The 72,089-nt window shown below is 38.1% G+C and overlaps 3 protein-coding genes and 1 long non-coding RNA gene across 12 annotated transcripts in view; 1 reads left to right on the top strand and 3 right to left on the bottom strand.

Moving 5' to 3' along the window:
* LOC135223813 (zinc finger protein Xfin-like) overlaps nucleotides 1-16,585 on the bottom strand; it is a 24,658-nt gene extending 8,073 nt beyond the window's left edge. For 3 of the 6 annotated variants that reach the window (XM_064262647.1, XM_064262646.1, XM_064262641.1), the window contains exons 1-5: nucleotides 16,420-16,579; nucleotides 12,841-12,936; nucleotides 11,128-11,664; nucleotides 2,853-3,155; nucleotides 2,038-2,154 (exon numbers count right to left, since the gene is read on the bottom strand). In XM_064262647.1, coding sequence (XP_064118717.1) covers nucleotides 2,038-2,154; nucleotides 2,853-3,155; nucleotides 11,128-11,664; nucleotides 12,841-12,924 — 1,041 coding nt within the window. In that variant the 5' untranslated portion in view covers nucleotides 12,925-12,936; nucleotides 16,420-16,579. Of the gene's footprint in view, nucleotides 1-2,037; nucleotides 2,155-2,852; nucleotides 3,156-11,127; nucleotides 11,665-12,840; nucleotides 12,937-16,419 lie in introns of all 6 variants that reach the window. The other 3 variants (XM_064262642.1, XM_064262644.1, XM_064262643.1) reach the window with 3 other exon arrangements.
* Nucleotides 16,586-18,218: 1,633 nt separating this feature from the next.
* On the bottom strand, nucleotides 18,219-23,995 carry LOC135223814 (reelin domain-containing protein 1-like). Its single transcript, XM_064262648.1, has 5 exons — nucleotides 23,823-23,995; nucleotides 21,261-21,462; nucleotides 19,648-19,784; nucleotides 18,863-18,951; nucleotides 18,219-18,476 (listed from the first exon to the last, which is right to left on the bottom strand). Exons 2-5 carry the CDS (start codon nucleotides 21,457-21,459, stop codon nucleotides 18,413-18,415), a joined length of 489 nt encoding a protein of 162 aa, XP_064118718.1. The 5' UTR covers nucleotides 21,460-21,462; nucleotides 23,823-23,995; the 3' UTR covers nucleotides 18,219-18,412.
* A 14,837-nt stretch (nucleotides 23,996-38,832) lies between these two features.
* Nucleotides 38,833-48,462, top strand: LOC135223812 (ionotropic receptor 93a-like). 4 transcript variants are annotated; one of them, XM_064262638.1, is made up of 13 exons: nucleotides 38,833-39,070; nucleotides 39,455-39,519; nucleotides 40,072-40,160; nucleotides 40,441-40,574; nucleotides 40,996-41,112; nucleotides 42,222-42,454; nucleotides 43,488-43,619; nucleotides 43,909-44,089; nucleotides 44,616-44,852; nucleotides 45,192-45,457; nucleotides 45,761-45,898; nucleotides 46,238-46,428; nucleotides 47,376-48,462. In XM_064262638.1, the coding sequence occupies exons 1-13, from the start codon at nucleotides 39,005-39,007 to the stop codon at nucleotides 47,627-47,629; spliced, it is 2,103 nt and encodes a 700-aa protein (XP_064118708.1). In that variant the 5' UTR covers nucleotides 38,833-39,004; the 3' UTR covers nucleotides 47,630-48,462. The 4 variants fall into 4 exon arrangements, with proteins under 4 accessions (XP_064118708.1, XP_064118707.1, XP_064118710.1 ...); XM_064262637.1 differs by having other exon boundaries at nucleotides 40,438-40,574; XM_064262640.1 differs by lacking the exon at nucleotides 39,455-39,519 and having other exon boundaries at nucleotides 38,834-39,070.
* An 18,590-nt stretch (nucleotides 48,463-67,052) lies between these two features.
* Nucleotides 67,053-72,089, bottom strand: part of LOC135223811 (uncharacterized) — a 6,505-nt gene continuing 1,468 nt past the window's right edge. Inside the window, exons 1-2 of the long non-coding RNA XR_010316588.1 lie at nucleotides 71,908-72,089; nucleotides 67,053-67,565 (exon numbers count right to left, since the gene is read on the bottom strand). The exon at nucleotides 71,908-72,089 is cut by the window's right edge and continues 1,468 nt beyond it. This is a non-coding gene — a long non-coding RNA (uncharacterized LOC135223811). The remainder of the gene's footprint in view (nucleotides 67,566-71,907) is intronic.

Here is a 72,089-nt window from a genome sequence, read left to right as displayed (position 1 = left end):
ATACATTTGCATGCTTTTACTGAAGACAGTACTGAAGGTTCTATGCAGTGTCCCTTCAACCCAGGCTCCCATTGCTTTCAATCTTTTACTTTTCCCCCATTCACTTCAGCCTCATTCTTCTTAGCTTTCAAACTTTTTAACTTGTTCCATTCTCATTTAGGAACAAGTCACCAATAAGAATCTGTGGATTTGATTAATTGGTCTGGTAAAATTTGAAAAACTTTTTACAACATACAATGAGCTTTTCATACAAACCCATCGATCACGTTAACCTCATCATTAAACTAACATCACAGACCATGCTGATGTGCTTAATGTGATTGACGGGTTTGTGATGAACAAACATGGTTTTGAGAAGTTGTCAGAAAATAAAAGCTTGGAAAAGGTGGCATCAAGCATATACTTCAAAAACTCTTTGTTTGACAAGAGCACTCCCTGTCCACAGTGAATCAAGGAGTAGGTGCTAGGTATACGACTGGCTAATTTGGCAGTCCCTGCATTAACTAAAATGTTTCTAAATTTCTAGTGTTGTTTAGCCTTAGCAGTGGCTTAATTTTTCATTTGGGACGAGAAACTAACTCCAATAAAAGTACCACCATACGTATTTCCAAGGCTAACAGTTGCACTCCTATAAATAACGAAAATCAACAAGGGTACTATAATACCATCAGATGAAAAATCAAACATACTCTACGTTTACAAAAAGCACCACCAATATTCATTCTCTGCTTCTAGAAAAGTAAAAAGCTCGTGTGAGATCCTGTGCAAAACCCTCAAATTATACTTTGGTTACATATCTAAGCCATGCTACTGGTTTCCACCCTTTTGCTTTCATTATCCAATACTTTTCTGGCTGACTTCACCTCCCCTTTTAATCATTACAATCACCTTGACATCAATTTTTTCTTTAGTGTACTTGGTTGGACATCAAATGAGTTCGCTCTATGCTCTTCTATAAGCACACTTCCACCTCAGTCTATGCCCTTTCTCCACTACTTCCTGGGCCATGTCACTGGTCTCGTTCTCCTCATGATTATACAGCTACTGCTTTTCTGATTAGTGGAACTGCTTTTCTGATTAATCTCCAAATTACTTGTTTAAAATGTGTGACCAGCACTCGGTTAAATGTCCCTCCTATGTATTAAGACATGAGTAAAATAAGAGGTCTTATCTATCATATGGTCACAACAATGCTAAGAAATCCCATGACAAATGCTTACAGAAGAATAAAGCTTACAGCATTAGTTGATGATGAAACACAAGCTACAAAAAAGAAAAATTATATATGACCACCTCAAAGATGTATCTTGTATACAATATAAAATTAATAATAACATGACCTCATTTACAGAGGGGGGGTTATCTAACGGATATATTATTAAAAAAAGCTGCAAGTTTTCAAGGACTGTGATTCCTCATTTCTGGTAGCTACCAGAGGACAGATAGTCCTTGAAAGCTTGTAACTTTTTTTCAAAAATCTCCATTAGATACCATCCTGTTTACATGAGGTCCTGTTATTAATTGTATGAATGAATAGAAAAACTGAGCAAGTGTTCAAGTTTAACAAAATTAAATGTGACAATTTCAGACTTCCAAAACACACACAATAGATATAATTTCTTGATAAAAAATTTGCACATGCAATTAATTCCCAGTACATGGAATGACTACATTGAGTTGGTTAAAAACCTACTCATGAAATAACTATCCAGGAAGGATGTACAGTAATTAGTTATAGCCAATGAGATGTGTCCTCCCAATGGTCTCCACCTACCTTTTACATTTGTTAGTAATTAGGATCAAAAGTTATGTCTCAGGCATCTTAGGCCATACAAGAAGAGGTTCCTTAAAAAGACTTGATTTTTCTTCATGCGAACACAGGGTTATTTCCTATCCGTAGTTAAGTTCTATCTCTTATTACGAGTACAAAGTAGAACAAAATCTGAAACTGATGGGTTTCTATTTGTGAAGAAAAATGAAAAACTAAAGGGTTTCTATCAGCAAATAAAAATGAAAGTGAAAACAAATGACCCTTACCATTGACTGTGTACTATGATGATTTGGCGGAAGGGACTTCTTCTCTGGAAATCCTTGTAAGTGGAATGCAGCCGAGTCTCTCTTACCACAGTCACTATCCCAACTATGTCCTCCATCCTAAAATACAATAGTAGACTTTAATTGGGAAAATTCTAGATGAGAATCAAACACAAAACAATCCAAAAACATAAGTTTACAAATACAACTCTCTTCATCCTTAATAAGATATCTTAAAAGCATTCTGTTTCCTAATTTATCAATCAGTATTTTGCCTATGCATTCACCTACTAATTTACTTTTTTCTTTTCTATATTGATCTCTTCTCTCTATATTCCCTATTACCTTCTGTTATTCACCATATTCATTGGAGCCTAGACTTTCACAAATGGAGTCCCCCACTCTAATGCAGGAGGAAGATCTACATGAAGCAATGACATACGGAATTTACAATAAAGTACCAGGAAATCCATTTCTTAGGATTAGTTTGAGTAAATCATTTGGATTTTCTATCAATAATGACCATGCCATTCTATAAATATTTCATATTCCTTGAGAAGAGATAAAATTGGGTGAAAAAGGGCTCTTAAGTAACTGTACAACTGTTTAACATAACCAATTATGGTTTGCATCAGACACAAATTCACCTATCACAGAAATTTTCAATTCAAAGCTTTTAAACCTCAAAAGAGATCATAGTTAACACTTCAACATATGATGGAATGTAGAAAATTCATACATCACAATTTTTTGAAGTTCAGATCAAAAGGTTGTTTCCTGATAGCATAAACTCAAGTAAACAACCAGAACATACTTACACTCTGTAAACTTGGACCTGGTATTGCTTGAGACACAATATCTTCAAAGGTCTGCGGTTGCAGTGGATACTGTTGTGGAATACTAGGATTATGAATATCTGGACTCACTCCACTTCCAAGAGAACTTCCGAAGTTTAACTCTCCCGATTCACTTGGTAATTTAGTTCCCTGTGGTGTGCACCTTGATTCCATTACAGAATTTTCTATATTATCATTTGTATCTGTATCTGTAAGCTGAATACCATCATCATCTTCGTACTTTACATCTGCTTCCTCTTTTATTACAAAGTCAGTTACCGGGGGCTGGAGAAAAAACATCTAAAATAAGTTAAATGGATCTTTACACTGCATGCACCAATGTATACTAAGATAGCGTAAAACTAATGTTTATAATATATACAGGCAGTCCCCGGATTACGACGGGCTCGGCTTACGACGTTCCGAGGTTAAGGCGCTTTACAATTATATTCATCGGATATTATTTCCAGGGTTACAACGCATGTTCCAGGGTTACGATGCCTACAACGCAGCAGAAGAAATATGACACCAAAAATGCAAAATGTTATTGTTATTATACAATTAAGTTTGTTCATACTTACCTGGCAGATATATATATAGCTGTATTTTTCTGACGTCCGACAGCAAATTCCAAAAACTCGCGGCACACGCAGTGGGCGGCCAGGTGGTAGTACCCATTCCCGCCGGCTAGGGAAAGGCGGATATCAGGAACCATTCCCATTTTCTATTCATGATTTTTTATTAATGCCTCTGTCTCCTGAGGGGAGGAGGGCGGGTAAGTATGAACAAACTTAATTGTATAATAACAATAACATTTTGTTCATGCCACTTACCTGACAGATATATATATAGCTGAATCACACCTTCGGATGGTGGGGAAAGACAGAATAGGATTTTTTGGGAAACTAAAATTAAGTAGATGATATACATCTTGGTTCCTTACCTGTTTGCAAAGTAGACTATGTGATTACTGTCACGTAAGGCTGCTTTTGCTTAATTACAGAGTTGCCAGCCAGGTGGAGACCTGTAGTGCTGGTGCGCTCTGGATGATCTGTCAACGGGTGCGAGACCTCAGCGTGACAAGATCATCGAGGCCATACAAATGAGGGCAACGAAGCAACTGACCACCACCTGACCAACTATACACAAACCCCTTAAAACTAGCTAACGGATGGGAGATCTTCACATAAGACTCACCACAACCTAAAAACACAACAACCTAACTTAACCTAACTAAGGAATAGGGAAAGAGCTACTTCCGGACCCCAATACTGTGTCCGCAGAAACGTATGGCCCCAGTGCATTACAATCGTCATAGATCGTTCTCACATCCCTTAGGTAATGTGAGGCGAAGACGGAGTTGCTCCTCCAAAAGGTACAATCGAGGATGTCCTTGATTGACATGTTCTTTTGGAAGGCAAGAGAGGTAGCGACGGCTCGTACTTCGTGCGCTTTTACTCGGAAGAGGCTCAAATCAGTCTTCTGGAAAGATGAATGAGCCTCCCGAATGGTGTCCCTTAGAAAGAAAGCCACTGCATTCTTTGATAAAGGTAAACTCTGGCCTCTTCACAGAGCACCAGAGGTTACCTGAGGGACCTCTAACCTCTTTAGTTCTATGCACGTAGAACTTGAGAGCCCTTACCGGGCAAAGGACTCTCTCTGGTTCTTGGCCCACCAGACTTGACATACCTTTGATCTCAAAAGTCTTCGGCCAAGGGTTCGAAGGATTTTCATTCTTCGCCAAGAAAGATGGGTTCAACGAGCAGACAGCATTGTCCCCTTTGAAGCCCATTAACTTGCTAAACGCTTGAATTTCACTAACTCTCTTAGCCGTCGCAAGAGAAGTTAGGAAAAGAGCCTTCCTTGTCAGATTCCGAAGAGACGCTGTCTGAAGCGGTTCGAAAGTGTTCGACATAAGGAATTTCAGGACTACATCCAGATTCCATGAAGGGGGTCTCATTTGAGGAACCTTCGAGGTCTCGAAAGACTTCAAAAGGTCATGAATATCCTTGTTGTCAGACAGGTCTAGGCCTCTGTGCCTAAAAACCGCTGACAACATGCTTTTATATCCCTTGATGGTAGGGACCGCTAATTTCTGCACATTTCTGAGAAATAGCAGAAAATCAGCTATCTGGTTCACAGAGGTCGAGGAAGAGGAAACTCCCTCCTTTTTACACCATGCCCTGAAGGAAGCCCACTTCGACTGGTAAACAGCTCTTGTGGAAGCACGTCTCGCATGTGCGATTGCTCTCGCAGCTGCCTTCGAAAAACCTCTCGCTCTGGCCAACTTTTCGATAGTCTGAACGCAGTCAGACTCAGAGCGGAGAGGTTTTTGTGAAACCTTTCGAAGTGAGGCTGTTTGAGTAGATCTTTCCTCCAGGGCAATGTCCTTGGAAAGTCTACAAGGAAAGACATGACCTCTGTGAACCATTCTCTTGCTGGCCACATCGGAGCGATCAGGGTTAGCCTTGTCCCTTCCGAGGCCGCAAACTTCCTCATGACTTCCCCCAGAATCTTGAATGGTGGGAAGGCATAAAGGTCCAGGCCCGTCCAATTCCAAAGCAACGCGTCCACCGCGATTGCCTCTGGATCCAGGACCGGGGAGCAGTAAAGAGGAAGTCTCTTGTTCCTTGACGTTGCGAATAAGTCGACCAGTGGACGTCCCCACAGCGTCCACAGGTCTCGACAAACGTCCTCGTGCAAGGTCCATTCCGTCGGAAGGACTTGGTCCCTACGACTGAGAAGGTCTGCCCTGACGTTTTTGCACACCTGCAATGAATCTCGTCAGGATCGTTACCTCTTTCCTTTTTGCCCACAGCAGAATCTCTCTCGCTAGGGAGTACAACGCTCTGGAGTGTGTACCTCCCTGGTTTTTTAAATAAGCGAGTGCTGTGGTATTGTCCGAGTTTATCTGAACAATCTTGTTCTCCAAACTCTTCTCGAAGAACTGCAGGGACAGAAATACTGCTGCCAGTTCTTTTACATTTATATGCCAGGCTACCTGTTCCCCTCTCCAGGAGCCTGACACTTCTTTCCCCCTAGTGTTGCTCCCCATCCTGTGATGGAAGCGTCTGAAAACAACACTAGGTCGGGGCTCAAAAGACTTAGGGACACACCCTCTTGCAGCTTCTGAGGGTCCAACCACCATCTTAGGTGGTTCTTGATCGGAATCGATATCCTCAATACTGCATCGAGATCGTCTTTTGCCTTCCACTCGTCTGCCAAGAAGAATTGGAGAGGCCTGATGTGCAGTCTTCCCAAGGAAACAAACCTTCCAGCGAGGAAATGGTCCCCAGCAGACTTGACTCATCCATTCCCTCGCCGAGCAAGTCTCCTTCCTTAGAAAGGCTGAGATCTTTTCTAAGCCTAGCTGCTGACGTTCCTGGGACGGAAACGCTCGAAAAGCCACTGAATCCATCTGAATCCCCAGATAACACGATGGACTGTGTTGGGGTCAGATGCGACTTTTCGAGGTTGACCAGAAGTCCCAGGGACTTCGCTAAGGCTAAAGTGAACTGCAAGTCCTTCAGACACTTCTCTCTCGACGACGCTCTGATCAGCCAGTCGTCGAGGTATAGGGAAACTCTTATTCCCGAAGAGTGTAGCCACCTCGCTACGTTCTTCATCACTACTGTGAACACCATCGGAGCCGTGGTCAGTCCGAAGCACATCGCTCTGAACTGCCAAACTTTGTTGTTCAAGACAAATCTTAGATATTTTCTTGAAAGAGGGTGGATCGGGATGTGGAAGTACGCGTCCTGCAAGTCCAAGGATACCATCCAGTCGCCCGGTCTCAACGCTCCCAGAACAGAATGAGGCGTCTCCATCGTGAATTTGATCTTTTCCACGAAAAGATTGAGCCTGCTTACATCTAGAACTGGACGCCAACCTGACGACTGCTTTGGTACTAGGAAGATTCTGTTGTAGAAACCTGGAGACCCCAGGTCCGCGACTTGTTCCACCGCTCTTTGTCGATCATCTGTTGAAGGAGATCGAACAAGACTTTCTTCTTTTCTCCTTGGTAGGATGGAGAAAGGTCTCTGGGAGTCGTAGAAAGAGGAGGAAGATCTAAAAAGGGGATCTTGTACCCATGCTCCACGATCTTGAGGGACCAAGAGTCCGTGTCTCTCTCTCTCCACGCTCCCGCAAAATACTTCAGTCTGGCTCCGACTGGTGTCTGAAGGACATGCTTTTCACTTGGAAGGCTTTGGTTTAAAAGAAGCTCTTCCTCGTGAAAACCCTCTCCCTCGAGGAGCTGCTCTCGAGGGGGGAGCCCCACGAAAGGGCTTTACTTTCTTCGGCGGACGAACTGCAGCCGAAGAGGTTGAAGGTCCGGCCGACCGTCTTGTAGACTGGGCCAAAGATCCTGAGTAGCCTTCTCTGTAAGCTGTTCGTCAGGTCCTTTACCAAAGTCTGGGGGAAGAGATGGTTCGAAAGAGGCGAAAACAACAAGTCCGCTTTCTGAGCTGGCGTCACTGAACGAGCTGTGAAGTTGCACAGCAAAGCTCTCTTTTTTAACAAAGCTGTTCCAAAGTGAGATACTAGCTCTTCCGAACCATCCCTGACGGCTTTGTCCATACATGCTAACACGCTGGACAGCTCCCCCAGACTAAGAGATTCTGGGCTTCTCGCTTGCAAATCCAGAACTCCCAAACACCAATCAAGGAAGTTGAAGACTTCCAGCGTCCTGAGCAGACCTTTCAAATGATGGTCTGTCTCCGACGCGGTCCAAGTTACCTTGGCAGAGGGTAGCGACCTCCTCTGTAAGTCTACAAGGCTGGAGAAATCTCCTTGAGCCGAAGAAGGGATACGAACTCCCACTTCGTCCTTGGTCCTATACCAAATGCCTCCTTTACCACTAAGTTTAGTAGGAGGCAAGGCGAAGGTCGTCTGCCTTGGTCTCTCCTTCTTATCATCCAGTCCTGGAGCTTCTTGAAAGCACGTTTCGTCGATAGAGAAGTCTTCATCTCTACGAACTCCGGGATTTTCCCCGTTTCGATGAAGAAAACTGTGAAGGAGGAGACTTGGGAGCTGCGGGCTGAAATTTGTCCTCAAAAGAAGAACGCAAGAGTCTAACTAGGACTTTGTAATCCGAGGTAGAAGGGGCTGTAGCAGGTTCCTCTTCACCCGATTCAGCCGAACTACCTAGTTCTCCTTCTTCTCTAAACGGAAGAGGAGAACGTCTGTCAGGAGAAGGCGTCCTATTGGCGGGTCTTAGCAAGATCAAAGACCCCTATCCTTGCAAGATGCAGCCTTATCACGGCTGTCTTCTTTCTGACGCTTACTGCTCGCTGATGGAAGAGCGTCCTGAGGCGGACCGAGCGTCTGTTCCGCGCCTTCCGCGGCAGTCTCACCTGCCCGAGAAGCGTCTTTACCTCTCTTCGCTGGCATACGTGCCTGAGCGCGTAAAAAAGCGTCTGGGGGTAAGACTTCTTGTTCAGAATCCCCGAAAGCGTCTTGAAAGGAGGCCTGAACGTCCTGGCGAGCTTCCTGCCAAGCGTCCTGTCTAGCGTCCTGGAGAGCGTCCTGCCGAGCGTCCTGTGTAGCGTCCTGGCGAGCGTCTGACGAACGTCTGCCCCCCCCCTAGCGTCCTGCCAAGCGTCCTGACGAACGTCCTGCCTATCGTCCTGCCAAGCGTCCTGACGAGCGTCCTGACAAGCATCTTTGCCGAACGTCCTGCCGACGTACCTTGCACAAAGCGTCTTCAAAAGCGTCCTGTCGTAACGTCCTTCTATAAGACGAACGAGATCGGCGAATCGCTGAAGGAGAAGCGATCGGCGAACGAGACGCAGGAGGAGAAGGAGACGGAGACTGCTTAGTCCTCTTGACAGGCAGTCTAAGGTCCTTCTCCGCTTAGGCTCGACTGCTGCTGGGCGAAGTCCTCTGAGCCATAAGCGAGGATAGCTGGTCCTGAAGGGACAAAAGAATGTTCTTCGTTGGAGAAGAATGAGTCGAGGAAGCAGGACTGGTCCTGTGAGAAGACGAGGGGCGAGGGGACGCCTCCTTCCTTCTCAAAGGAACAGCTACCTGTTTCTCAGGTATACGCGCCTGTGCGCGCAACCTAGCGTCCTCATCGGAGGAGATCCTACCTCTCTTCTGAGGCGGAAAGACATCATAAGCGTCTTCCGACGAAAGCGGCGAAAGAGGACGTGAAGCGTCCTCCGCAGAAACGTCCTCTTTAACGGACGAGAGTCTCTCCGAGCGCTCCACCCCTTGTGCGGGGAGGGACGCTTCGGAGGACGAGAAGCACTCCTTCATGACGCGTGCTCGTGCACGGTCCTTGGCAGCCTGGGTCTTTGCTACATGGTCTGCCGAAGGGACGCCAGATCGGTGGGAAGCCCCCGTAACCCTCTTGCGGCTTTCGACATACCTCCTCCCTGGGTCTTGGGAGTCTGATAGAGGTCTAGGCCTAGAGGCATTATGGGGCCGATCTGACGCCCCCTCCACAACACTGGGGGCACGATCACACACTTGCACCGAGCCAGTTTCTAAGGCTTTCACTTTGGTCTCCAGAGTGCGAAGGGACTCCAAAATCATAGAGAGAGCATCCGCTCCTCCCGACACAGAATCAGAGCCCGAAGGCAACACAGGTTTAGGGGTTGTAAACACTACAGGTGTTAGTGCAGGAGAAACGTTAGTCTTACCTTTGGAAGAACCACTTCTTGAGGAAGACCTCCTGATCCTATCGCGCTCCAATTTAAGGCGATAGGACTCATATGCTCTCCATTCATCATCAGTCAATTTCTCACATTCCTTGCACCGATGATCAATCAAACAATGAAGCCCCCTACAACTCATACATACTGTGTGGGGGTCTACCGATGCTTTCGGTAGCCTCACCTTACAATCAGCCCTCACACACACTCTGAACTCACACCACTTGATCCAGACATATCTTATAGAGAAAAGTCAATCCAAAATCAAAAAACGGTCCACTATCGCGCATGCCAATTCAACAATCCAATTCAATACCAACAAAATCAATCAGATACTTAAAAACGAGTCAATTTCCAAAAAATCCTGAGCAGAGGTCTGTAAACAGATGTTTACTGACCGGCGACAGAAAAAAATATGAATAGAAAATGGGAATGGTTCCTGATATCCGCCTCCCAGCGGCGGGAATGGGTACTACCACCTGGCCGCCCACTGCGTGTGCCGCGAGTTTTTGAAATTTCTGTCGGACGTCAGAAAATACAGCTATATATATATCTGTCAGGTAAGTGGCATGAACAAAATAAGCAATATTTGAAGGTTTTTTTTATGAAAAATGCCATAAGAATGCAGTTTACATGGTTTTCAATGCACCCAAAGCATTAAAAGTAAGCTTTTCTTAGGATTTTTGACGATGTTCCGGCTTACGACGATTTTCGGGTTACAACGCATCTCAAGAACGGAACCCCCGTCGTAACTCGGGGACTGCCTGAATGTAGGACTTGATCAGTATGAAGAACATAAACCTTCAAGTCTACAGTACTTTAAAAATCCTAAGCATGTAATTAGCCACTACATAGCGCCTGGATCAAATATCCAATACATATGACAATTCATACTGCTGAGCACTGCACAAAATGGAATCAAAATTTTGGATCAGTACTTAGTACAATCTACAGCAAATTTTTGTTTGCAAGTATAAAAAAAATTACCGTAAAAGTTTATAATTATGAAAATAATATATGGGTAGACAGATTAAGAACTGACAAAGGTCTTGAAATTTTAGTAATGGTAAAACTTCCATTTTCTCAAACCTTATTTCATTTTCCAATTTGCTTTCAAGTTTATATATTTTAATGGTCATCCAAAGAAATTGATGAACCTAACACTAAGATGACAGATTTATCTGTGAAAATGTTTGAAAAATCCTGATGTTTTCATTTGAACACCAACATAACAGTTAGTAAAATAAAAAATAGAATAAAATTTTTTAGAAAAGTCAAAATATCTGGAACAGATACAGGCACAGTCATTACAATGGTGGAACATTAGTTGAACAGTCAATGAAAAACAAAATTATGTAAGGCAACAAATGGTTACACAGTTCAAACAAATGACTGACCACTGAAAAACAAACAAAAGGATACTTCAGTACTGTATCTTTGAATTATCTATTGAACTAATTAAGAAAATCAGTGGTAATTCACCAGCAGTTAATTCAATTTCTAATAGGCTACCCAAAGTCTTACTGGCTGCATAATGTATGTGCAAAAAACTCTAAAAGAAATCAATAAATGGTAAAGGAATAATCCTATTACATACTCACATGCTGTTCACCACTATGGCTTTCACTAAATCCCTTCTTTGTACTCTTGTCTGGATTTTCATATGAGGAAGTATCATTATGCACAACACGTTCTCCACTTTCTGAACTAACGCTGTCGTCAGAAGACATGTAACTGGTTTTTTTAGTGGGAGGATGAGACTCTGCTCCTGATGGATTTTCCTCATGCCTCCTTTTTCTATGTTTCGTTTCACTTGCACATTTCACCTCAGGGTTATTAGAATCCTCTTCATGTTGTCCAGGTTCATCAGGTACTGCTAAACCTTTGATTCTTAAGCATTCTGCTGCTTTGATTAGACACGCAAGATCATTTTGCACAACATTTACTTCACCAATATACATATAGTTCAACAGAGCCTCAAGGTCCTGTTGGCGAATATCCTTCAGAACAATAATTGGATGCTTACAAGGAGTTCTGTTCAGTATTTCAACAAAATAGTCGCTACACGTTGAGAGCACGATTTTATGGACACTGTAAAACTTGCCATCACAAGCCAGGGTGATATCACTGTAGTTTTCCTGGGAATAAAAGGATTGATGATGATGAATATTTTTCCAGATTATACTAAATTGTCATGATATAGCATAGGCATACAACCTCTTAATTTTTTAAATAAGAATACCGTACAGAAACATATTTTTGACATTTTTGTTCCAAATACACAAATCATTTTTACTAAATCTTTAATTCTCAGCCATATGGATACGCAGTGCTGAATCACTGGCTGAAATGAGGAGTGATAGTTAAGAGGTGGATGAACCTCACCTATAACAGAGAGACCCCTATCTCACCTGCTGAAAGCTCAAACTGCTTTACTTTTTCTGAAGACCAATATGAAGTGGTAGGAGACCAATTCCTCCCACTCCCTGTTTAATTATAAGGTCATGCTAGGTCTTTATCAATGCAAGCCAAAAAATAATAAACAGTCTTACTGTTTCCAAGTCCTACACAAATGGATTGCATTAATGTGATAACTTCTATTCATGTGTACCCAGATAGATACAGTGAAAAACAAACGCTAAAATAAATAAAGAGTAAACACAACTGCTTGTTAATTGCCAAGCTGCTTTAGTCAAGTGCCAGGTTAACAAAAAAAACCACCAGCGGCAGAAAAATATAAATAGTAACACTAACTATATAACTTTACTTGAAAATATGTAACTTTACATGAAAATATGTATTATACATACATCATGTCTCAAAATACAATTACATATTGAAGGATATCACTAAGAGCACAGATCATTAACACTTGATACACAAACCTATTGCCAACACACAAAACTTTTCAGGGATGCATGGGTTTTGTGGGGGTAATGTCAGCTACAAAAAATAAATAGGAAATAAAGTATACATATTATTTTAAAGTAAAATAATCTGAAGAAAAGGAAATGAATGATAGGAATTGGTGACTACAGGAACTTTTGATAAGCATATTTCCTAATGATGAAACTCAGTAAAGAGAGCTTTCAGCCAGTACAACAAGTGAAGACAACTTCATCCTAAGGCTTACAACATACTTTCCTTGCTTAAAAAGTAATTTGGCACTTGCTTTTCCAGTATTACCATGAATTACTTTACAAACAGTATAATGTTTGTAAGTTATATGAGCGCAAAAGTAAGAATACTTACAATAAATATATCCATCTATTAACACTTGCTCAGTTAAAGAGGGGAATCTGAAAAAAACTAACCTTGTTTCTTAAATTGGATAACGCCAGCATGAACGACGAGTGGTGATTATTCCACCGGAGAGAGAGCAGCCCATCACTAGACATCCTGACGGACTTCTGGAACAGTAATCATTATAATTACTCAGTTGTATAAATACTATAACTAAAAAGGAACATTTCTAAGTTGTCTCAACTGGGAGATTTATTCAAACTTCCATCAACTAAAAGTGTAAATGCAGTAAAAGTCGAATTGTTCAGTAACCATACAGATCCTGATTTTTCAGTTCTGAATGGACAACCATATAATTACTTGATTAAAAAAGGATGGTCCTTTAAACCTACATAATATGACTAAATAGCCTATGTCATACATCCAATGATGACTATTCTAGGCTAACACTTCACTGTTCAGGGGGCAGGATATCATCTATAAACCCTGTATATATTCTCTCATCAAATTTAATGGATTGGACATAAAATGAGGGTAAAATTTTACAATAGTTGCACGGCCTGATTCCTGTCAGTTGTCGACCAGGACAGGTTCATCATACATAAATAGACCTAACCTTTCCTATAATGCCAGGTCCGGACCTAACCAGATCTTGACCTAATCCAATCTTACCTATCTAACTTAACTTACGGCGGTGTGGCCCCTGGAAATGGTGGGGAGAGGGGGGGGGGAGGGGGGAGAGGAAGCTTCAAAAAATGCTGTAACCTGTCCCAGTCGGCAACTGGAGGGAACCAGGCCCTGCAATTTTTGTCAAGTTCTACCGAAATGAGCTCTCTCTATTATCTTCCCTCTGCTCTTTCTGCCAAAACCCCCAGCAGGTCTATGGGAGGTATAACATTAAAAAATCAATACATTGCACACTACAAGCCTAAATATGCATACACCAATGCATCAACGTGGACCACCCACAAGTCATGATCCATCACGCCACATTCTACCCTTGGCCAGCTAATCTGACATTACTGTAGAGTTACTTGACCCAGCCTGACCATATCAATAAAGATATTCACCCCCAATGAATTCAACCTTCATAGATATTCAAACCTGGGCTATTCAAATCTAGGCATACCAATCTTCTTCTTTATCTTCAGTTTTTCCCATATACGGAGTCACTGTTTGTTATTAGATTTCTCCATCTTCTGCGATCAAGCACCATTGCCTCACTCCCATTCCTCTCCCACATATCCCTGTAAACTGTCTCTCCATCTTATTTTTGGTCTACCTCTCCTCTTCGTTCCAGGTACTTCCACGTTAATGGTTCTTTTACGTACAGAATCCTCCCCTCCTATCATAACATGCCCAACCCATTGCAATAGTCTCTGTTGCAACTTCTTTGATACTTCTGTAACTTTCACCAGACCTTTTATGAAGTCATTCCTTATCCTGTCTCTCCTTGTCACTATGCACATCCAAGTAACATTCTCATTTCTGCCACTCCATCCATCTTTCTTGTGCTTTCTTCATGGGCCATGTTTAACGCAGGTCTGACAATGCTTTTGTATGTTTTTCCCTTCAGCTTTACATTCTAAATCTTTTGTCGATAATTTGAGGCAATAACTTGGCACAGACCGCAAGGAACGTTCCCGCGAATACGACAGCCACTAGGGGTTGGGGCGTCGAACGTATTTCGCTGTGATTAGTACTGGCCCCTAGGGGTTAATTACAGTTGATCCCTCAAAAATAATGGTAAATTCTTAATAAGCAACCCAAATACTACATTAAACTGCAAATTCCAAAGAAATACCTGATGCAGAGTTATTGCCTAGATTTACCCTTTTGTCACATAGCTCACCTGATGTTATCCTCCAATTGCACCAAGCTGATTGTATATTCTGTGGTTCACTTCCTCCTCCATCCCTCCAAAATCAATGACACATGACCCAAAGTACTTAAATGATATATAGCTCTTTTTGCTTGGTCTGGGCATACCAATAATGCCCAAAAAACAGCTCAGGTTAAATACCTTAGAATAGGGTAAACAACTGCAGACGATCCATCGTCATCGTGTGGTCAGGCCTTATTCACTCGATATTTAATTGGTGAAACAAGAATGCAATTACAACTTTAAGCATACCATTCAAAAGATTGAAGTTTCGTCAACATAATGTGATGTATGAAAGCCCCATACAAACTAAAATATGCAGGTGAGCTCTTCGTAAAATATGTTTTCAAGGCAGTTTTGAAATCCAATATGGCAGCAATCGCGTGACTGGCCGTTCTAACCACAGATAACCCACCATCTTTCCCAGCCTTCCCAGCACTCATTTGAACAATGCTAGCATATATATGTAACCTGTATTGATCTTACTCAAGATTGCAGTCGTAATCAGCACAATAAAACAACATTTTGTTGCTTATATTAGTAGTAGTATGAAACTTTTTATTCCTGGGATCGTGGTTTGAACTGAAATTCATTTTTACCTTGTAATCAGTGGTTTTATCCTGACTGCCATCACAACTGAAACTCCACAGTGCTTATTTGATTGTAATTGTATACATTTTGGTCTTAATTCACTCCAAATTGCACATGAACCACGTTGCGGTTCCTGGTTCCTAAGCACTCACTCCACAAACACAGTTACGAGCAGCAGACGACTACACTGCTTAATAGGTGCAAAGCTTTATTCCCTTAATTGTTTACTTTATTCATTATTTAGTTTAACTTTACCTTAATACTTCAAAATGTTTATTTAATTCATGTCTATTATCCCATTTTGCAACCAAATTAACTCCGAAAAATTACATATATTTCTGACGTATATACTTACGAGCAGACAACGTGCCGAAAAATGACTCATTGTTGGCAATCTAGTGGAGCTTCACACATACGCCGATGCATTTACAAACTGTTTTCCATGAATTCTAGTTGTCATAGTAATGCAGTAATGATAAAATTGCTGTAATATGTATATATACTACAAATAGATACGCTAATTTCACTTATTTCCCCGGTTTTGTGTAAGTCTTATACCCAGTTTGAAGGGTAAACACATACCAATAGACAACAATGATAAACAATTGAAGAGTGCAAAACGCCGCAAAGATTGCTGTAGTTCCCTTGGATAAGTAGTGGTTGGGAGTCGTGTTTACGATTGTTGTGATGAAAGTGCCCCAGCATCTATGGGTACAAGTGGTGTGCGGATTCAGCACAGGAAATGGGAAGTTTGTTGACACAAGCGACTCCTCAAACATCGAGATGGCGTCAATCTTCTAAACATTTTTAATTATAAGTAAAAATTTCGAAAGCATCATGGGGTAATGTGCACTGCGTTGGTCAAACTTTTCATTACCCTCTGTTTAAATCTTAAAATATGGCCTTAATTTCTAACTTTGGAGAAAATAGGCACTTACCTACTTCGAAAGGAGAGTAGAGGTCTTGAGGTCCTGCTATCACCACCAACAACTCATGACTGATGACCATCTCCGGTGTCAGGGCGTGTTAAAGTACTTTTTCGGAGGGTGGCCAAAAACGCGCTAGTCAAGAGAGTTGGCAAGTCCAGCTACCTACTAGGCCTACTACCTAGATAGCTAGGTAGGTAGATAAGAGATGGCCTCACCTTCTCTTAGGAACAAAATAAGCATTAACTTACTATTATTTAGAGATAATGTTACATATTCACCAAACACACCAATCTACTCCGTAGCAGTAAGTCACAGAATTCAAAAATTCTTCATTTTCGGCTTTGCATCGACGGTAAAATCGACAGGAAGCGTCTTGAGCTATCGACTGTGGCCATTGACGGATCGGCTGGATGTAAACAAAAGAGGCGTCGTCTATTCGGCAGAAACAGTTTTAAAACACGTTTACCCTTTCAGAAAAACTTATTATTTTTTTAATATTTCTGCTCGGATATGCATTAATTTGTGATCATAAACTAAATCCTGCATTTCTCATATGGATAATAATAATGATATTACTACGAAAATACAATGCTGGCATATAAAACAATACTAAATATATTCAATCTTAAACGGGCGCGTTCTATAAACCATCCGAAAACACAAATATCAATTTGCTAATATAAATTATGTTACAATTTTAAATATCTTTATTCAGGAATGTGTTATTTTGCGTATATGTACTAAATCAGGTCTTTCTGATGGTAATAATAACTATTAAAATGCAATACAATCTCTTACACGGGCGTGTTTTGTAACTATCCCTCAAAAACCGATTATTGAGACGTTTACGAATATAAACTAGAAAATGTCTTTCTGGTGTTAATAATAATAATTAGACAACTAACAAAATACAAGACTAATATACACGGTACCAAATCACAAACAGGCGTATTGTACTATAACTCTACCCTTAAACTCCGGTTTTTTTTTTTCTTTTTTACAAAAATCACTCAGTTAAGCACCAAAAATTTATGTATTTCAAATGTTTATTCATAATTATATGATCAGGATAGATTCTTGTATCAACCTTGGTGATGGTCTTCTCAATTGCTCTCTGAAGCAGTTGTAAGCCTCACTTTATGAAGAAGCCAAATTAATAATGAAAAATCCATATATATATATATAATATATATATATATATATATATATATATATATATATATATACATTATCTAGACATTGCATCATAATGTTTTAAAATATTTTTTGACAGTCTACTCCACATAACAATTTATAAAACTTGCAGAATGAATGAAGGTGAAAAATGGTAGAAATAAACCCACATTCAAAGAATATAGTGTATTAATGCTTTTCCTTTTGGAATGAAGACTTTATCATAGAAACTGGTGATTTTTTTAATTCAATTTCATCACAGCTTTTAAGAACAATGCTATAAGACATAAATACAATAATATAAATTTAAGGGCGACAATAATAACAATAACATAGACAAAAAAAGATAACAGCAATTATCATGATAATAACAGTTTATTATTATTAGTAGAAGTAGAGATACCAAAATGGTAGTGATAACATTCATGTCAATGTTACACGACATGTACAGATATTATCACACAGGTAGAATCTACCGGCTTGTCTTTGGGGATGAAGCCTCAATTCTCTCTCTCTCTCTCTCTCTCTCTCTCTCTCTCTCTCTCTATATATATATATATATATATATATATATATATATATGCTTAAAAAATTACAGTAGATGCACGTGACTTCATTAAATAAGTGAATGCCACAGGAAAATGATAGGCAGAAATCCTTGACAATGCTTATATGTGTATATATATATATATATATATATATATATATATATATATATATATATATATATATATATATATATATATATATATATATATATATGCTATATATATATGTGTGTATATATATATATATATATATATATATATATATATGTCTATATGTATATATATATATGTATATATATATATATATATATATATATATAATATATATTCATTTGTTGTTAGACATATGTTCAACAATTCTTCTTATTGACCCCAGCATACAAGGAAAAGAAAATAGTAGTAGCTGGCAACAGAGTTGTGTCTTTTAAGAAAAAATCATGATTTTCCCTACAGTATACTGGGTGATTGTCATAACTGTTTTATTAGTCTATTATTTTCCCGTAGGACGCCAAACGTACAATCACACTTCGTGTTCTTGGATGATACCTGTCCAGTACGTGAAGTAGGACTCAACCACTGTCGCCCTGGAATGGAACCGAAAGCAAGTTATAGAAGACTGGAGGGTAGCGCCCTCAGTGCACCTCACTCGGTGAACTGTGGGCATTGCTTACAGGACACTACATAGAACCTTAAGCAATGCCTACAGTTCACAGTCCCCTAACGGCGATTTTTAAGAGGCTTTAACGGTGCACAAAGGTCAAATAGTATTTTCAGAAAACAGTGACTGGAAATCTTAGAACTTTGAGGGGTTATGTATCATTACTTAGCATCTGTATATGTGGCTACTTAACATCTTTATAAGTGGCAATAGAACATGAAAAAGATATTCAACTGAAGAGGAAAACAGACATGTCCATAATCAACAAAAAAAAAAAAAAAAAGAGGCACAGAAAGCATCTACTTCACTCACCTAAATCTCACTTTTCCTTTGTGCTGGCCGGGGTTCCATCTTGCAGAAACTTGAGTCTTATCATCGCTATTGTTGTGTTGCACTGCACCCTGCAAAATAAAGCACGGGGTTAAGCTCTCGATTATACCAGACATTTATAAACAGCTGATTATATGTGGCAACAATAAAAAAAAAGGAGTTGATGAATCTTAATGGGATTATGCGCAGTTGGAAAATATCAAAATATTTTGAGGCTAACGCCCAGAGGAAGACACTGCTGGATGAATGTCATCAAAAGGACACGAGAAGAACGAGAGAAACTTAAGATCTGGTACCACCACCTTGGGGGAACACTGAAGAAAAGAAGAAGAAGAAGAAGAAGAAGAAGAAGAAGAAGAAGAAGAAGAAGAAGTAGGATCTGAACTGGAGAATCCTACGATCTGGTACCACCACCTTGGGGAACACTGAAGAAGAAGAAGAAGAAGAAGAAGAAGAAGAAGAAGAAGAAGAAGTAGGATCTGAACTGGAGAAACCTAAGTTCTGGTACCACCACCTTGGGGGAACACTGAAGAAGAAGAAGAAGAAGAAGTAGGATCTGAACTGGAGAAACCTAAGTTCTGGTACCACCACCTTGGGGGAACACTGAAGAAGAAGAAGAAGAAGAATAAGAAGAAGAAGAAGGATCTGAACTGGAGAAACCTAAGATCTGGTACCACCACCTTGAAGAAGAAGAAGAAGAAGACGAAGGATCTCATATGAAGGACTTAAATGAATCCACGGCACGAGACGAATAAAGGATTACGTACCCCTCGATACGAGCAGTCAATTATCCTTCCTGTTTTCTGCACGGTAACGAAAGATCCTACGCGCCTGTCGTCGACTGGGTTCCGGGCCTGGAGCATAAATCCCTTGAACTTGGCATTGTTTGCACCGAACACGGTCACTGTTGAAGCGAAAGTGGAATTGAATATAAAGTTTAGATCAGAGGCCAAGAAGCACTGGAAGACCTACGAGGTCATTCAGTGCTGGAAAGGAATTGAGAGTAGGTAGGTTTGAAAGGCATAACAGGAGGACAACTTTGCAGTTGCACTATGGAATAATTGTCAGGAGAGGATGGATAGGAAGATAGAAGACAGATAATACAAATAGCGGTACAGTAAAAGGAATGAAATGGGTTGTACATAGGGACCGAAGGGACGCTGCAAAGAACCTTCGGTAATGCCTACAGTGCACCCCGTGTGGTGCACTGGCGGCACTATCCCCTTCGGTGGAAGCATAAATGGAGATTGAAATCATGGCAATAATTAATGAGATAATCTGAAAGAGGGCCAATCGAGTTTGTTAGTTTGCTGGTAGGTAAGATAAATAAAGAACTTGGACTTATTATTATTATTATTATTATTATTATTATTATTATTATTATTATTATTATTATTATTCAGCAGATAAACTGCATATTCATATGAAACAAACTTACAAGGGCCACTGACTTGAAATTAGATGGTACCAAAGAATATTATGACATTCATTTGGAACAAGTTACTGAAGATAATAGGAAGTACAGAAAGAAGGGTTCAGTTATTATAAAAGAAAAAATATATATAATGAGTAATTTAATAGATAAACAGATCATAATAAATGAATGATTAAAATACAAGGTGATTTGTTTTAGGGTAATAATGAGAACATTGGAACTTTTGTTAAATAGAATTATACTATGAAGAAATAAAATTTTAAAACGTAATCTGTACAATTCAGCATGTTAATATAATGTAAAATCATTATTGTAATATGTTAATATTAAGGCCATAGTAAGACAAATTGTACCCTTATCCAAATAAAATTGTGGATAAACTACACTTTACATAACTCCCACTAATACTTCACTTTCTAAACTATTCCCTACCATGGTTAGCTAGCTAACTGCCCTCACTCTTCTTTCACCCATCTTACCTATCAGATTAATAAATAAATAAATAAATAAATAAATAAATAAATAAATAAATAAATAATGCAGTCCACCTCTGCTTAAAGGTTTGGGGTTCCAACTGCACGACATCCTCAGAGACAGAGACCGTTCCACAGTCCAGTGGTATTAGAAATAATGGAACCTGGAATTTAGAAGTTCGACAGCATACTGGTGTTGCTGTTCAGCAAACTTGAGAGGAAGGTGAGTTGGCTAGAATTTACTATTCCTAAATAAAAAATAAAAAAAAAATTAATAAAAAGATGGTATTCTGGCTAAAACCTACTAACCCCTATTCAAAAAAAGAATGCTATTCTCGCTAGACCTTACAAACCCTATTTTAAAAAACAAACCACATACCCATAAAAGTTCATCATCTCTCTGTGTAGAGTACTCAACATACCGACAAAACCATAACGGTTTATAATCTTTCTTACAGAATACTCAACATACCCACATACGACCCGTCGTCTTCTTCGGTGATGTAAATACCGTAGGGAGCCCGAGACGACTGCCCACCAAATCCAAGGTGACCTGGGCGCATCGCATTACAGGCCAGAGTGACGTCTCCCCTACTGAAGGCCAGAATCTCACCTACGGCGATGATTGCAACCAACGCAAACACGCACCAGAGATTGGCGTGTTTGGCCATCGTCTGAAAATGGAAATGTTTTTTAGGAAAAGAATATTACAGAGATAAAGATCAATACACATGACAGTGTCAATAAAAGTGATCTGGGATTATAATGTTATATTTGAGTTTGTCAGGGAAAGAATATTACAGAATTAAAGATCAATAAACATTATACCTATAAAAGTGATCGGGGATTATAATGTTACTTGAGTTTGCCAGGAAAAGAATATTATAGTCAAAGATCAATAAATATTATAGTAACAATAAAATTGATCAGGGATTATGATGTTACTTGAGTTTGTCAGGAAAAGAATATTAGTGTTAAAGATCGGTGGTATTAGAGTTTTTTTTAGATAGATAACTGTTACAACTAGAAGTCACAAGAACATAAAAAAAATATTTATTAAGGATATAAACGTAGTCTATTATATATAAATATGTAAATAAATGTCGTCTTTTTCAGTATTCCGTCAAAGGAAATCAACTATTCTAATACTTTTATAGAGGACTAAAGCAATGCCAAGTGATTCTCGTAAGAGTACAATAATCCTAGGAAAATGTTATTAGATAGCAAAACTATATGAGACCAAAATATTCATATGTATACAACGGCATAAGTCAATTAAGAGCATGCGGTATGTATGTATACATGCATGAACATGGATGAGTATTACATTAATAAAATATTAACAAAGATATTTACGAGACGTTTCCGAACACAAGATATTCAGATATTTTCACAAATTGTCACAAGAATTTAAACATGTAAAAACTGTGAGATATTATTATTATTATTATTATTATTATTATTATTATTATTATTATTATTATTATTATTATTATTATTATTCAGAGAAACGAAACAACCATTTTACACGGCACACAGGAGGCACGGAGTACAATGAGACAGGATACGGTCTGTCGTAGAGGAATGCAAAAATATCCTATGGGTCTGAAGGTCACGAGAGAGAGAGAGAGAGAGAGAGAAGAGAGAGAGAGAGAGAGAGAGAGAGATATTCTTTAATACTCCAATGCAATGAATATGACTCATTCGTTTATGAAGCTGGAGGCAGATGAAGTGAGTCGCCATTAGAGAGAGAGAGAGAGAGAGAGAGAGAGAGAGAGAGAGAAAGGGGCATCTAGAGGGCACTGGATGAGATGACTCGAAGGAGCAGGTCAGGGCGTGGGGCTTAACAGTACGTACTTTCACTTTTCTTTAATGTTTGTTTTTTCAGCTCAATTGCCTGATACCTTCGTTATGTATGTATGTATGTATGTATGTAGGCAGTCCCTCTCTCTCTCTCTCTCTCAATTAGCCGCCTCAATTACTCAACTTTATAAAAGATGGAGGCAGTGTATACATTGTATTGCAGTATCGGCCTCTCTCTCTCTCTCAATGACCGGCAAAGAGAAAGTTGCAGTTATTTCACTCTTGAGTTCACAGACAGAAACATATACACTCGAGTGCACACGCACGCACATTCTCTCTCTCTCTCTCTCTCTCTCTCTCTTCCACACACACACACACACACACATACATACATACACATACCGACACGGACACGACATGCACATATGATGACATACTTCTCCGAAGAGAGAGAGAGAGGCCGACACTGCAATATAATGTATAAACTGACTCCATCGTTTATAAAGTTGCGTAATTGGGGCGACTAATTGAGAGAGAGAGAGAGAGAGAGAGAGAGAGAGAGATTCACATACGCAATATACTGCATAAGAGTATAAGACTGAGAGAGAGAGAGAGAGAGAGAGAGAGAGAGAGAGAGAGAGAGAGAGAGAGAGAGAGAGGCAAAATCACGTTATACAATCATACAATCAGCGGCTGACACTCAATGGTACTCGACACGACATGTTTTGTACGTGAGTGAAATAATAAAGTATATTTTTCCTTGGGGAGTCAAGCTCTCCGTCTATCAAAAGTTCTTAATAAATAAAGTCTATATTGTTCTATTCGCTGCTTTTAATTATATATATATATATATATATATATATATATATATATATATATATATATATAGAGAGAGAGAGAGAGAGAGAGAGAGAGAGACGAGAGAGAGAGAGAGACATACAATTCGGCGGTTGTAGTGTGAATGTTTACAGATAACTTTTCACCCAGAAATTATTATGGAGCGAAACGGCTTGCCGTTTATGTACACACACACACACACACACACACACACACACACACACACACACACATATATATATATATATATATATATATATATATATATATATACACGTATATATATGTATACATACATAATATATTAGCGTAATAAGTAGGACGACACACCGAACGAAAAATAAAAGTGTACAACCGTAAACAAAACTGTCACGAACATCGTATTCCTACTCACCAGCGATCGTTGCAAGAACCTCACAAGAACTTTTCAGAGGCACCTGTCTTCGTTTACCTACGAGTGCAGAATGGCGAACGTGGGCCAGAGTGACTGCTTTGGCAGTTTATTCGGGCCAGGAGCCAGATCTCCTCTTACGACTCGTTCCAGGAAATCCTGGGGTTCCAGCCGACGAGAGAGACCAGCTAGTGTTTATGTCGGCAGTCCGTCCGTAAGAGAACGCTTTCGTCCGCCGCACATAACTAGAATTAACGAGATGTGTTTAATGAATTACCGCTTCTTTTCTCTCTCTCTCTCTACTTTCTTTCGCTGTCGCTTATTTTATGCTGAATGTTTGTTCAAGTTTTGCTTTCAGCTCTTGTTATTTTTATGACTGATTGAGTAAGCTTCATCTGTCTCATATTTTCTCGGTGTTCTGAGTTTTTATTTAAACTTTTTTTTAAATGATTACAATTTTAAATTTTTTTTTTAAATTATTACAAACACCATTTATTTCACACTCTTAGCCTATGCAACTTTTTTTTTTGGACTGATTACAAGCTTCATCTATTTCATATTTTTTCGATTTTTTTTGACTGAATGCAAGCTCAATCTATCTAATATTTTTTTAATATTATTAGTTTTTTATCAACAGTTATTATCTTCTTAAAATTCTTAGTCTATTTATCAACTTTTCTTAACTGATTACAAGCTCCATCTCTCTCGTATTCTTCTTAATATTCTTAATTTGTTTATTAACTTTTTATCAATAGTTATAAACTCCAACTATCTCAATCTTCTCAATATTCTTAGCTTTATCAACTTCTTTTGTAACTGATAACAACCTCCATCTCTCGCGTATTCTTCCCAATATTCTTAACTTTATCCACTCCTTTTTTTTTCTTTTTTTGTAACTGGTTACAACCTCCATCATCTATCTTCTTCCCCAATATTTCTTAGCTTATAACGTTTTTGTAAACGGTTTACAACCTCCATCCTTCATATTTCCCAATATTCTTAGCTTTACAACTTTTTTTGTAACTGGTTACAACCTCCGTCTATCTCATATTCTTCCCAATATTCTTAACATTATAAACTTTTTTGTAACTGGTTATAACCTCCATCCATCTCATATTCTTCCCAATATTCTTAGCTTTATCAACTTTTTTGAACTGGTACACCTCAATCCATCTCATTTTCTCCAATATTCTTAGCTTTTTGTCAACTTTTTTGGAACTGGTTACAACCTCCATCCAATCTCATATTCTTCCCAAATTATTCTTAACATTATAAACTTTTTTGTAACTGGTTTACAAACTCCATCCATTCATATTATTCCAATTCTAACATTTATAAACTTTTTTGTAACTGGTTACAACCTCCATCCATCTCATATTCTTCCCAATATTCTTAGCTTTATCAATTTTTTTGTAACTGGTTTAAACCCCTTCCATTCCATTCTTCCAATAATTTCCCAATATTTCGTTAAAATTATAAATTTTTTTTAACCCTTGTAACAACCTCATCCCCCATCTCATATTCTTCCCAATATTCTTAACTTTATCAACTTTTTTTGTAATGGTTACAAAAACCCCATCCATCTATATTCTTCCCAATTATTCTTAACTTTATCACTTTTTTTGTAACTGGTTAACCAAACCATCCATATTCCCAATATTCTTCCCAAATTAATTCCTAACTTATTCAAACTTTTTTGTAACTTTTTTTGTTAAACACAATCCATCCATCTCATAACAAATATCTTAACTTTATCAACTTTTTTGTAAATGGTTAAAACCCCATCCATCCATTTCATTAAGTTCTTAACTTTATCAAACTTTTTTTGTAACTGTACAACCTCCTCATTCTATTCTTCCCAATATTCTTAACTTATAACTGGTAACTGGTTAAACAACCTCCATCCATTCCTCAATTCTTCCCAATTATTAACATTATTCAACAACTTTTTTGTAACTGGTTACACCTCCGTCTATTCCCAATATTCTTCAATTTATTCCTAACATTATAAACCTTCTTTTTTTGTAACTTGGTTACAACCTCCAATTCCATCTCATATTCTTCCCAATATTCTTGGCTTTATCACTTTTTTTTGTAACTGGTTACACCTCAATCATTCTCCCATATTCCCTTAAACCTGGTTATTCAACTTTTTTTAACTTGTTACAACTTCCAATCCAATCCTCTATTATTCCCAAATATTCTTAAATTTATCAACTTTTTTTGTAATGGTTACAACTCCATTCATCTCATTATTCTTCCCCAATAGGTTCTTAGCTTTATCAAACCTTTTTGGGTGTAACTGGTTACAACCTCCGGTCTATTCTCAATATCTTAGCAATATTCTTAACATTTATAAACTTCTTTTTTTTTGTAAACTGTTTAAATAAAGGAACCTCCATCCATCTCATATTCTTCCCAATATTCTTTAAACTTTATCAACTTTGTTTTTTTGTAACTGGTTACAACTCATCCAATCTCCATATCTTCCCAATATTCTTTAAGGCATATCAAACTTTTTTGTAACTGGTTACAACCTCCATCTATCTCATACTTCTTTGCCCATATCTGGACATTATAAACTTTTTTTTTCTTTTTTTGTAACTGGTTACACAAAACCTCCATCCATCTCATCTCTTCCCAATATTCTTAAGGCTTTATCAACTTTTTTTTGGTAACTGGTTTTCCCAAAACTCCGGTTCCCTATTCTCAATTATTCTTCCCAAATTCCTTAACATTATAAACTTTTTTTGTAAATTGGTTATAACTTCATCCATCCTTCATATTCTTCCCAATATTCTTAACATTTTTAAATAACTGGTAACCCTGTTACAACCCGGCATCCCAGCTCATATTCTTCCCAATATTCTTAGCATTATAAATTTTTTTTGTAACGGGTTTATAACCTTCATCCATCTCATATTCTTCCGCAATATTCTTAACATTATAAACTTTTTTTGTAACTGGTTACAACCTCCATCCATCTCATATTCTTCCCAATATTCTTAACTTTATCAACTTTTTTTGTAACTGGTTACAACCTCCATCCATCTCATATTCTTCCCAATATTCTTAACATTATAAACTTTTTTTTGTAAACTGGTTTATAACCTTCATTCCCGCGCAATATTCTTAACATTATAAACTTTTTTTGTAACTGGTTTATTCAACATTTTCTTTTTTTTGTAACTGGTTATAACCTTCATCCATTCTCAATTTATTCCCAATATTCTTAACTTTATAAAACGTTTTTTTTGTAACTGGTTACAACCTTCCATCCATCTCATATTCCTTCCAATAATTCTTAACATTATAAAGCTTTAATCCACGTTTTTGTAAAACTTTTTTTGTTACGGTTCAACCTCCATCCATCTCATATTCTTTCCCAATATTCTTAACATTATAAACTTTTTTTGAACTGTTATAACCTTCATCCATTCACAGCTTCCCCAATATTTAACATTATAAACTTTTTTTGTAACTGGTTATAACCTTCATGCCTCTCATTAATTTCCCAATATCTTAACTTTATCAACTTTTTTTGGGGTGAACTGGTTACAACCTCCACCATTCTCTTATTCTTCCCAAATTATTCTTAACATTATTAAAACTTTTTTTTGTAAACTGGTTATAACCTTCATCCATCTCAATTCTTCCCAATATTTTAACATTATAACTTTTTTTGTAAATGGGTCCAAACTCCATCCATCTCATATTCTCCCAATATTCTTAAACTTTATCAACTTTTTTTGGTAAACTGTTAACAACCTCCATCCATCTCATATTCTTCCCAATATTCTTAACATTATAAACTTTTTTTGTAACTGGTTACAACCTCCGTCTATCTCATATTCTTCCCAATATTCTTAACATTATAAACTTTTTTTGTAACTGGTTACAACCTCCATCCATCTCATATTCTTCCCAATATTCTTAGCTTTATCAACGTTTTTTGTCCCGGTTTACAACCCTCCATCCCTCATATTCTTCCCAATATCTACTTTACAAACTTTTTTTGTAACTGGTTTACAAACCCCATCCATCTCATTTCTTCCCAATATTCTTAACATTATAAACTTTTTTTGTAACTGGTTACAACCTCCGTCTATCTCATATTCTTCCCAATATTCTTAACATTATAAACTTTTTTTGTAACTGGTTACAACCTCCATCCATCTCATATTCTTCCCAATATTCTTAACATTATAAAACTAACTGGTTACACCCCTATATTCCATATTCTTCAATAATTCTTGGCTTTATCAATGTTTTTTGTAACTGGTTACAACCTCCATCCATCTCATATTCTTCCCAATATTCTTGGCTTTATCAACGTTTTTGTCACTGGTTACAACCTCCATCTATCTCATATTCTTAGCTTTATCAACGTTTTTGTAACTGGTTACAACCTCCATCCATCTCATATTCTTCCCAATATTCTTAACCTTATCAACTTTTTTGTAACTGGTTACAACCTTCATCTATCTCATATTCTTTGCTTTATCAACTTTTTTTGTAACTGGTTACAACCTCCATCCATCTCATATTCTTCCCAATATTCTTAACTTTATCAACATTTTTTGTAACTGGTTACAACCTCCATCTATCTCATATTCTTCCCAATATTCTTAACTTTATCAACTTTTTCTTAACTGTTTCTCAATATTCTTAGTTTATTTGCCGACATTTTTAGCAGATCACAACTCCATCTATACTTGCTATTCTTCTCAACGTTATTAACAACTACTTAGTTTCTCAATTTGAAGTTTCTAGCGTTATGCTTCAGAAGACGTTCGTGTTATTAACGAGCTGTCATTTACCTATACTTAACTGATGAGACGACATTAAGGAAGTGGCAATTACGCGTCGATTGAGAATGGAGGACTTATGATCCTCTCCCATATTGACAATCCTATCCCAAGTCTAAATTATAATTTAGCAGTGTTAAAAAAAAAAAAAAAAAAAGGCGTGAACTGACCTCCAGCTTACTAGGGGAGCGCGCTTAAAATATACGGTGTCAAATAGTGCGTTGTTTCACCAACGAAAATTGAAATAAATATACTTTGTTTTATTAGAAATAATTGTTCTGTACAGTTTAACATCATATACCTATTATAACTCTTTGTATTTCCTACTACTAAAGAATGATGTCAATGTTTAATAACAAAATTTATTAAAACAAATTTTTTTTATTTATTACTTTGTGAGTAATTCAGTTCAATGAAAAGGATAGTCACAGAAAATTTGGACTGCCAGAATTTTTTTTTTTTTTTTGTGGGGGGTGCCAAAGACTGTCCCCCACCCACCCACCCCCAACCCCTCGGTACAGGCCTGCATTAATTGTAAACCACATATTTACCTGGGAAAGAGCACAAGAATTATGACTCAACATCAGAAATGCATCTCATGAGCGTCTATACGGTTGCATAACCACCACCTCATTCTGAAATCAATTAGTTTATCACGAATGTCTTCCCTGCCTGAATGGAGTAGAGCAGAATCTAGATTTTTGGCAAAAGGCCCAGCAAGCGCTGGGGCCTACGATTGAATCCAGGTTAAAATGTCACAGGTAAAAAAGTCACAGAAAAAAAGTAACATTAATCTTTGCTAGATAGTGAACCCCAAGGGTAAATTTCAACCCGGTACGTATCTATGTTTCTTTGTTTGTTTGTATGGTGTTTTTACGTTGCATGGAACCAGCGGTTATTCAGCAACGGGACCAACGGCTTAACGTGACTTCCGAACCACGTCGAGAGAGAACTTCTATCACCAGAAATACACATCTCTCACTCCTCAATATTATGGCCGAGAATCGAACTCGCGACCACCCAGGTGGGACGCCAACACCATACCAACCACGCCACTGAGGCGCTTGTACGTATCCATGTATCTTACCTTTGTAAAGGCATGTTTAGCACAAGCCCGTTGGGGATGATCGTAAAATCATAAACAAAAGACTGTAGATATCATAAAGATAAAGACCACCCAAGAAATATTGTGAAGTTTCCCCTGTGACTATAATACCGCCCACCGTAAATGAATGTGACTTTTTCCCTAGCCAAAATTGTGACATTTTTCTTGTTATTTTTTTTTTCTGTGACTTATTCCAGCCCCTCTTTAATTAGGTCATTCTGAAATCAATTAGTTTATCACGAATGTCTTCCCTGCCTGAATGGAGTAGAGCAGAATCTAGATTTTTGGTAAAAGGCCCAGCAAGCGCTGGGGCCTACGATTGAATCCAGGTTAAAATGTCACAGGTAAAAAAGTCACAGAAAAAAAGTAACATTAATCTTTGCTAGATAGTGAACCCCAAGGGTAAATTTCAACCCGGTACGTATCTATGTTTCTTTGTTTGTTTGTATGGTGTTTTTACGTTGCATGGAACCAGCGGTTATTCAGCAACGGGACCAACGGCTTAACGTGACTTCCGAACCACGTCGAGAGAGAACTTCTATCACCAGAAATACACATCTCTCACTCCTCAATATTATGGCCGAGAATCGAACTCGCGACCACCCAGGTGGGACGCCAACACCATACCAACCACGCCACTGAGGCGCTTGTACGTATCCATGTATCTTACCTTTGTAAAGGCATGTTTAGCACAAGCCCGTTGGGGATGATCGTAAAATCATAAACAAAAGACTGTAGATATCATAAAGATAAAGACCACCCAAGAAATATTGTGAAGTTTCCCCTGTGACTATAATACCGCCCACCGTAAATGAATGTGACTTTTTCCCTAGCCAAAATTGTGACATTTTTCTTGTTATTTTTTTTTTCTGTGACTTATTCCAGCCCCTCTTTAATTAGGTCATTCAGAGCTGGAAGGGGATTGAGATTCAAAGGATTTGACAGGTATAACAGGAGGAGAGAGAGAGAGAGAGAGAGAGAGAGAGAGAGAGAGAGAGAGAGAGAGAGAGAGAGAGAGAGAGACTGGCAGTCGCATTATGAAACAATTGTTAGGCCAAGTTTGAGGAGAATAAGACGGAAGAAAGTGAATACGAACGGAGGTACATTAAATCAATGAACAGGGTAGCAGCTAGGGACGTAAGGAAACAACGCTGCAAAAGAACCTTACGTAATACATACAGTGCACCGCATGAGGTGCACTGATGGCATTAAGCCCTAAAGGAGGTTCCTCGCTTGAGATCTCGATAAAACCACTCCATTCTGCCTGTCCGGGGAAAGGAAAGAGGTGTGGATTAATTAATAGAGGTGAGTAATGGGTGGGTCATCATCGACTGTCATTTTTTATTGCCTTTTTTTTTACGGTATCTTCGTCCAATAAGCTTTCGTCGTCACTGGACACATCTACTTTCATTCCATCAATACTCATGAGAATCAATATTACTTTCCCTTCTTTATTAACGAAAAAATGACAAACAAGCAGCGAACGCATCTCACAATTGGCAGCTAATTAGGATTATCATTTGTAAACAATACTAGCAGCACCGCCATCTGTTGAGAGAAATCAACACTGCCACACGTTCTAGGAAACCTCAGATGTTTTTAGAAAGTTGAGTTAGGCAACGGGGGAATTCACACGGAATAATACGTATAAGTATTATCGAATCAAGTATGCTCGAGGAGAGACTGATGCTTGTCACCCAACTCTGTGTACCGAGACCTCTGGTTAAAATAAAAAAAATGGTCCACATATTTCCATCTGCGTTTTGTTAATAGTCAGACTTACTATATATGCTGGAATGATCAGTTCAGAAACTTGATTCATTAAGGCCACATTCAGCTTGCAAACAAAATATACGTAAACTTTGGAGGAAACCAGTGATTATTGTAGCAAGGGTCGGGGAGTTTATGTACTAAACTGTCACATTTTCTTGACTTAATCAATGAGGAGCCCTATAAATTACCCTGTGGAACACCACGCGTTATAAGTCTAATCTTCACAAACACCTCTTGCTTTAGAACATTCAAATACGATAAATACTGAAGTAATACGATCAAGTAGTACATAGCCTTTAGATCCTGAGTTACTAAGTCTGTATATAAGTGGTTAAGTTACAATATTTATGATTTTATGTAGTAGACTTTCCTATTTTCTTGACTTGAATCAATGACGGTCTCTATAAATTACCCTGTGGAACACCAGACGTTTTAAGTCTAAGGTTCACAAACACACCTCGTTTTGGATCATTTAAATCCAGTAACTACTTCAGCAATAGGATAAAGTACATATCCTTTAGAATCCTAAGTTATTAAGTTTGTACGTAAGTGCTTAAGCTACAAAGTTTATATACAAGTTCGTTTATAAACTTGAAGGGTAGCATTTAAGTAAACTGGAGTATGCCATAACTCTCCTTATTACTATAGTAGACTGACTATCACTTAACTTCTGAATCCAAGTTACTTACACAAGTTACTTACATAATCATTTAACAACGACACTTGCTCCTCCAAACAACCTTTATATATGTGACAGCAGGAAGACTTGAGACCCGGTATGCCATTGTTGCACTCAACGGTTGCACAATCACTTTGAAAGAGCAATAGCATAGCATGATTAGCCATTTTGGATGATAATAGTTTTTAGGGAAAATATTATTTATTATCGGCAAAATCTGCTGAATTTATACGGAAGTATCACGAACATTTTGCAATAATAATGCGAAAGCCTTATTATTATTATTATTATTATTATTATTATTATTATTTTTTTTTTTTTTTTTTTTTTTTTTTTTTTTTTTTTGCTCTATCACAGTCCTCCAATTCGACTGGGTGGTATTTATAGTGTGGGGTTCCGGGTTGCATCCTGCCTCCTTAGGAGTCCATCACTCTTCTTACTATGTGTGCCGTTTCTAGGATCACACTCTTCTGCATGAGTCCTGGAGCTACTTCAGCTCTAGTTTTTCTAGATTCCTTTTCAGGGAATCTTGGGATCGTGCCTAGTGCTCCTATGATTATGGGTACGATTTCCACTGGCATATCCCATATCCTTCTTATTTCTATTTTCAGATCTTGATACTTATCCAATTTTTCCCTCTCTTTCTCTTCAACTCTGGTGTCCCATGGTATTGCGACATCAATGAGTGATACTTTCTTCTTGACTTTGTCAATCAACGTCACGTCTGGTCTGTTTGCACGTATCACCCTATCCGTTCTGATACCATAGTCCCAGAGGATCTTTGCCTGATCGTTTTCTATCACTCCTTCAGGTTGGTGCTCGTACCACTTATTACTGCAAGGTAGCTGATGTTTCTTGCACAGGCTCCAGTGGAGGGCTTTTGCTACTGAATCATGCCTCTTTTTGTACTGGTTCTGTGCAAGTGCCGGGCATTCACTTGCTATGTGGTTTATGGTTTCACTTTTCGTATTGCACTTCCTACATATGGGAGAGATGTTATTTCCGTCTATCGTACTTTGAACATATCTGGTTCTTAGGGCCTGATCTTGTGCCGCTGTTATCATTCCTTCAGTTTCCTTCTTTAGCTCTCCCCTCTGTAGCCATTGCCAATTGTCATCGCTGGCTAGTTCTTTAGTCTGTCTCATGTATTGTCCGTGCATTGGTTTGTTGTGCCAGTCCTCTGTTCTTTCTGTCTTTCTCCTGTCTCTGTATATTTCTGGTCTTCGTCTGCTTTTATTAGTCCTTCTTCCCATGCACTCTTTAGCCACTCGTCTTCACTGGTTTTCAGATATTGCCCCAGTGCTCTGTTTTCGATGTTGACGCAGTCCTCTATACTTAGTAGTCCTCTCCCTCCTTCCTTTCGTGTTATGTATAGTCTGTCCGTATTTGCTCTTGGGTGTAGTGCTTTGTGTATTGTCATATGTTTCCTGGTTTTCTGATCTATGCTGCGAAGTTCTGCCTTCGTCCATTCCACTATTCCTGCGCATTATTATTATTATTATTATTATTATTATTATTATTATTATTATTATTATTATTATTATTATTATGAAGATGAACCCTACTCATATGGAACAAGCCCACCAAAGGGACCACTAACTTGAAATTCAAGCTTCCAAAGACTTATTATTATTATTATTATTATTATTATTTTTTTTTTTTTTTGCTCTATCACAGTCCTCCAATTCGACTGGGTGGTATTTATAGTGTGGGGTTCCGGGTTGCATCCTGCCTCCTTAGGAGTCCATCACTTTTCTTACTATGTGTGCCGTCTCTAGGATCACACTCTTCTGCATGAGTCCTGGAGCTACTTCAGCCTCTAGTTTTTCTAGATTCCTTTTCAGGGATCTTGGGATCGTGCCTAGTGCTCCTATGATTATGGGTACGATTTCCACTGGCATATCCCATATCCTTCTTATTTCTATTTTCAGATCTTGATACTTATCCATTTTTTCCCTCTCTTTCTCTTCAACTCTGGTGTCCCATGGTATTGCGACATCAATGAGTGATACTTTCTTCTTGACTTTGTCAATCAACGTCACGTCTGGTCTGTTTGCACGTATCACCCTATCCGTTCTGATACCATAGTCCCAGAGGATCTTTGCCTGATCGTTTTCTATCACTCCTTCAGGTTGGTGCTCGTACCACTTATTACTGCAAGGTAGCTGATGTTTCTTGCATAGGCTCCAGTGGAGGGCTTTTGCTACTGAATCATGCCTCTTTTTGTACTGGTTCTGTGCAAGTGCCGGGCATTCGCTTGCTATGTGGTTTATGGTTTCATTTTTCGTATTGCACTTCCTACATATGGGAGAGATGTTATTTCCGTCTATCGTTCTTTGAACATATCTGGTTCTTAGGGCCTGATCTTGTGCCGCTGTTATCATTCCTTCAGTTTCCTTCTTCAGCTCTCCCCTCTGTAGCCATTGCCAATTGTCATCGCTGGCTAGTTCTTTAGTCTGTCTTATGTATTGTCCGTGCATTGGTTTGTTGTGCCAGTCCTCTGTTCTTTCTGTCTTTCTCCTGTCTCTGTATATTTCTGGGTCTTCGTCTACTTTTATTAGTCCTTCTTCCCATGCACTCTTTAGCCACTCGTCTTCACTGGTTTTCAGATATTGCCCCAGTGCTCTGTTTTCGATGTTGACGCAGTCCTCTATACTTAGTAGTCCTCTCCCTCCTTCCTTTCGTGTTATGTATAGTCTGTCCGTATTTGCTCTTGGGTGTAGTGTTTTGTGTATTGTCATTTGTTTCCTGGTTTTCTGATCAATGCTGCGGAGCTCTGCCTTCGTCCATTCCACTATTCCTGCGCTGTATCTGATTACTGGCACTGCCCATGTGTTTATGGCTTTTATCATATTTCCGGCGTTGAGTTTTGACTTGAGTATCGCCTTGAGTCTCTGCATATATTCTTTCCTGATCGTGTCCTTCATCTCTTGGTGTTTTATATCTCCTCCTTCCATTATTCCCAGGTATTTGTATCCAGTCTCATCTATGTGTTTGATGTTGCTCCCATCTGGTAGCTTTATCCCTTCAGTTCTCGTTACTTTGCCCTTTTGTATGTTGACTAAGGCGCATTTTTCTATTCCAAACTCCATCCTGATGTCCCCAGATACAATCCTTACAGTCTGGATTAGGGTATCTATTTCCTTGATGCTCTTACCATACAGCTTGATGTCGTCCATGAACATCAGATGGTTGATTTTGTTGCCTCTTTTCTTGAGTTGGTACCCGGCATCCATCTTCTGTAGTACTTTTGTCATGGGAATCATGGCTACTACGAAGAGTAGTGGGGACAGTGAGTCGCCCTGGAAGATCCCTCTCCTGATATTAACCTCTGCTAGTCTTATTCCAGAGCTTGTAAGTATTGTATTCCAGTTGTGCATTGTATTTTTGAGGAAGCTGATGGTATTTTCCTCTGCCCCATATATTTTCAGGCATTCTATTAGCCATGTGTGTGGTATCATGTCGAAGGCTTTCTTATAGTCTATCCATGCCGTGCTTAGGTTGGTTTTCCTTCTTCTACTGTTCTTCATTACCATTTTGTCTATCAGGAGCTGGTCTTTTGTACCCCTACACTTCCTTCTGCAGCCTTTCTGTTGGTGGGGGATGGTGTTTGTCTCCTCTAGGTAGTTGTATAGCCTTTCACTGATGATACCTGTTAGTAACTTCCACATTATTGGTAGGCAGGTGATAGGCCTGTAGTTACTGGCTATTATTATTATTATTATTATTATTATTATTATTATTATTATTATTATTATTATTATTATTATTATTGTTGTTGTTGTTGTTGTTGTTGTTGTTAATTCAGAGGATGAAGAACCATATTCATATGCAGTACAGAGAGAGGACATCACTCATTAAAAACTAAATTAACAAATTATTAAATAAATAGCAAAAAAAATCTCGGTAAATTATTAGGATACAATGATTAGTATTAGGGTGTTATTGCATAGCATCTTCAGCTTGATCTTCTTAAAAGTTCCAACTGCACGACATTATAAGTGTACCACTTGAGAGCAACATATATATAAGTGTACTACTACTTGCGAACAACACTGATTTCGTACGTTTCACGGTTAAGTACCTACACGGCATTATTTGACGCTACTTAAAACTTTATTTCAGCAAACGTCATCCTTCGTCAGCAGAGAGAGAGAGAGAGAGAGAGAGAGAGAGAGAGAGAGAGAGAGAGAGAGAGAGAGAGAGAGAGACAATAGGTCTTCAATTTCGTAGAAGAGATTACAGGAAATATTAAGTGTTGTTTAATAAGGTGCCTTTATGAGAGAGAGAGAGAGAGAGAGAGAGAGAGAGAGAGAGAGAGCCTCTCCCGAATATTAACCAAGTCACCTTTGGCTGTGACGTGTCCCTTTGCACGGAGTCCTAAGGATGATAATGACTATACTGTAGAAGGATTCACGGTGAATTCTCCTCTCTTTATGTAAAACGTACTACGGGTGTGACGGAGTTACGTGACAGTGAGGGGGGGGGGGGGGGGGAGGAGGAGGAGGAGGGAGGTCCTATAATGATATACTAGAATCACGGCATCCTGACTGGCTGAGTGATTTTCCTTTCAGATGTTTAAAAACAAAATATAACAATGAAATAGCAGTCTTGGTAACTCTCCCAGCAAACCACTTTACACAGACACACACACGCACACACACACACACACTAATCAATAAAATATTTAAAACTACAGATTCTAACTCCCTTACATAGAGAATACGACAATTCAGCCATAAGTAACCACGTAATCCAAACAGTATTCGTGAAGTAATAATTTTTTTTGGCAAAAGTAGTCAACTAAGAATCTATACTGATTATATTAAACAGGAATACGTATCTAGCAAAGCTGCTATACATCATAACAATTCCGTAATTTCTTCGCATATTTATGGAATAATATTAATACCTAATATGCATGGACTGATGTGCGAATTATTCGTATAGGCTAAATACTTCTTTACCACAAAGCGTAAAGCCGATTTGCCACGCAAACTGAAGTTAATCAATCAATCATGGAGATGAACGTATCTGTATGTCTTGATCGTCACACGACCGTGATCAGAAAAGTTTTAACGATCACGTCAATCTAACTTCAGTTCACTTCTCCTCCTGAGAGACAGATAAATAAATCAATCAACAAACTTCCCCTTTTGCAATTGCGACGGAAGGGATAATGTCATTGCAGGCCATTTGTGAGGTATGTAATTTGGGCGGGAGACTCGTCATTCACATGAAATGCCACACACACACACACACATCTTTTTTTAGACTTCTGTAAAAAAAAATCATTGAGATGGCCTTGTCTGTCTGCCCTCCCTCAGATCTTAAAAACTAATGAGGCCAGAGGGCTGCAAATGGGTATCTCGACCATCCACCCTCCAATCATCAAACGTGCCAAATTGCAGCCCTCTAACATTAGTCGTTTTTATTTTATTCGACGTTAAAGTTTGCCATGATCGTGCGTCTGACAACGGTATGGGACATGCCTACAACGGGCCGTGGCTGAAGTTTCATAGGCCGAGCGCTGTACATAAAACTTTTTTTTCTCACTGAATACGATCTGAGTCGATCTACTTACTGGTAGTACTATACCTCCCTGTGAGTCTAGTGATATCTCCTACGGTTTCTTTTATTCATTGGGAAGGAGCAGGATTAAGTCCCTGATTAAATTACAAGTCACTTGGACAAGATAGCAATCGAGGAGACGCTCCGTAATCAACGGTTTGAAAAAGAAAAGGAGTTTGGTCTACAAGAGTTAAGTGGCACTGATAACCGAGCTACGTGATTGGTCTACTAGTCTTGGTTGCAAAGTTCACGAACGCTTAACTACAGGGCTGGCTGGTTGAGTGATTGGTCTCTTAAGTCAAAAATGAATCGTTCTTTCTCCTTGTGGCTTATTTATTTCCTCCTCCTCCTCCTCCTCCTCCTTACCTCTTCTCTCTTGCATACCAACAAGCTCTCTTCCGCTTCTTTCTCATTTCTACTAAATTTTTGAAGCCGTTTTCTGGATTTTTATTTGATTTCATACGTATACCAGACAATAAACAAAGAATTATAATGATCTGAGAGAGAGAGAGAGAGAGAGAGAGAGAGAGAGAGAGAGAGAGAGAGAGAGAGAGAGAGAGAGAGAGAGAGAGAGAGAGAGAGAGAGAGTTGCATTCTGGCACACATGAGCCCGTGACAATGACGTATCAAACAAACGACAATCGAATTTGAATTAAAATCAACAGGAAAAGCTGATAAATTCCTAAACTAGTGAACCTCTTTTCATAATTATAATGTCCAAGGTTAAACGTGATAGGCCTAGCTAACGTCTTCATTAGCAATTCTGTAGGCCTATGCGTCTTTTGGACGACAATATCTCCACTAGAATTTATTTTTCAGTTACTTCAAAAGACTAAAATAGAGTATTTGGCATTAAAAAAAATGTAGTATCCCGAAAATTGTGTCTTAGGGACATTTGATATATAGGCCTATCTCAAACTGTTTCTTTTTTCAGCCTAAGTTCAAGTATACTTTCACATCTATGTTATCCAAATTCTTAATACATTCTCTCTGACATTTATAATCTTACATATGCCCAGAGAGCTTCAAGATTTGTCAAAGTACAAAACCCTGCTTTCTAATTACCAATGGCTTCCGAGCAAGTTTAAACTTCTTCTGCGCAGGCGCGAGCGCACCGCAAACTCCTCCAGTTGCGCTTTCTTTGACTGCGCCTGCGCCTAGCTATACGTTCCTAAATGGCTTCCTTCTTTTCTCAAACGAATCAATCAATCAATCTTGGCGTGTCAACCGGAGGAAAAGGGTTGGAGGGATGTATATAAGCCTCAACAAAAGCCCAGATCTGTCATTAGGCCTAAAAGCCTCAAGCATTCTCCAGGTAACTCGAGCTTTTCATAATTATACTGATAAGGATGGCTGGTCTCTTGGTCTCTTTCATTATACTACTATAATTATGTCTGTTCTCTCTCATATCTTAGACGTATGTTATACATACTCAAATGTATTCATAAGCGAGCTGAATTCCATTGTACATACTATATACAAGTTTGTATTGATTAGAATATACTTTCTCAAAATAATTGCACACTAACATACACAAATATCGAGGGTTGAGACTTCTAAATTAGTGTTCTCATTCTCGAACAGTTTTGAGATAGTTAAACCTCTCACTCATTAGTATTTACGAGAATAGGTTTTTTTTTTTATAACACCGACATTCAATTTATCTATTTAATTATTTATTTATTTATAACGCTTGAAGATTTCCAAGGGCAAAAACAACAACATTGCTTTTGAAACGAAGATTTCGTCCAACATCGGCCTAAGGTATGTCATCGAGAAAAAAAATTACAATATATATAACTACTACTAAAGAATTGTTATTTTGCTCTTCCAACTTACATTATCTATTTGATATTTACTCATTTAAAAACTCTCTATATATTTTATATAATTTTTGTCTTCTTTTACTTTTTTAAAGTAATTTTTTTGGTTTACAAGAAATTAATATCACAATCTTTACTATTTTTCAGAAATCAAAATGTCGTAGCTGGCTAGGTTTTACATCTTGAACTGTTGAGTCCAAAATGAAGTGAAATTCGTAGGGAACTTAGTAATAATAATAATAATAATAATAATAATAATAATAATAATAATAATAATAATAATAATAATAATAGTATATTTGTACTAATTACTATATGAAGTGATAGTCAACCCTAGGCCATATTTAGACCACAAAACTGTATTTCTTGTCAATATCGTCTTCACTCCGCAATCATTCGATAGATTCTCTGTGAAAAGAAATAAAGAAGAGGAAATTGAAGTTATCTTTTGTTTGTTTGTTTGGCAAAAAGAGTTTTATTTCTATGTTTACAGGAGACAAAAGATGAGTCTATTAAAGACTATCTTGCTCGCGGCGCATTTGTTGTCTATCATGGCGACATCACTAGGACTATATTCATCGGGTACGTAGCGTTAAACTTTATTTTTAATATATATACTTTTTAATAAGTAGCGATTAATTTATAATATACACTTCACTTTACTAAAGTGAGCTACGTGAGTTTCATATGTTGAATATTGCACAAGCCATATTTATGCCTGGAGTCTATGCTTGCGGTTCATGGACTCTCTCTCTCTCTCCGAGACATACCCCATTTTGATGGTACTATACATTTTGACAAAGCAATGATTCTCTCTCTCTCTCTCTCTGTAAGACCTAAATCTTCACCATATCCCCAGAAGCGATCAGAATGAAGCCTGATTTAACGGAAATGGCAGCCGAGCCGATCAGAGACATTTTGGCGGAAATTACCGAGAATCGTTTCTCCACCATCTTCATCTCCGACGGCTACTCCGTTCATAGTAGTGTTTTAGAGGTAAGTACTAACTTTTAAAATTTTTGTTTTATAAATATCATAATTCAATCACAGAAACGAAAGGACTAGGAAAAACTACAGATAAAGTTCCTAGATTTTCTTAGTCTATTTTGTTTTCCAGCGAACTCAATAGTTTACCGGGCAGACAATGTTGGCATAATAATAGTTCTTTTTCGGACCAATATGAAATCCAGTTATCCATAAATAATCCCGCCTTATCTATTCATTACTAGTAACGTAACTAGAGAATTAGAATAATTTTCAATCATAAAAAGTAAATCATCAGAGCCATAGTCCAACTATGTAGGTTTATAGTACTACATTTATCGTTTCTCATTATTTCATTACCCATAAAGCAATGGCGCAATTATTCTAGTATCATGTTACTGACATATAACATCTGTTTTCGGACTGTCTATAGAAAATTGGGTCCTCTGCAGCGCCCCAAGGAATCGGTGTTATTGAGGTGTCTTCCAGTGACAACATTTCCAACATGGAGGCTGACTCGCCCGAGGTACTACTCTCGACGGCCAGAGAGGTACGAAATAAATGTGAAGGATACTACCGCACAAAGATATCGTTTATCAATTTAATTATTTGGCTAAATAATATAGAAAAGGGTGTATATAATGCAGCACAAGTGAGATAATTTAAGACAATTTAAGAAATTGCCGAGATAATAAGAAATTATTGACCGTCTTTTGTTTAAGTTTTTATTTTCATCCCCCTTAGAGGGGTTGGTACTAAAATACAGACAAAAGATTGCGAATTTCTCATTATCTCGGTTAGTTTCTCAAGTTATCTCAACTGTTTTGCATTATAAACACCTGTTTCTATATTTTTCAGCTTAATATCATATATTTACTTACATATATTATTAATAAACGATATCTCCGTCCTGCCGTCTCCCTCACATTACCAAAATTATTGACGTTTATATCCACGGTTCGTTTATCTTTCGGTAAAGTTGCCCAAGTTTTATTTGCCTCCTTAATTTACCTTTGCCGCTTGAGTTTACCCAAGTTATAATATGTAATATATATAATAATAATAAGTCTAATAATTACTTGCTCTATTTGCTGTCATGATGCCGCAGTGCCGTGGGAGACGTCGGGTGATAGCATGAAACAGTTCCGCAGGCATGACGCGGAAACAATGCAATCTTTAAAAGCATGAATATTACCAGACTTTTCCATTTCTATAATAAATTGATATACCCTGTTATCTATTTAAAATGATATTTTGTCTAGCAGAAAACCCCACTTTGGATTCCCCCATCACACTAGACTAAAGAGAGCAAACCAATGAGATGGTACTAGCCAATATTTCAAGATCGAATTTTACCATGAGGCATAAACCAAATGGGATATTTTACTGCTAAATTAGTACATAATTCTCGATACAGGTTCAACACGAGTTTTGCACTAACGATAGGCCTACTCATTCACCTCGTCAAGGCACAGGAAACAAATGAATAGGTCTAAACGTGTTTGTGATCCAACCTTCTTGGGGATCAGCAAGATAAATCTGTACGGTCACTCCAGATTTATTTAGCTGATTTTTGATAGGGTGGGATTCTCATTCATCTGTCATAAACATGATATAAATATAGGGGGTGAAGAATGTTTATCCTGCGGCCAATTTCAGCTGCGCAAACTGTCCTGGAAGACACTGGTGGTTGTGACGAGTAGCAACTCTTCGTTCTTAACGTCTTTTTCCAATTGGTCGTTGAGCAAACGCCTCGTGGGGCCTGAGACCAAGTTACTGGCAGTCACTCGCACCAACCAGGCAAACATCAATCAGATTCTCAGGAGCTCATGGACATTTTCCATGATGAATGCCATGGTACTCAATCTCGAGGGAGCTGGAAACGGAACGAGGTAAATCATCCCTTATGAGTTTTTCCTCTAAAGATGAAATCAAGAATACTGGAAACTATTTTTTTACTGCAGTTTTTACAGTAAGAAACATTCATCTGATTTTTATTAAACTGGTTTTAATCCACAGCTCAAATCTTCTAGTTTTGTCCTTAAATACTTGTTTGAACCAACATTCACATGAGGTGTTCCAGATGTCAAAAATAGTTTGAATTATATGTTGGAATAACAGCACCTGAAGTGCTCTCTTATTCACACAACAATGTCTGTAATGGGGGCACAATTTTCTGTGTCGAAAATGATGACAATGGTTGCAGGTCCACAATAATATCGTATGTGAAGTATAAAGTCTTTAATAGATAATAAAAGCTTTCGAACCTTGTACTAGGTTCATTTTCAGTCAAGTGAACATTATGACTTTAAAAATCCGTCGAAGTAAACTTCTGAACAGGACAATTCCACAACGACGAATGCAAATGAAGGAAGCACTCAACAGCCCAACTAGGCTGTTGAGCGCTTCCTTCATTTGCATTCGTCAATGTGAATTGTCCTGTTCAGAAGTTTACTTCGACGGATTTTTAAAGTCATAATGTTCACTTGACTGAAGATGAACCTGGTACAAGGTTCGAAAGCTTTTATTATCTATTAAAGACTTTATACTTCACATGCGATATTATTGTGGACCTGCAACCAATGTCTGTATTTTCAACGTCAATCAGAGAACTTCTTCCTCTTATGCCTTTCTTGAAGTGGTGCTCTCCCATATAACTGTAAACCTTCTTAATAGTAATGAACAATGACCTCAAGAGCTGAAACTCCACACTGATCTCTGTAATGTAGTTACTAAATATGAATTCTGGTAGCCAAAAACTGACCTCTGAACTGCAAGAAAAGGTCTCATGCGGCAAAAATGAACAACAAAATTAAAATCTTCCACAATACCATATTGAAATAGCGTTAAATTTACAACGGTCTTAACTTTACACACACCACTGTCGAGTGAAATAAGCATAAAACTTTACTGGATTATTTTCAGGTGTAGCCTCTACTCTCACATGCCATACTCGCCAAGAGGAAAGGATCAGATATACAAATTAGCAACCTGGAGAAAGAATAGGGGGTTTTCTCTCACCTCAGAACTTCAGATATTTCCCCCGAAATTTAACAAGTGAGTGAATTTCCTTAGACCAATGGTGAATTTCAATTATTTCATTTGTTTACAAGACTTCACATGTAAATCTAAATTCTGTAAGTCATTCTAAGGCTGGAGGCAACTTCACTGATATATTGAGAAATTTTTTAGTCTTTACCTCCCTTTAAAAAGTAATGCTTAACAGTCCAGAAATCAGTGGTAGACGAAACATGCAGTATTCTAAAGAATCATAATAAAACTACTACTTACAAATATTTCTAGATACTTGGGATAGTGCAGTTTACCCTCTTTTCCCCTAAACCAGTTTCTTTGGATTTGCTGTGCCAGTCACGGCTCTTCCATTTCCCCCATTTTGGGACGAGAAGAAACCACCTGGAAACAGCTCAGCTGTCACCTACTCTGGGACAGATTTCTACCTTCTGGATGCCATCGCCCAAGCGCATAACTTTACGATCTACGTCGTTCCGACAAAGGACTGGGGTGAGGTAAGTACTTCACTGGTCTACTTTCCAATTGTAAGGAAGCTTTAGGTATACTATAGACATTCACATCATTATGTGTTGTTATTATTTTTGAGTGCATTGTTCCCCCTGTATTCGCGGGAGATGCATACCTGACACCCCTGCGGATAGCCAGAATCTGCGAATACCTAGTTGAAACCTCTACAATCACAGTTAAAACTGCTTATTTTGTTAGTTAAAACTCAAGAAAAACCCATTAAAAATGTTTATACCTTTTTTTAAATAGTTTTAACACAAAAAGTGCATTTTATGATGGAATTGATAAAAAAAAGGAATTTGTGGATATTTCTCATTGAAAAATAGTACTGTGAATAAGTGCATTTCCCACGAATAATGGGTAGATATGGTCTACAGAGAAATCCGCGAATACAGGGGGTTCACTGTACTCTAACCAAACCATTAATAACAATAAATAAACCTGGAACCTAGACAATAAAAGGCTAATATCACAGAAAACCCAGGCTTCTATATAGAAATTCCTCTCCTTCAGGTACTGGACAAAGTCGAAATACGGGAGTCCTACATAGCCTCAGTCTTCCACGCCGTCCTGCCCATGCGCCTCAAGAGATTCGACTACTCCTCTGTATACGAGTACAGCTCCGTTGACTTCAGCTTTGCTAAACCAGAGGTGAAGCCGCAATGGCAGAGTCTGTATTACCCTCTCAGCCAAGGAGTTTGGATCTCCACTGGGGTGTTGCTCGTCATAATGGCAGGATTAGTGATTACGGTACGTTCTTCAAGGACCCCCAATTTTTAGCCATCATGTTTAAGAGAGCACGTGACTATGCTATATCTAACTATTCTAGACAGTGAATGGATGTCTGAAATTTTCAAATCAAATTAAAGTACACAATTCATTCTCGCGATTTTAACTTTCAGTTTTACTTGCTTCTTGCTGTATAGCTGACACTTCACTTATCAAGTTCTGCTCCTCATTCTTTTACATAACAATGCTAATAAATTATAAAAGCCCATGGCAATTCTTTGCTAAAATAAAAAGCAAACTATCATGATTTATACAAGACTTACTTCAATCAAAATTTCATCGCTGCCTACAAAATTCCAGTTCGTTCGAGTTTCCGACTCTTTCATGGAAAAGAACAGACTAGATACTGGAACAGCCCTTCTCGAAACACTGGGAACACTTCTGGGGCAGAACCTGTCTCACGGCTTTCCGAAAAGTCAGTCGTGGAGAGTCTTGCTCGGGTTCTGGATGATCTTCGCCTTCATCTTCGGCTCCGCTTTCCGGGGGAATCTGATTGCTTATCTTACACTTCCCAAGTATCCTCCACGACCTGAGAATTTGAAAGAACTACTGAGAGTGGCTGAAAGGTACAGTGCACAAAATATCATAATTAACCCCATATACAGCAGTTGATTCAAGTGCATAGGAGTACGTTGCACTAATAAATGTCTTTTAATATTATTGCAACTAGTTTATTTAGGACTATCCAAAATATCATAGCCAAATAACCTTACATACACCAGTTGATCTCCAGTGTGAGGGAACAACTTTCATTGAAAAATAATCTTTCAATGTTACTGCAACTAATCTGATTATGTTTATGTTATTAAAACTTTTAATTACCCTCTAATTATGCTACTGACTCTCTGTGACTTACGTACCGTTTTCAGGATAACGATGCCACCATATGGGAAGGACTTCAAAGCATTTTTCAGCCAGTCAGATTCTGAGGACTTCATAAAACTTGCGAAGCTCATGCAAATTGTGCCATCAGTCCATGAGGGGCAAGAACAGGCTCTCCAAGGGAGGTAGGTACACTGAGCCAAAAGCAAACTTCAATCCTCTCTTTACGCCCTAAAAGAATGCACTTTGTATTTTACTATATTTCATTTATAATTTTTGTCTATTTATTTACTGATTTATATTTTATTTCTTTTCTAATACAGTAACTGATGTTGTCTGCCTGTATTCCCTATTACATTCTGTAAGTTCTCTCAAATGAATGTTCTTTGGAACCTTGAAATTGAAGTCACTAGCCCCTGTAGACTTGTTCCGCATGAATAGGGGTTAATCTTCTGAATAATAATAATAATAATAATAGGGTACTGTCATGTGTAACTTTCAATTTCACCCTCACTGATTTTCAGGCAAGGCCACTTGGACACACGTCGTTACCAGGAGCACTACATTGCACAGTTCCACACTCGTATCGATGGGTCTACAAAACTCTATGTTGCGCGAGACGGCGTCTTGCCAGGGAAATCCGCTTGGCCTCTACCCCATGACGCTCCCTATGCACCAGTCATTAACAGAGGTCTCATCGCTGTGCTTGAGGCAAGTTGACGTTTATTCCACACTGTTTTACTACAGCTTTTTATTACTCTACTTTGCTATCATAACATGTTTCTCTCTTTGGGAATATTTCACCGATGACTCCTTCAAAGCCTTTAACCAAACACAATAATTACTACTACCGTATCTAGTTTTAAATTTACACTCAGTGACTACAGAATGGAATATTCAATTTAGGACAAAGGCTAGGCGCTGGGACCTATAAGGTCATTCAGCACTGAAAGGGAAACTGAGGGTAAAAAGGTTTTAAAGGCGTAGCAGAAGGAAAACCTCGCAGTTGTACCATGAAACAATTGTTAAGGGAGGGTGGAAAGAAAGATGGAAGAAAGAGAATATGAACAGAGGTACAATAAAAGGAATGAAAGAGGTGGCAACTAGGGGTGAAGGGATACTACAAAGAACCTATGTAATGCCTACAGTGCACCATATGAAACAAACTAAGAATATTATACTGTAAATTTATTTACATTTCAAATTATATGTAATTCTACAGTATACTGCAAGAAATAATCTTGCACATTATCCCTTTGCATGGCATTCACTATGTATATATAAGACTTCAATAATGATGGAGGCCTCACTTTCCCAGCAAACATATCCACAGTACTTATGATCATAATTTTTCCAAATATATTTACGGCTGCAAATCAGTTACCTAGTCTTTCTAAAAAAATGTACAGGTTCTACAAACTCTTAAGGCCATAATTTGTTCATTACTGATGTATTGATGTATGCATTGCTATAACATAGCTGATATTAAATGCAAATTAGGTGACAATGTACATCAATCTTCATAGTAACAAGAAAATTTCCCTGATTATGTACTACTGCAGAATAATCAAGAGTAATATATAACACTCATACATTTTAAAGATAATTTGTTCTTAATGGCATACAAGCTACCTCTCTCTATTGACTTCCAACCACAGGCAGGCCTCTACGAACACTGGAGCAAGCAGCTGATCGAGGAAACGAAAAGTGAAACGAGGCGTAGGCTACGAGAAAAGCAAGCGATGATGGTACAAGAAGGGATCACTGATCATTCAACAGATAGTAGTGGTCAAGCTACCATGGCATTAACCCTGGTCCACATCCAAGGACCCCTCATGCTGCTACTTATTGGTCACATTTTAGCTCTATCTGCCTTTGCTTCAGAATATGTGTTGTCTTTTTATGTGAAAGTTTGACATTTCTAACCGTTTTCTCCATTGACATTGCACGACATAACTCAATCATTCAAATCTTATGGGACTCCAATTTGTAGGAACAGCACCTAACATTTCTTTCGCCTTGTAGTACAATGTAATAATCGAACCTTCCAAATTCTACCGTTGGTGCTGTTTTCATATTTCAGTATCTACAATGTTAATCTTTGATTACCATAGTAGATTTCTACCACTGAAAATACACTTGATTAATCATATGTGACCCCCTCCCTTATTTTGCACTTATAAACAAGGATGTACGGTATGTTCAGTAACCATCTTGTAAGGTTTCTTTCCACTTAATACATGCAAAATTCATCAACAAATAATTAGCATAAAAAGACATCCAGAAATTAAATGGTTTTTTTTTTTACAAAGCATAAAATGACATACATACATGCAATTAAGAATTGTAATATTTTTGTTTAACTGAAAAACAAATACGTATATATTTTTAAGCTTAATAATGTCAACAAAAATTAGTAACTTATTTATTTCACAAAGCATAAAATGACAACTACGCACTAGTATCCAGAATTGCAATATTACTGTTTAACTGAAAGAACATTTTTAATACATTCTGTAACACAATCAGATTCAACAGTAGGCAGCCATTCAACCAAACAGCATGAATATAATGGTAAACCATATCTACTTCCCTTAAAATTTTCAATAAATGAACACTAAAATGACGAACTATGAACTTTAGCACAGACATTTTCAAGAAATATAAAGTGTACATCAAGTACATCAGACAGTGACATTTTCCACATATTATGATCATTGTACTAACACCAGTAAAACTATGAAGCATGGATGGTGACTTTATTTAAAACCTCTGATGAAATTATATCATCTCTGGATGTCAGTAAAAATGATAATAAGACACAGCATACAGTATATTGATAACTAAGATTAATAATCACATCATATCTAAAAGTTCAATACTTCTCTAACAGTCTTCAGAGAAGCTTAGCCTAGACTTTACGACTTCAAGAAGAGTGTGTCATTAAAAGGCTAATTTCCGTAGTGAATTCACCCTGTATGCTATGCTTTCTTAAGACAAATAGCTCCCAATTGCAGTCTTGAAGATAGTGGAAGATAGTCTAAAACTCTTGAGATTACCTCTTTATCTCATTGTATACTAAAAGAAAAATTGGCAATTATAATCGTGGTTGTATTTACTTCAGTTGTATCAGTACTGTCACTTCTGGGCTATGAACATTTTGCCATTGATTTCCAAGTAAACATCATCTTGGATTTCTGTCTCCAGTTACATTAGTTAATGACTATGGAAGAATGTATGAAGTTTGGGCCATACAGCATGACTGACTTGGCAAGATGGTAGGAATTTCACTCACTATGTTTAACTTTATTTCCATTGTATTTTTTGTCATAAATTATTTACTATTTCTGGTTGTATACACATTATATACTGGTAAGCCTGAGATACAGAATTATTGTACATACAATTACCATAATATCTTTTCAAGCTGCTTTCCAAAACATACAAATGAAACTGTGGCTCTGTATATGCAACATGAAAGCTTCCATGTCTCAAAATATACTTGGGCACCTGATAATACCACTACAAGGCAACAATAACAGTGCTAACTTTGGACATGAACACAATCATCAATGGGACAGCTTGTCCAACTAAACAAGTCCTCAATATGCTTAGCCAGTCCTCTGCAGGATTTCAGTTTTTGAGACTTCTATTCCTTTAGGAGTGTATACTTGGTTATGACATAGATGACAATGATCTTAGTCTGTCTCAGTTATGCTCATCTTTAAATTTTCACCTTAAAATACAATAAAAAGTGGCATACCAAAATTATGAACTATGGGATGATTTCCATTTGATTTCTTCCCTTCTAGAACCATCATTCATTTAATGTCTTGCGATCCAGGTATTTTGTTAGAAATCAGAAAGGATTGATATTTGTGTCCGACTGTGGGGAATAGCCATTCGGTCGTTAGCTTCACTCGAAGCTTTCTATTTTTCTTAATAAGTTAAAAGTAAATAACTTAATGCTACTTAGTATAGTAACTATTAGCGTTAATGATATGTAAAATGAATAATAAAATTAAACTTATGAATTAAATTACTTAAACTAGTAATTGCCTAATAGGTCTTAAGTTCGCGCGTGCGTAATATGTACCTGTCAAAGGTAAGAAGTAAATTACCTCGGAGGTTACCACAGCCACGGCGAACAGTTACAGTAAGAGTTTCTCATTAGCAAGGCCGGCATCTACATTGTAATAGGAAATTAACCCTGAACAAAACTGAACGTTCTAACTCCAAGACAACGACAATTTTGGAATACGTCAACGTCAACATTTGTGATAAGTGCTTTACATTATTATGTATCTTTGGCCATGTCTAGCCCTTAAACGCTGACTGGACGTATTTTACGTCGACATTTTTTGTCTCTCGGGTGCCGACTGGACGTATTTTACGTCGACATACTAAAGTTTTTTTTAAAAATTCGCGGAAAAATACTTTTAGGCCTACCAGCCGAAAACTCTTGAATCACGCGCCTTGGGGGATGCTGGGAGTTCACGGATCAAGGTGTTGTTTTGTTTACAATCGTTACGCAGGCGCGCAAGCGCGAATTTCTTTCTTGCCGCACTAAAAAGTATCTGTGACACATCTCGGAAATTATTTCGTCACTTTGACATAATTTTTGTACCATTTTTAAATTAAGCGTTACATGGAGTATTATATATGAAAATGTGTGCATTTTTATGTAGAATACAACTAAAAAATACTCATGATTGTAGCTTTTATCAGTTTTGAGATAATTTCATATAAATAACGATAATGGTCGAAAAACGCAATTGTAAGCTAAAACTCTATTATTTTAGTAATATTCAATCATTTACCTTAATTTTGCAACTAATTGGAAGTCTCTAGCACAATATTTCGATTTATGGTGAATTTATGAAAAAACATTTTCCTTACGTCCGCGCGGTAACTCTTCCGAAAAAATCATACATGCGATTGTGGTAATGTTTGCACCATTTTAAATTAGCCGTTACATAAAGTTTTATATATGAAAATGTGCGCAATTTCATGCACAATACAACTAAAAACAACCCATGGTTGTAGCTTTTATCAGTTTTGAAATATTTTCATATTAAAAATGATAAGTGACAAATTTTCAACCTTTGGTCAATTTTGACTCTACCGAAATGGTCGAAAAACGCAATTGTAAGCTAAACCGCTTATATTCTAGTAATATTCAAGCATTTACCTTCAGTTTGCAACAAATTGGAAGTCTCTAGCACAATATTTCGATTTATAGTGAATTTATGAGAAAAATAACATTTTCTTTACGTCCGCGCGGTAACTCTTCCGAAAAAATCATACGTGCGATTGTGGTAATGTTTGCACCATTTTAAATTAGCCGTTACATAAAGTTTTAAATATGAAAATGTGCGCAATTTTATGTAGAATACAACAAAAAATAATTGAAGGTTGTAGGTTTTCTCATTTTTGAAATATTTGCATATAAATCACGATAAATAGAAAAAAAACTACGTTCGGTCAACTTTGACTCTACCGAAATGGTTGAAAAACGCAATTGTAAGCTAAAACTCTTACAGTCTAGTAATATTCAGTCATTTATCTTCATCTTGAAACAAATTCGAAGTCTCTAGCACAATATTTAGATTTATGGTGAATTTTAAAAAAAAAAAAAAACATTCCTTCCCTCCGCGCGCAGATTCTCCGCCACAAATCTCCGAAATGCGTACGTTCCATTCTCGGAATATTTGCTCCGATTCATATTAGGCATTTCATAGAGTTTTATATATGAAATTGTGTGCAATTTCATGTAGAAGAAAACGAAAAATATTTGAAGGTTGTAGCTTTTCTTATTTCTGAAATAATTGCATATAAAAAATATATATATAAAAAATTCGACATTCGGTCAACTTTACCTCGTCAGATATGGTCGAAAACTGCATTTGTAAGCTAATATTCTTACAGTATAGTAATATTCAATCATTTGTCTTCCTTTTGAAAGAAATTGGAAGTCTCTAGGACAATATTTAGATTTATGGTGAATTTTTGAAAAAATATTTGTTTACGTCCGTGCGTTACGAATTCATGCATTATTTTGTGATAATATTTTCTCTGTGTTGCTTTTGTCGTTTTACAATGTGTTATATACCAAAATGATTGAAATTTAGTGTACATTAACAGCGCGATTTGAATACAATTATATATGAAATCTCGTTTTGGCGCTATCATATATCGCATTATTTATATATGATAATGATAATTTTTTTCATTTCTGATGGTTGCATACTATACTTCAGCCAATGACAAAAAAAGGAGCCAAAAATGAACTCTTAATCTTGAAAACTAAGCGCGCTGTGATTTTTTGAAAAAAATATTTTTTCCGCTTCCGCGCTCACTCTGAAACACCTCCGGCACACGGGAGACTTTTTTTTTTTTTTTTTTTTACCGCTTCGGCGTTTAAGGGCTAGGGAAAAAGGTAATGTACGGCAATGTCACAAAGTTTTATTAGTGGATCTATTCTTTAATGTAAGTTGTTTTGGTTGTTAAATAATTGTTTTGTTTATTAAATATAAGTAAGATTGAAATTAAAATAAATTCCAATATAATTCCAAAATTGTCTTGTATTACATATAATATTTCGGAGGTAAATATGTGTTTATCGTTCGGTGAAGTAAGTGATTTTTTTAGAAACGGCTAACTGGCTAACTGTCGCTCGGTATTTCGAATGGTAACCAATATGGAACTCAAGTGCGACGTAATTAGTAACTTATATTATGTATTATAATCTATTTCATGTTCATATATAATGTACTAGGTAACCCGTAAGCATCGATAACTTTAGGTGGGGTGTTATCTTTTAAATATTTGCAGGCTATTGATACTAAATCTATCGAGTATAATTAGTTAATCATGTCTGATAAAGAGGAAGAGTTTGTTAACCCTATGAATATTATATCATCCTTGAGGAGGATGCGGGGAATACACAAACGGAAGGTAACTATTTACTTAAAGAAGCTAACGGAGCTTCATGGTGATAATAAATTGACTTCTTCCTTTTGTAAGACTCAAATAACTGAAATCGAAAAAGTCTTGATCGAGCAGGTTAAACACTTTGATGAAAAAATTAATAATGTTTTGGAGACACATGAAATAATGAACAGTGGTGAACAATATTATAATGAGGAGTTAGATAGTCAGGCAGAATATAGCATTCAGGTTAGTATAGAGCTCGACCAATATGAACAATTCATAAGTGAGTTAAGTGGGGCTTCTAGCAACTTATCTGCCGATAAAGTTTTAGAAATGATGTCTAGAATGAATATGTCTGATGGGAAACCCCCTCCTTTAGAATGTGGAATCTTTAGGGGAGAGGAGAAAGATAAATTTGCTTTCAATTCATTTCTTAATCAATTTAATAATGTCATTGGGTCCAGAAAAAATCTGTCCGATTCTGCTAAACAAATATATTTACATGGGTACCTTAGGGGCTATGCCTTGAAGGTAGTTAAGCATTTTGACTATTCCTGACCGTAACTACAACTTGGCAATTGAAATGTTAAAAGAAGAATTCCTTGACGTAGATTATATTGTTGACGAGACTTTTAAGAACATTTTGAGTGCTGCACCAAGTGTTGAATATGATCAAGAATTCTCGTCGGTGAAAGTTTACCTCAACGAAATCAAATCCTATCTGCATGAATTGAAAGCACATAATATTGATTTATTGGAAGTGGGGTCCTCTGGGCATAAATTTGTGAGTCATATAGTATTTAATAAACTCCCCATACCAGTAAAGAGAGAGTTGGTTCACAAATTAAATACCAATTATCCTAATATATCTGACATTCTTTCTAATTATAATGAAATTATCAAAACTTTATCTAAAACTGTTTCCAATAGAAAAAAGACCCTCACTAAAACCTCTAGTAAACCTAGTCCTAGCAGTTCATTTAAACCTAAAGAAAATAAGGTAGGTGTACCTAAGTACGATTCAAAATTTTAAATTTGCAAATAAAGTAACTAAGTTAATTTGTAAATTGTGTGCAGCTGAAGGCCATACTTTGGGAAAATGTGTTAACTTTAATAATTATAATGATAAATTGGCCAGACTGAGGAACTTTCACTATGCACTAGATGCGCTGGTTCAGGGCACGAAGACAATGAATGTTACGGGAAACAAAATAAGTTAAAGTTTGATTGTCTGTTGTGTAGAAAGAGGGAACACATAACTCCTTTATGCCCTTCTTTGAATAAAGCCGAACTAACTACTAAAACTAACGTAAGCTTATGTTTTGCTCAAAGAAGTTTTGATGCGTCTCACATTTTACCCACTATGACTTTGTATTTAAGAAATGGCAAAAAGGCTAGGAAAGTCAGATGTTTGTTTGACACTGGCAGTCAGCGGTCATATATTTCCGAATCTGCAGCTAAAGATCTTTGTCAGGATGTAGAGGCGTTGTATGCTTTGGAATGTGATGTAAGCACATATATAGGGTAAGAAACTAAGGGCTTTAAGCAAATGTCCACTGGAATAAATATAAACAATAATTTAATATTCATACCTTTATTAGTTGACAAATCGCTCAATATAAACTTTGAAGTGCCCGGCATGAATCAAATAATAAATAAATTTAAAGAAAATAATATTGCTTTATTGGATGAAACTTTTTGTGACCACAGAAACCATGAAAGTATGAAGGTTGACATGTTGTTAGGAATAGATATCATTCAGTTTTTACCTTCGGTAACTTGGACTAAATGTTGGGTGGAGCTTGTTTAGTCGTAAATAATAGAGTAGCTCCTGTAGGTAATGTGTTCAACTTTTTGGATGAGGCAGAGAGTAGAGCTGTTATGGACTCCATGGTTAATAAGAAAACACTGAATGTTAAAACAAAAAGCGTGGTAAATTTAGTAATGGATCCTCTAAAATCTTATTTCAATCCATTAGAGCATATATTAGAAGACAGTGAGGTAGACAATGGACTCGAACACCTTTTTAATCTTGAATCCTTGGGAATAAAAAAAGTGTGAAAAAGAATTGGTCTCCTTTGATAAAGAAACAACAAATTGACAGATTTAGAGAGGGGATCTCCTTTTTGATAATGGATTTTATCATGTAGAATTGCCCTGGTATACTGATAAAATTGACAGCGTCCCATCTAATCATTTTGTTTCACTTAAGGTATTAGACAGAAACAGTAGGTATCTTGGTAAAAAGGGTCTCATTGACAAATACCAGGAAGTTTTGATAAACAACTCGAGGATGGTATAATCGAGGAAATTAAAGTAAGTCCTTCTGACTATCATAAGTATATATGGATTCCCCATAGACCAGTTATAAAAATTAGAAGAGCAGTTACCACAAAAATCAGGCCAGTATTTAAGTTCTTTAAAAACTTACAGGGAATTGCCTTCACTTAATGAAGCAGCTTATCCTGGGATAGATTTAATGGGCTCAATACTGAAATTGCTCTTTTACTTTAGAACTAATAAATATGTAATGTTGAGTGACGTCAAACAAGCTTTTTTGATGATTAAATTAAAAAATGAAGTGGACAAAAATAGATTTTGTTTCTTTTGGAAACGGGGAAATAAATTAGTATCTTATCGCTACAAAACAATAGTTTTTGGTTACACTTCTTCACCTTTTATATTAAATTTTGTTATGAAACATCACGCAGATAGTTATCCTGATGATAAGTGTAAAGAAATATTAATTAATAACTTTTATGTAGACAATCTTCTTGTAACTGGTAACAACATTGATGAAATGAAAAATTTGTATAAGCAAGCTAATGATAGGATGGAACAAGGGGGCTTTATTTTAAGGTCTTGGAACTCCAATTGTGTAGAGTTGAGAGAAGAAATGTCGTCTGATAATAGACTTGTTGAACATTCTTGCGAAGAGGATAAAGTGTTGGGTTATAGATTCAACGTAAATAATGATTCTTTTAGTCTTGCGCCTTGTAAATAGACCCAGAAGCAGACACAAAAAGAAAAGTATTTTCACAAACTTCTAAAATATTTGATCCTTTGAATATAGTCCTTCCTGTAACAATAAGAGGCAAAATTTTAATGAGAAAAAATATGGAAATAGATGTTGGTTGGGATCAAAAATTTACCTAAAGACATTTGTGGGGAAATGAAAATTATTAGTAGAGATTTTGAAATGTTATCTGAACTTAAATTTCCTAGAGAGTCCCTTAATGAACTAGACTCGTATGGTCTTCACATTTTTTGTGATAGCTCTGGAGGCCTATGGGTTTGTGGCCTATGCGGTTAATCAAAATGATAAAAGTTCTTATTTGTTTCTCCAAATCTAAATTGGCTCCACTGAATAAGAGAAATGAGCATAGTGTCCCCACTTTGGAACTAATGGGAGTAATTCTAGCTTTTAAATGTTTACCTTCTTTACTAGAAGCCTACAATAATATAAATTTTCAATTCATTAATATTTGTGTTGATGCTCAAGTGGTTTTAAATTGGCTATTGACTTGTTAGAAATAGAGTACTTGAGGCAGATGGTCTTAAAGTTGAAATATCTAAGCTTATTTAAACTACCTGTCCTTATATCACTATGTAAAATACAGAAGAAAATCCTGCTGACATGATCACAGAGGTTTATCCTATACTAAATATTTAAGTAAATCAACTTATTGGCTAGAAGGTCCAGAATGGTTGAGTAATGATTTTGACAAGTGGCCTCTTTACCCTTTATTGAGCATATCGCCTTACTATAAGCATCAAATAAGTACAGTATGCACTATGCAAATAAATAAAGTAAACGCTGGTATTCTCAATATAAATAAAATGTCAAATTATGAACAATTGTTAAGAATTACCAGTTACTTGTTCAAATTTTGTAGTAGATTAAAGGGTGGTGATCCTAAAAAGAAAGCCTTAGAGTATTGGGTGAAAATTGCACAGAAAGAATACTTTACAGTAGAATTAGATTTTTTACAAAGCAGTGCCAATATTACTAATAATATACCTCCTCTAGTGTCCAATTTAAATTTATTTTTAGATTCAAAGGGTATAATTAGGTCTAGGGGAAGAATATCTAAGTGTTTGTACTTTGACTTTGATGTTCATAACCCAGTAATGCTTCCTAAAGAGCATAGGTTCACCTCATTGTTAATAAAGCATTGTCATTTGAAGGTACAGCATTTAGGAATAGGCACTACATTAAACTACCTTAGGGAGCAGGGATTTTGGATTCCCAAGGGTAGGTCAGCGGTAAAGACTGAGCTGAGTAGTTGTAATATATGTAGGAAATATAATGCCTTGGCTTACAGATACCCGAAGTTTACAGATATTCCTAAACACCACATGAATTTAGTCAAGCCTTTTCAGCATGTTAGGTATTGATTTCACCGGACACCTTTGGGTTAGGGATGAGTTGAGTGGTAAGACCACAAAAATGTTCATATTAGTTTTCACTTGTCTTAACGTGCGCGCTGTGCACTTTGAATTGTTACCAGACATGTCCACTAAAAATTTTGTTCTCGCTTTCCAAAGATTTAGTAATATGTACACAATACCACAATACCTGTACAGTGACAACGCTAAGTCTTTTCTCAAGGGTGGAAGTATCCTTGAAAGGTCTTTGGATTCGCAGGAATTTCAATCTGAATTAAGGAAATGTAATATCAAACACATTAAAATTCCTTTATATTCAGCATGGGTTGGTTCTGCTTGGGAGAGATTGATTAGAGTACTATTATAGAATTGTCTTTATAAAGTACATAATAGGAAGATCTAAATTAACTTACTTTGAATTATTAACTACCCTTTCTAATATTCAATTAGCGATAAATTCAGCGGCCTTTAACATAGATTCAAGCTCAGAAAATTTAGAGTTTATAACTCCAAATTCCTTTATCAAATTGCATGGTAATTCATCCCTCATTTTGAGAAAAGATGATGGTGATGTTTGGTTGGACGATTCTAGTCAACCTTCTTTAGAGAGAACTGTAGAAATACAGGAAGAAATTATTGAAAATTTTAAGAAATTGTGGTATGAAAAATGATATTGTTAGTATACAATAAAGTTTTGTACATACTTACCCGGCAGATATATACTTAGCTATAGTCTCCGACGTCCCGACAGAATTCAAAACTCGCGGCACACGCGACAGGTAGGTCAGGTGACCAGCCCACTCCCGCCGCTGGTGGCGGGAATAGGAACCGTTCCCGTTTCTAACCAGAATTTTTCTCTTCCACCTGTCTCCTGAGGGGAGGCTGGGCGGGCCCTTAAAACGAATAATCTGCTCGGGTAAAGTATGTACAAAACTTTATGTTATACTAACAATATCATTTTTGTACATGCAACTTCCCCGGCAGATATATACTTAGCTGATTGACACCCTTGGTGGAGGGCAAGAGACAGTTACGTACTGATTACTTTTTGATTATAAAAACAGGGAAAACAACATATGTTATAGGTATATTAACAAAAAACAACCTTGGTTCCTACCTGATATGGAAGAAGACTTCATTGATAGTCTATGAGTCTGCTTGCCATCAGAGTTACAGAGAGGATGAGACCTGCGACTGATAACCCTTTCGGATCATACCAATGGGGGCTTACCCGCTTACATGGTAGAGCCTTTTCTTGGATCGTACCAATGGGGGCTGACCACTTACATGGCAGAACCTTGACCTCCATACCAACGTGGGCTAACCCTCTTACATGATAGAGCTTTAGGTATTTAAGACAACACAAGGAGCATAACGACCAATCCCGATCACCTGACCACACTAACATGTTAGTACTACGATTTGAAAGGGGTCAACTCCTGCACCCTCTTTCAATCGACCAAAAAATGCACCAAACACCATTAAAAACCCTAACTTAATAAACTAAAAAGGATTGGGTTCAGCTCCGTGTCCCAGCAACGAATCCGCAGATACGTACGCTCCTAGAGTAAAGCACTTGTCGTACGTCACTTGAATGTCTCTCAAGTAATGAGTTGCAAAGACCGAATTGCATCTCCAAAAGGTCGACTCCACTAGAGTCTGTATAGACAAGTTCTTGTGGAATGCCAAAGAGGTAGCGACTGCTCTTACCTCGTGAGCTTTAACTCTAAGGAGGTCCAGTTGTTCTTCTTTACACTGTAAATGGGCTTCCTTGATTACGTCTCTGATGAAGAACGCTTGAGCATTTTTAGAGATCTGCCTTCTGGGATCTCTCACTGAGCACCATAAACTTTCCTTACTCCCCTGTAGTTCGTTCTTCCTTTCTATGTAGAACTTAAGGCTTCTCACTGGGCACAGAGCCCTTTCTAGCTCTGTTCCTACAAGCGAAGAAAGTCCTTTTACTTCGAATGTTCGAGGCCAAGGTTTCGAAGGGTTCTCATTCTTCGCCAAAAACATTGGTTTGAAGGAACAGAACGCCGAGTCGTTCCTAAAGCCAACATTATGTTCTAAGGCTTGTAGCTCGCTTACTCTTTTCGCTGAAGCCAGCGCGACCAAGAATAAAGACTTCCTTGTCAGGTCTCTGAACGTAGCCTTACAGGGAGGTTCGAATTTTGAGGTCATTAAGTACTTTAGGACCACATCTAAATTCCAATTAGGTGCTCTAATCCCTCTGTTCTTTGACGTCTCGAAGGATCTTATCAGGTCATGCAAATCTTTGTCTTCCCCAATGTTAAGGCCTCTATGCCTGAAGACTGAAGATAGCATACTCTTATAGCCCTTAATTGTAGAGACTACTAAATTACATTTCTCCTTCAAATACAGGAGGAAATCGGCTATATCTGTCACAGAGGTACTGGAAGAGGATATCTTCTGAGCTCTACACCATCTGCGAAACACCTCCCACTTCGACTGGTAGACTCGAATAGTAGATGGTCTTCTCGCTCTTGCGATAGCTTTCGCAACTTCTCGAGAAAAGCCTCTCGTTCTGACAAGTCCTTCGATAGTCTGAAGGCAGTCAGAGCGAGAGCGGGTAGGTTTTTGTGATACCTGTCTTAGTGGGGTGTCTGAGAAGATCGCTCTGTTTGGGAGAGATCTCGGAAAGTCTACCATCCATCCCCAGTACCTCTGTGTACCAGTTTTGTGAAGGCCAGAACGGGGCTATGAGGGTCAGTTTGGCTCCCTCTGCTGCTGCAAACTTCCTTACCACTTCCGATAATATTTTGAACGGAGGAAAAGCATACCCGTTCTATTCCGGCCCAATCGAGGAGAAGGGAGTCCACCGCAATCGCCCTTGGGTCGGCGATCGGGGAGCAGTAACTTTCCAGCCTGTTGTTCCAATGGGTGGCAAAAAGATCTATATTTGATCTCCCCCAGAGGTTCCATAGTCTGTTGCATACTTCCTGATGCAACGTCCATTCTGTAGGCAGTACTTGGTCTCTCCTGCTCAGAAGGTCGGCTCTTACATTTTTGTCCCCTTGGATGAATCTCGTCCGGAGAGTGATTCTTCTCTTCTGCCCAAACCCAGCAGTAGTTCCCTTGCTTTCCTGTAAAGGGAGAACGAGTGCGTCCCTCCTTGCTTCTTGATATAAGCTAGGGCTGTTGTGTTTGTCCGAATTGATCTGCAGGACTGAACCTGCGATCTGAGCCTCGAAGTGTATGAGGGACAGGTGAATCGCTGCCAATTCTTTCATATTGATGTGCCAGGACACCTGTTCTCCCTCCAGGTGCCTGACACTTCTCTCGTCCCTAGAGTGGCTCCCCACCCCGCATCTGAGGCGTCGGAGTACAACACTAGCCGAGGGTTCGGAACGTGAAGGATACTCCTTCGCTGATCCTGCACGGATTCATCCACCAACGCAGGTCCTCCTTTATCTCCTTCGTGATCTGGAAGGAATCGGACAGATTTTGAGATTTCTGATCCCACGTTCTCTTAGGTAGAAACTGTAACGGCCTTAGGTGAAGCCTTCCTAGAGAAATGAACTGTTCCAACGAGGAAAGGGTCCCCAGAAGACTCATCCATTCCCTCGCGGAAACATTGTTCTTTCTCTAGGAAGGTTGCTACTTTTTCCAAGCAGCGGTTCTGTCTTTCCTGTGATGGAAACACCTGAAAACCCCGAGAATCCATCCGAATCCCCAGATAAACAATGTTCTGCTGGCGAATCATCTGGGATTTCTCGAGGTTTACCAACAGTCCCAAGGACTGTGTTAACTCCAGTGTCAGTTTTAAGTCCTCCAGACATCTGACTCGCGACTGTGCTCGTATCAGCCAGTCGTCTAGATACAAGGATATCCGAATCCCTTCGATGGTGAAGCCAGTGAGCCACATTTTCATTAGTCCCGTGAATACTTGGGGGGCTGTTGATAGTCCGAAGCATAGGGCCCGAAATTGACAAATAACTCTTCCTTGAGCCATAAATCTGAGGTATTTCCTGGACGACGGGTGTATTGGTACGTGGAAATAAGCATCCTGCAGGTCCAGGGATACCATCCAGTCCCCTGGCGCAGGGCTGCTAACACCGAGGCTGTCGTCTCCATTGTGAACTTCCTCTTTGCTACGAACACGTTCAGGGCGCTCACATCCAGAACTGGCCTCCAACCTCCTGAGCTCTTCGGAACTAAGAACAGGCGATTGTAAAACCCCTGGGAAGAGAGATCTCTTACTTCCTCTATGGCTTCCTTGTAAAGCATCTGCTCCACGAGATGTAGAAGGGCTTGTTTCTTGACAGATTCCTTGTAATTTGCTGTTAACTCCCTTGGAGTTGTCGTTAGGGAGGTTTTTCCCTGAAGGGGATTAAATATCCTTTCTTTAGGATGGATAGGGACCAGGCATCGGCACCTTTCTGTGCCCAAGTTTCGTAAAAATCTAGCAGCCTGGCACCCACTTTTATCTGGAGGACCCCGTCTCACTGGGTTTTTGACGAACGGCCTTCGAGAAGACCTTCCTCTCTTCTCCGGTCGTCTACTTCTAAGAGAAGCTCTTGGTGCAGACCTTCCTCGAAAGGGCTGCTGGAAGGGAACTTTCTCCTTTTTCGCCAGCGCACAGCAGGCTTTAGCCTCTTCGCTGACTGAGCCAGCAGTTCCTGTGTGGCCTTTTCTGAAAGCGTCTTAGAAATGTCCCTCACTATGTCCTGAGGAAACAGGTGACTAGAGAGGGGCGCGTATAAAAGGGAGGATCTCTGCAGCGAGAAACAGATTTCGTTAAGAAGGAGCTAACACTGCCTCTTCTTCAAAATACAGGATCCAAAAAGGATGCCACTTCATTTGAGCCATCCATAACCGCCTTGTCTAGGCAGGTTAAAACACTGCCCAACTCTTCCATGGAAACAAGTCTGGTTCTTGCGACTTCTTGGCTAAAGCTCCCAAAGCCCAGTCCATGAAGTTAAAGACTTCGAGAGTCTTGAAGAGGCCCTTGATGAGTGATCCACCTCACACATTCCCCAAGAGGCTTTTGCCGAGTGTAGAGAGCGTCTTCTAGACGCATCTACAAGAGCGGAAAAATCCGCATCAGAGGACGAAGGGAGACCCAGGCCCATTGGCTCCTTGGTATCATACCACATCCCTGGTTTCCCTGTCAACTTAGAGGGAGGACAAGAAAATACTGTCTTACCCGCTTCCTTCTTAGCCCTGAGCCAGTTCTCGAGACTCTTCAGAGACTTTCTCATAGAAAGAGTAGGTGGGGTCATCTTAACGAATGAGGAGGCCTTCGACATTTTTCGTACTGATAATAACGATCCTGGCGAAGGGGATCCGACTGGCGTAGTGAGTCTCCAAACACCTGCAGCAACAGAGAAGCAAGTCTCTTATAGTCTGAAACTCCTGCATCTTTGGCTATCTCTTCATCCGACACTTCTTCCAAACGTGATGCAGGAGAAGAGGGCTTTTCCTCAACAGGAGACCGATCCTTTGAAGGAAGTCTTTTCCTTTCGTCCTTACTCCTATCATCCTTCCTGTACGAGTCCTGGAGTTTCCCTATACTCGGGCTTCTGATCTGCTCCTTGCGTCTGCTAGGCGAGGCGCTTGCGTCCTGAATCAGGCGCCTGTGAGGCGAAGAGCGCCTGCTAGGCGAAAGTAGAACATCCTGTTCCTGGCGCCAAGAAGGAGACGCGTTTGCGTCCTGGTGAGAGCGCCTAGGCCAAGAAGGCGAGGCGCTTGTGTCCTGGTGAGGCTGCCTGGTCCAAGAAGGAGAGGCATTTGCGTCCTGATGAGGACGCCTAGAAGGCGAAATGCGCCTGCGAGGAGAAAGGAGAACCCTTTGTTCCCGTCGTCCATGAGGGGAGACGTTTGCGTCCTGTTGACTGCTTCTAACAGGCGAATAACTCCTTTTCCCTTTGCGTCTTTCCGGAGAGGAGCTAGAATCTCTCCTACTCCTCCTAGGAGGTGAAGAAAACTTGTCCAATCTTCGGGGCCTATTCGGCGAAACTCTTGCGTCCTTCGGAAAATGTCTCGAGGACGAACGAGCGCTCCTTCCTTCTAGCGGAGCTCTAAATAGAGAGGGACTCTCTTCTCTCCCGGAGCTCTTAGTCGAACGAATTCTCTCACGAGAAATTCGCGAATCAGGCTCCTGATGCTTGCCATGGGAGGCAAACTCTTCTCTAGCCAAACTCCTGGGAGAACTCTTGCTCGTAGGGCGTTTCCGATTTTTGTCATATACGACTGAAGGTCTCGCTGGGGACGAAAACCTTTCAGGCGAGGAGCGTCTGCTAACGCCAGGACGCTTACTCTCTGAATCTCTCCTAACGGAACTCTTGATGGGAAGAGAAATGTCTTTCTTCTATGAAGAGCCTTCAGAAAGAACTCCCACTAAGGCAGACAACTGCTGTTGGAGTCCTACCAAGACTTCCTTTGTCTTGTGTGATAAGTCTTCCGGAGACGAGTCAGGAGTTCTCATGGTTCTCTTCTTACGAGCAGGCGAATACTCCGGAAAAGGCTCCGGACTGGAACGTAACGCTTCGCTAGTTGGCGTCTTCCAGGATCTCTTAAGAGGACGCGACTTAGCGGAAGAACTCCATCCTCTTCTGGGAGACGAAGAGTCTGAGTCCGAAAAGCACTTCCTCAGGACGCTTTTGCAGTAGCTATCCTTGGCAGCCTGGGAAGCGGCTACAGGATGGCTTCCGAAGGGACGCCTGACCGTTGGGAATACTCTACATCCCCCTTGCGGCTTTCGACATTACCTCCTCCCTTGGTCATGGGAGTCTGAAAGAGGTCTAGGCCTAGGAGCAATGCGGAGTCGGTCAGACGCCCCCTCCACTTCACTGGGGACACTGCACAAATCACTGCGCTTACCTGTCTCCTTCATCGCTTGCAGTTGCGTTTTCAAGCTGATTATTGAGGCTCTCATTGCAGCCATTTCCGTAGACGCATCTACAGGTTCGCTACTGGGGGAAGGGGCTGAAGCCAAACTATGAGCAGGAGAAATACTATGAAAGTTAGGAGCTACTTCCTGTTCATTAGAGCAGGATCTACTTGAGCTTCTGATGGAAGCTCTCCTAACCCTATCTTTCTCAAGTTTCCTTACATAAGAAGCCAAGGTCTTCCATTCCACTTCCGTTAAGCTCTCACATTCCAGACAGGTGTTAGTCTCAGAACAATCATTCCCCCTACATTTTTTACAAACTGTGTGAGGATCCACCGATGCTTTCGGTAGCCTCACCTTACATACCTCTTTCGCACACACCCTAAATACAGGTGCCACGTCAGACATTTTAAAGAGAATCCAATTCCAAATCCAAAAAACAGTCCACGATAAGCGTATGCCAAAACCAAAGATCAAAGTACATCACCAAAAGACAGATAGATAATCCTCGGCCAACGAGAAAAGAATTCCAATGCAGGAGGTACCAACAACGATGTTGTTGCTACCGGCGACAGAAAAATTCTGGTTAGAAAACGGGAACGGTTCCTATTCCCGCCACCCAGCGGCGGGAGTGGGCTGGTCACCTGACCTACCTGTCGCGTGTGCCGCGAGTTTTGAATTCTGTCGGGACGTCGGAGACTATAGCTAAGTATATATCTGCCGGGGAAGTTGCATGTACAAAATTATCTCTTAAGCCTGAGAGAACATAGCAGAAATTTGTACCAAAGTAAGTGGGAAAATAGAATTAAAGTTGGTGACATTGTCCTAATTAAAGCTATTAATAAGCCCAGACCATTTTGGATGATGGGTAAGGTATTAGAATTAATATTAGGATTTGACAATAATATTAGGTCAGTGAAACTAAAGCAAGCTAATGGGGCTATAGAATATCATTCTATTTGTAATCTTTATCCTATGGAACTGTCAGTGACACATGCTATAAGAGAAAGGCAAACCAGAGACAATTCAATGGAAATTGAGGTAGAAACAGGCAGTATAAATAAACCTGAATCTATTCACGTTGAACAAGGCGAAAGGTCTGTAAGACCCAAGAGAAAGGCTACCGAAAGATTTGAAAGAATGCTAAGGGAAAATTTAGATAATTTGTAAATACTGCTTTTCAGTATATTATTTACTGTAATTACTAATAATAAAGTTTTTATTTTGACTAAAATGCTACACACTCAAAACTTTTTCAGTGTGAGGATATACTTTATTAAATGCTTTATTCTTTAACTTTAAACAAGGATTAAGGGCATTGCAAATAATTACTTTTTAGGTAATAAATAAATAAAACTAAATACGTAAACAAAAAGTAAAATTAGGAGATAGCCTATAGTAAACTAAGCTAAGTTAAAATTGGTGTAAACATTTAAATAAAATGCTACACTTAAAATAAAGTGAAGACTTAAGTTAAAATGCTACACTTTTAGTAACGTGAGGATGATACTAAAGTAACTTAGCCATGCTTTTATTTAGCGTTGTTGGAAATAATTGTTTAACGCAGTAGCCAGATTTAAGGTGGCCTTAATAAATAATGTTTGGTTAATGAAGATATTCATTGCAATTCTATAATCGCAATCCTTTGTGGGGAGTGTGTTAGAAATCAGAAAGGATTGATATTTGTGTCCGACTGTGGGGAATAGCCATTCGGTAGTTAGCTTCACTCGAAGCTTTCTATTTTTCTTAATAAGTTAAAAGTAAATAACTTAATGCTACTTAGTATAGTAACTATTAGCGTTAATGATATGTAAAATGAATAATAAAATTAAACTTATGAATTAAATTACTTACACTAGTAATTGCCTAATAATCTTAAGTTCGCGCGTGCGTAATATGTACCTGTCAAAGGTAAGAAGTAAATTACCTCGGAGGTTACCACAGCCACGGCGAACAGTTACAGTAAGAGTTTCTCATTAGCAAGGCCGGCATTTACATTGTAATAAGAAATTAACCCTGAACAAAACTGAACGTTCTAACTCCAAGACAACGACAATTTTGGAATACGTCAACGTCAACATTTGTGATAAGTGCTTTACATTATTATGTATCTTTGGCCATGTCTAGGGAAAAAGGTAATGTACGGCAATGTCACAAAGTTTTATTAGTGGATCTACTCTTTAATGTAAGTTGTTTTGGTTGTTGAATAATTGTTTTGTTTATTAAATATAAGTAAGATTGAAATTAAAATAAATTCCAATAATTTTTTACGTATAACCTGTGCCATTATTCACATCCATGCTCCTACTATTAGTACGGGCATATTAACCATGAGGTACATGTACTGACATGGTAAACCATGAAAGACCTGCCTCTTGTCAGTTTGTCAGCCTTACATCAACTGGGTAAGCATGACAGATTTCACTGAGGTCTATTCCATCACAAGGGGCTTAGTATGCTTCCCCTAAGGTGGGTATCACTGGTCAATGAGGGGAAACACCACTCATACCATCAATGGCGATGTGTAACATCTCAAATTACCCACTATGTGACACGACGGGATAATCAGAACTTCGACAAATTATGTAATTATCTGAAACCTCAATAAATAAACAAACAACCAAACAAATGAATAAATAAAGAGCCAGTGATGCCTGAGGGTGATGGTATTAAACCATTGCAACTTATTCACCGAAAATTATTACACATTCACTGGACATTGGATACACTATCAAAATTAAAGTAAAAACTAAATATTTAACTCTTAATTCTGATTGCAAAATCATCCATTAGATTTTATAAAAAAAATCAATCTATTTTGAGAACAAAATGTAGATGTAAAGAGTTGCAGCTTACAGCCCAAAAGGATATATTATACATAAGCTTAAATACTGTCTACAATGCACTTCAAGGATTGGGGGATTCAATCCTTAAAGTACTTGAAAAGTAGACTCAGCTCAGGGAAATGAGTGAGGAAAAACAAGAAAAAAATGCATGGCAGGATTAAAAAAAGAATGACTGAAGAACTGCAAAGAAAAATTGTCATACAAAACTGGATAAAAATCAAATTAGATATATATATTCGAGTCAAGAAATTTCAGGAACCTGCCAAAGGTCAAAGCATTGATGAAAATGATGCCAAAACCTTCAACAATAAAAAAAAATTCTTTTGTAAATTGTAATTTTATTTTTCATTATGAAAATTCCATCATCATTGAGTTTGTCAAGTGTGAAAATAACACTTTATTTCAGGAGGAAGATTGGCCCATTCTAATATTTACAGTTACAAATATAATGCTAATTATATAATAATAATATATACATTACACTAATGGACAATCAAAGAAAGTCAGTTGAATCAGCTTGAGATTATGCGCATCAATGTCAATGAATACTTCAGAGAACAATATTGTACAGTAATGAAAGATGGAATCAAATGAAACAGGAGAGGACGAATACTAAAGTTACAATTTATTTTCACTTTCATGTCAGCACTGTATCAAGATTTTATTATTAAAATAGTTATCCCCTAGGTTAACCGAGGTCGTGACTATCTGTCGACCGATCGGAATGCCCGGGCAAGGAGAAGGGCGAAGGCTGCGATCGCAGCAACACCTAGTCCAACCTTGAGCCATGCGCTGTGTTCACCAACCACAATACCAAGCTGCTTGATGTGCCTGGAAAAACAGAAAAGAATGTTTGAAGGAGGCACTTCAAGTTGCCAAGTTTCTTGAGTGAATCACTTCAATTAAATTATTTTTTTAAATATTCTTACCTGGGAAAATCTAATATGTAAATTAGCAGCAAATGGAGTGTGATGCATTAATCTGTTTTACAATATTACATGACTGAAATTCGCAAAATCTGCATTTCCCAACCATTCCAGAAATTCTTACTGCATGGAAGTACAGTGAAAATTTACATGTAATCCTTAACAATATGATAAAATACATTATTCATGTATTCATAGGGAAATACATAGACTGCATCACATGAAATGAAACATTATCAAATCACCAACACTGAAATTTTTTGTTTTTACTTAGCTAAAAAATGGGCCTTTTTATGACTAAAAAAAAGCCAAACAAAAAGGAAACTATACAATGTCATGCCTGGGTATATAAGTGGGTCATGATCCATCAACTGTACAACAAAAATTTGTAAATCTAACAGCATTTAACACTTAACGTGCAAGGTTACTGTCAAACTGGTTGTAGGCTACCATTCCACCGACCCACATCAAAGACTTAGATGGGTCTCAATTCCAAAAGATTCATTAGACTATTCATTATTGGAAGAAGACCTTCATTAATACAGGTCTTACTATTCTTCTTGAGTAATAAGAATAGAGAAACTTCTATACAAAATAAACATGACTGAAATAGCCACTATTTTCAATAAAACTATCCATTTTATTGTTAACAGCTTCTAACCCTGACAACAATGGAAGAGGGAACACTGTTGACTTTCGCAGGGTGGAGACTGAGGTAGCAGCTGATCTAGACGATGACAATGTAGAGAGGCTCTGAGCCATTTATGAATTATGATGGCCTGGTGAGGTTCAGAGGAGGCAGTGGATGAGGGATGATCAGGAGAAAGTGTCTTCAAGAATTTGGAAATTATTATCAGACTAGCACTTGTGTCTTCTAAAACAACATCTGATAGATCTGCGGAATTCCCAAAAAGGGAGGTGACGCAGTTCTTCACCTCATGAGTGTTCAAGATCATCATTGTTTTACCATTACTTTTCACTCCAGGAACCAAACGATTTCCTTTTGCAAACTGAAAGACTTGGAACATTTAATTATTTTGTTAAGTAGAATGGATCAGATGCTACTGTTAAGATTTTCCACTACATAATTTAAGGGGCATCACACACAGCAGTAGTCTGAAATTGGTGAGATGAGGTCATTTAAAATAGAAAAGTAACAGGATGTAGGTAGGAAAGTAAGCATCAAGTGCTGCTGCTAGTTACCACCACAGGGGGAAAAACTAAAAGCATACCAAGGTATTTGTTGGAGACATCCAAGGGTTTAGATCGAGAAAATGTGGACCGATATTTCCTTTTCAGAAACATCAAGGCCCATAATGTCATGACCAAAAAGTTGCATGAAAATACAGAAGAGTGAGTAGCTACACTGTTATGTACAATAACACAAAATATAGCAACACTACTGAAACAAGGAACTATAAAATGCAGTAATGATTACTTAACACTTGTGGTATAACAACAAGTCACAATTCACAAGAGTTCATGTTTAAGTCGTGAGTATGTGCAGTTACAGCGAGTGAATCGGTGCATACTGGAAATGTATCAAATACACAATAAAGGATATAAACAGAAGTGGAGTAATAAGCAAAGGGTGTTTTAACTCAAAACGAGGCAAAAAAATGAAAGCTGTTTGTCAAAGATATAATAAAGCCAAAACAAAATATACAATGTCCACATTACTTACCATATCAATCATGCAACAGCAATAGTCAAAGAGCTCCTTTCAAGACCAGTAATTTTGAGGAATGATTACAAGAAGCAATGCTATGCAAGCACTAAAACAACAGAGGTGCTGATAATTATAATGCCACTTACAACTTCACTGCCTGGCACAAACTTGCATAAATTTAAAGGTAAATTTACCACATATTCAACCACTAAACCATATACTGTACATAAGCCACATACTAATAATTTGACTACAATTCGCAGTGGAAGTGACGCAAAAAAACTGTCAGGTTGCAGAAGGTAGTGGCTGATTTATGATAATTTGGCTATTAAGCCAAGCAATGGAACACTTTCAGCTATCCAGTACTTACAGTAAAAGGAAGGAGATAGAGTAGTTGGACAACAAGACAGAAGAAATAAATATTAACAGAGGTAAAGTAAAGTGCTGCAGGCCATCAAATGGATATGAGGTGGCAAGCTTGGGGCTTCCATGTCTTGTGAAGGCAGAGAGCTTCAGGACTGTCAATGGACTCAGAAGTATCCATCAACGGAAATGTGAGCTTGTATGTACTACTGCTTCACAACACTGAAGGTGTCAACTCAAAGACATTGGTGGATGATCAAAGATGATGGAATCATCCCAAAGAAATGAGCTTGAAATCATGATTTCAAATGAGATCAAAGATAATTTTATAATAAATATAAATGGTAAATCCACTACCAACATCAGCAGGAACAGACTTCTAAATGCAGTGCAATGGAATCTTGATTTGATGAATTGTACTTCAGCTTGTTCGTTATTTGTTATTGTGCTGCCAATATCGAGTCATCACATTCACTGAAGATCTTTACAGCATATATTCTTCAACAATTAGCATCCTACATCACCAGTATCACTGGGGCTGACATTTCTACAAGGCTATCCAAGTAATGAGTCAGCATCATTTTGTTACCACTGAAAATCTTTCCAACCCTTCATGACTGTTATGATGAGTATTTCTTTTCTTTGAATCCCTAATTACTTTAAAATTAGCATCCTATACTTTGTAATGACCATGAATCCTGCGCAAGCATGAGTTCTCTTTGCTAAATGCCTCATACTTCCATCACCTCCTGGGAATCCTATTAATCCAAATAACCACCTACCCTTTCAACTACAGATCCTTCAAACACTTTTGCCCTTAAAGTATCCAACGTGACCAATCCAATTGACAAGTCTTAGATCCAAACTTTATGGGATGGTTGACACTCCCATCACAGCTCTACTTACAGCTTAGAATATGAATACCACTGGTGAAACATTTCCCGGTTTATCAAAACAAAAAATTTCTAAAAAATCGGGAAATTGTCATACACTTGTCAAAACCGTAAATTTGTTGAGGGTGTTTGAATTTTAGCACAGGCACAAATTCTAAGAACCCTTACACTGAGACTTCTCCCATCCTCAGACTATGTGCAAACACAAAAATTTCAGTGCATTAAAGTGTACTGAGACTGAGAGGTATCTCTCACTCCAACAATTCACTAAAAAACATCTGTTTTCATATTCTCTATGCAATGATAATCAGAGAGGTGGCATGTGAAGAATTGGCTTATGAGAATTCCAGCTCTTGTTCTATGTATTGCCAACATACACATTTCTAAAAAATATTTATGCCTTTTTCATCTGTCACTAGTCCTTTGTGAGTTCTGTCTATTCCAGAGGCAGTGCTGTGATACAATAAATTCTACTTTGTTTTTGTTGGTGAAGTTAATACTCACGCTATGAAACTCATTCTGGTGTCAGTTCCAAGTAAAATGCTTGTACTTTATTGTAGTAATGGTCAAACATGGTAAAAACAAAACCAATAAGTCAAAATAATGTCCCAAGACAACAGTTACCCTAGAGTGAACCGGGGATAAATTTTCGGTCAAGTGATTGATTATAAGTGATTGAAAGGGTTAATGTTCCAAAAATACTGCCACGCATTGGTTTTCAGCATCAAAATTTGCTTATCACTCCGTGTTTCTATTGCCCTACTACATTGTAAGTGTTCAGTTACTGAAACCTGCACTACCTAGCTTGTGAAAGGAATCTACAACTGCAGTGATATAAATTACAGTATTATGTTTAAGAGTTAGGGTGTATTACTACACATGTAAATATATTTGCAACACAAAGACTGTTTTTAGTAAGTGAAAGCCGCCGACTCAATGCACAAAATCACAAACAAAAAGGTAATGAGTTTAAGTGCGCACAAACCAAGGCAATCAGCAAGAAAAATTATTTACACTTAAGTATTAAACTGCGCTGGACGATCAAGGCTAATGCTCAGTGCCAACCTAATTCGGCTAAATGAATTTGAAACACCAGTGAGATGACACTACCAGTAATGTCGTTATCAGCCTCAAAGGTGAATTACCATACAATGCAGTGTCACTGACACAGTATTATATGATCTTAAGCTTTTCTGTATCTTGTGACACAAACTGTCACATTCCAAGTGTAACTATTGGAATTACATAAGGCACATTCAAGACTGCATTAGTAAGCAAACCAAAATCATATTAAATCAGGGCAGCAATGCATGCTTTCCCACCTGGTTATATATGAAGCGTCCGGTCTCAAAAGTAGCATGTGTACTAAACGACGAAGGTTGCTGAAATCATCGTAAAAACTGTTATGTCAATGAAATACAGACATGTAATCAAAGACTAAGAGAAAAATGGATAAAAGAACACAATAATTAAATGAAAATTGTCTAATCTACACAAATCGTCG

Source organism: Macrobrachium nipponense, chromosome 10 (genome assembly GCF_015104395.2).
Source record: "Macrobrachium nipponense isolate FS-2020 chromosome 10, ASM1510439v2, whole genome shotgun sequence".
Lineage (NCBI taxonomy): Eukaryota > Metazoa > Arthropoda > Malacostraca > Decapoda > Palaemonidae > Macrobrachium > Macrobrachium nipponense.
The sequence above is the reverse complement of the archived record's forward strand: the minus strand, read 5'-3'. Positions and strand labels throughout refer to the sequence as shown.

Coding starts and splice junctions, on each gene's coding strand:
- LOC135223812 (XM_064262637.1), top strand. CDS start 39,005: ATGTATATAAGCCTCAACAAAAGCCCAGATCTGTCATTAGGCCTAAAA. Junction 39,071..39,454: donor AAGCCTCAAGCATTCTCCAG/GTAACTCGAGCT, acceptor TAACGCTTGAAG/ATTTCCAAGGGCAAAAACAA. Junction 40,161..40,437: donor ACTAGGACTATATTCATCGG/GTACGTAGCGTT, acceptor CCATATCCCCAG/AAGCGATCAGAATGAAGCCT.
- LOC135223814 (XM_064262648.1), bottom strand. CDS start 21,459: ATGGCCAAACACGCCAATCTCTGGTGCGTGTTTGCGTTGGTTGCAATC. Junction 18,952..19,647: donor TTGACTGCTCGTATCGAGGG/GTACGTAATCCT, acceptor TTTATTTTGCAG/GGTGCAGTGCAACACAACAA. Junction 18,477..18,862: donor AAAGGAAAAGTGAGATTTAG/GTGAGTGAAGTA, acceptor GTTCCATTCCAG/GGCGACAGTGGTTGAGTCCT.